This window comes from Juglans regia, chromosome 9 (genome assembly GCF_001411555.2).
Source record: "Juglans regia cultivar Chandler chromosome 9, Walnut 2.0, whole genome shotgun sequence".
Lineage (NCBI taxonomy): Eukaryota > Viridiplantae > Streptophyta > Magnoliopsida > Fagales > Juglandaceae > Juglans > Juglans regia.
The window spans coordinates 14,521,824-14,592,652 of record NC_049909.1 but is presented as its reverse complement, the minus strand read 5'-3'; the positions used below and the strand labels follow the sequence as shown (position 1 = coordinate 14,592,652).

Below are 70,829 nucleotides of genomic sequence, written 5' to 3'. Positions count from 1 at the left end.
AGGCACTAACAATTCCTGAAAATACAACTATTCTTGAGGCTTGCCATCGCATGGCTGCCCGTAGAGTTGATGCTTTATTGCTAACTGACTCCAATGCATTGCTTTGTGGAATCCTTACGGACAAGGTATTATTTGAATTCATTGTCTGGCTAAATTTCCAAGATAAATATTGTCTTCAATGCTATATTTACCAGGGTTTTAACAATTCTAGTGATATGTTTCATGTAACCATTCATTTTGTGGTTGAAGGATATAGCAACTAGGGTTATCGCCTGTGAGGTTAATCTGGAGGAGACACCTGTTTCCCAAGTTATGACAAGAAACCCAACTTTTGTTCTCTCTGACACGCTTGCTGTTGAAGCCCTCCAAAAGATGGTGCAAGGTTAATAGGAATCCTAGAGGCCCATCCAATGTTTTCTTTTTCTTTTACATGAAAAAACAGTGTCTTATATCTTGTTCTCTGAACGTGGTTGTGATGTCTGTCTGCACAGGAAAATTCAGACATTTGCCAGTAGTGGAGAATGGGGAGGTCATAGCCCTACTTGATATTGCAAAGTGTTTATATGATGCCATTGCTCGTTTGGAAAGGGCAGCTGAAAAGGGAAAGGCTATTGCTGCAGCTGTTGAGGGTGTCGAAAAACATTGGGGGACATCAGTTTCTGGTTGGCAGAGTTATTTAGAATACCCTATTATTTATATGATTGCATAATATCCTTTTAGGTGTGTGTCCAGAGAAAGAAAAGTGTTCGACAATGCTGTTTTGGTTCTGCAGGTCCTGATACCTTAATTGAAACATTGAGGGAGCGGATGTTTAAGCCTTCCCTGTCTACGATCATTCCAGAGAATTCAAAGTAGGTAATATATCTTTTTGTAATTTTTCATATGGTATACTAGATGGATATTTGGTAGCAGTGTTATACAAGTTATTTGACCCACCATCAAATTGAATGCTATTAGTCAAAAGCATCCTTTTTGGATGCAAATCCCATCTACTCCTTGTTAAATGATTAGTGATGCATTGATTAAAAATTAGTGGCATCTTTCAGGGTTGTAACGGTTTCCCCAACAGAAACAGTATTAGTGGCAACAAACAAGATGCTTGAATTTCGATTAAGCTATGCAGTTGTGACGATTGATAACAAACCACAGGGAATTCTTACGTAAGTCTCTTATTGATAGCTGCACTTCACTCGAGTAGCCATCAACCCCAAAAGGAAAATTCATATTGCTCATCATTTTAATATTCTTTTAGGAGAGCTGTTAATTTTTACCGTTATGTTGCACTTTATTGTTTTTATCATTAATGTTCATAATTTTTGCATTTTGTTCTTGTCAGTTCAAAGGATATCTTGATGCGGGTAATAGCAGAAAATCTTCATCCAGAGTCCACTTTAGTAGAGAAGGTATTTTATTTTTCATCCGGGGAAATATGTTTGGGCCACTGTCTCTGAGGACAAAGAAAAAGAACTTCCTGTAGATAATTTTCGTTGGAACATCAGTTACTGCATAGGACACCTCAATTTTGTTTGTGTAATTAATAAAATAAATTGATTGTTGATGCACGTGCTCATGATTTGATTTACAGGTCATGACACCGAATCCAGAATGTGCAATGGTAGACACACCAATTGTTGATGCACTGCATAGTATGCATGATGGAAAGTTTTTGCACCTTCCTGTACTAGATAGAGGTAATAAGCTGATTGAAGTTAAGAGAAAAAATGTTGTAACAAGTCATTGTAGTTTCTGATAAGTTTTGATTGTTGAATACAGATGGAAATGTAGTTGCTGTTGTGGATGTAATACATATCACTCATGCTGCTGTGGCCACAGTAAGTCAAGCCTGTACCTTTCTGGTACTATTTATCTTTAATGATGTTCTATTCACATGGTAGTGTTAATCTCACATGAATTTTATAGGATCCCCTGTCCAATTACATTTCAGTATATTCCAAGAGAACCTATTCTTTAGTAGCACTCATGTCTCAGTTGTCAGTTCTATTTCGTTATTGATTTAACTTAAAAAAGTGCAAGTCTTGTTGAAGGAAACATCAGTTCACTTTGTTCTTTATTTTTCTTAATTCAATGCCTTATAGTAAAATAGGTTTCAATATAATCCTCTTACATTAAAACTTCACAGATTAGGGTTTACTAGGATGCCTGACTAGTTGCCTATACCATGCCTTTTCATGTTTATCCTATACCTGGAATTCATTGTCTTTAGTGTTTGATTTCTGGTACTATGTTGAGTGAGAAACAAGGGAGTACTCCACTTCTGCATGCTTGGTGGTTGATTCGAAGCATAAAGTTCTTTAGGAATTCTACATGCCCATGACAAGAAAATAGAAAATAGCCAAGTACTCTCTGTCCCACTATAGATGATGTGCTTTCCTTATAGATTCTCATTATTCATGAAAGTTTCTGGGATGAGAACACTTTTCACCCCTAAACTACAAGATGTTTTACACTTTGCACCCCAATCTGCCACAACTGACTCATTGTACCCTCTAACTACCTTCAACCAACAAACAACATCCTTCGTTAAGATCTGGCAGTCTAGATTGTGCTAATCACCTTTTTCTAGCCATCGTAACGGTCAGAATGGATGGCTCTATTTGCCATGTATAATAGCTTGAGAATAATTTTGGTATTTTTGTAGTTTAAATTATAAATTATCTCATAGTTTATGGGTCCAAAGTGTTTACTTTTGTTGCTCTCACCTTAGCAAACATGATTTTTCTTGTCTGGTTTCTCACCTTCATGCACCTGTTCTTTAATTAGCTATCTAATTTTAGCTCAGTTGCTTCAGAAATTCAGAAAGTAGCGATATATAAAACGCCACCCTCCCTCTCCCATCCTTGCCTTTGCTTTTTCTTTTTTCATCTTCTTGATGATGTTCCATGAGCATACATAATTCTTTGCATTGTTTCGAAATAAGTTTACTTTATTTTTTATCATGCATCCAGAAGATATAAATTAGCAGCCTCCTGTAGAAAATTATGTGGCCAGAATAGATACCAAATTTCTGCAATGGAGATTTTCATTTTGAAAAAGCATATGATGTTTTTTTTTTCTTCTTGGACGTGGAAGACATGGCTTCATCCTTTCCTTCATTTGCTAGGTTGGAAGTACTGCTGGCATAAGTAATGAAGCCACAAGCACTATGATGCAAAAGTTCTGGGATTCCGCCATGGCCTCAAGTCACCATGGTGATGAGGAGGATACACAAAGGTTATTTTTATGCAATGGTGATACTATAATAATACATTCTGACTTGGAGACTAAAATGTACTTTCACGTACTTGTGATGTCTCAGTGAAGGTTCCTTGATATTGGCTTCAGAAGTAACAGAGACCGAAAGATCGCTTCCCTTTCCCTCATCGAACCTGCCAAATACATTTTCTTTTAAAATCCAAGACAAGAAGGGAAGAATGCATAGGTTCACTTGTGGTATGCTGCTTATTCTTCTCATAACATAAGGCACCCTTCAATTGGCCATAGTTTGTGGTATTCCATTTTCCTTTGTGCCACGCGTTAAGTTTTTTTGTCTTTTTGATTGGTATTGCTAATAAATAGTATTACATTTATAATCTATCGATGTGGTAGGTTCAGGTGCAAGATACTATCATTAATGCCTGGACAATTAGACATCCAACCCGTAATTGCAAATTTAGCTCCTTGTTCAATCACTGCATCCGCTTGGTTCATCTAGGTGTCTCACTTAAATAAGTGGCTCCTTGTTTGGTCCTTAGTTCTGAAATTAGCAGTCCACTACACTGGCAAGATTATGGTAGTTTAGATAGGTAGTTTTGTAATACAATCGTTTACTTATAAAAAATAAAAATAAAAAAAAGATTATGGTAGTTTAGAAAAGTCACTGGTAACTTGTATGCATTCTTTTGAACTATGGATTAGGCTTTATGGTACAGCCCTGGCATCTAATATAGCAATGCACTCACGTTTGATGATTGATTGGGTATTTCTCGTGCTGCTTGACTTCAGATGTCCAGGGTTTGGCAGATCTTATAGCTGCAATCCTTCAGAGGGTGGGAGATGACATTGATCCCAACCACCTGCCTCAGATTCTGGTATATTTTAAGATCATCATTTGTCATCTTCATTTGGTTCGATTCTTGGTTTTTCCTTACATGGAGATTTTAAGCTAATGTTAGCCACGTTCTTTAGTATGAAGATGAAGACCATGATAAAGTTGTCCTAGCATCAGATAGCGATCTTGCTGCTGCTGTGGACCATGCAAAGTCAGCTGGTTGGAAGGTACAACTGATCTGTCTATTGGAACTTCAGACTTTTTCATCAGAACATTAGAAGAAAGATTAAAACATCAGAACAATTGTGCATTCCAAGAATAAGAGAGACATTTTTTTTAAAATGGAAAAAGGACTTTTGTTTTCTCATAGCAACACAAGAAGTTTTGACATTAAAGCAAATTCAAACTTTGCAGGGTTTGAGATTGCATTTAGACTACTCGGGAACACGAGGTCGTCGGAGAGCTACCAGTTCAGGGGGTTTGGATTATGCCAACGAAGATGCATGGGCCTCTGCATATAGTGCTGTTGCAGCAGGAGCTGCACTTGTAGCTGGTTTAGGTGTATTAGCATACTTGAGAAGATCCGGGACCTGATTTCAAACAACACTTTCAGTCTACAAGCGAAACTCAAAATTAGCAGAGATGATTTGCTCCTAAGGCTGGAGGCCAAATTGGAACTGGTCAGGGAGTACACATCTCGTGCTTCATACATTTCTTTTTTATTTTTTTATTTTTTTAAAATTACCTCATTCAAGGAAAATCAGTATTCTGGTGCCCTGTATTTTAATAAACTAGTTGCCACATTGTTAATTTTTTTAATTTTATTTTGTTTATAACTGAATTTTGTGAAGGTATTTAACCATGATCTTCTTAGATTATTAATTTTAATGAAATAAGACAAAAATTTATATCATGACATTTCAAATTTTACTCACGATTTATATTAATTTAATTTAAATAATAAGAAAATAACATGGCTTACCAAGAGAAAAACTTTTTGAAATTATGTAGAATAGAGATTTGCATGGATTGCATGTTTCCTCTCTTTCGGACTCTAGAGTCCAAGAGCATTAGTAGCGGATTCAATAAAGTTTAGCCAACATTTAGTTAGAGAATTCCCTTTTATAAATTTAACTATCAAATTTTCAACATCAAGTAACACTCTCCAAATCCATTACTATTTTATTAAAATATTGATTTTGACATTTTCATTTATTTTAATTCTAATTCTAATTTAAATATTTAATTGTTATTAAAAAAATATACATTAATTTTCTAACATTCATATTATTTCTAATGGGTATAATTTTCTAATGATTTTTTTTTTGCAACAACCATTCTTTCAACTTATATATTTTTTCAATGGTCATATATTCACAGGGGATATATTTTTTCTGCAGTATTTTTATGTGGGAGGAACAGAAAGCAGTGGGTTGAGAATTGTTTATAGTGAAAATAATATTTAGCCAACTCAAAGGATTGGCCAGATTTGGCTAGTGAATAAATCTTGGGCTAAAATTACTGTTCATTTATTAAATTCATTATAGTGAATTTTTGTGCAACCTAGATAAATTTTGGTCAAAATTTAGTTAGTTAAGTTGAGTCCACTACTAGTGCTCTAATGCCATCAATGGCGGGATTTTTTTTTTTTTTTTTTCTTTCTATAAAAGAGTGTAGTGTGATGGAAGACTTGCAGGAAGATTGGAATAAAATCGATCTCAATGAAGATGAGAGTGCTGCGATTGAGATTGAACATGTGGATTTTGGGAGTACTGCGTAACTGCAAAAAAATGAGTTTAATTGGGAAGGTGTATGTTGACAAAAGGGTTGGTTTAGAGGTACTAAGGACTACTAGGGGTGTAACCGGTCCGGTTCGGTCCGGTTTTGGATAAAATCTAGGATCGAACCGGTATGTACCGGTTTTGTATTTTTCAAAACCGATTACGCACCGGTTACCCTCCTAAACCGGTACTTCCGGTTTCCGGTCTGGTCTGGTTCGGTTTTTCGATTTTTTTAAAATGTAAATTTCACAATTTGTCATTAAAAATTTATTTATAAAAAAAAAAATTTGATTTAAAAAAAGCTGTTTTATACTTTTATTAATATATTAGACTATATAATAGTATTAATATTAGACTATTGGTATAGTTATAAGTTATATATTAGTATTAGTTATAAACTTTTAGTGATTTAGTATTAACATTTTATGTAATAATTTATAAATTATAATAAGAAATTATTTCATATATGAATATATATGTTATATATAAAATTTCACATAAAAATTTATAATTATACATTATATATAAAACTTATATATATTAATATTTAATATATATAAAATATTTTGTATAAAACTTATATATAAAAATATTATTTTTTATTTTTTTTAATCAACCGATCCGGTCCGGTCCAAAAAATTCCAGAACCGGAACCGGACCGAAACCGGCCGGTTTTTACATTTTAAAAATCGGTTCCGGACCGGACCGGTTCAAAACCAGTAAAATCGGTCCGGTTCGGTCCGGTCCGGTCGGGTCTGGTTTTCCGGTTTGAATTTACACCCCTAAGGACTACGATGTTAAAGGTGTGGAAGGTTGACAAAGATGTAGTCTTCCAGTTAATAGGGGACAATTTATTTTCTATTACCTTTGTCACTTCGGTGGATAGAGACAAGGTCTTGTCAGGTCAACCTTGATTATTTGATAATTTAGTTTTTGTCCTCAAACCAGTCAATCTGAGCACTCCACTTCATGCTATGGATCTTACGTCTGAGTGTTTCTGGATTCAGCTTTGTAGGCTTCCAATGGGTTTTATGAATCATGCTATTGGTGAACAAATTGGTAAGTCAATTAGCAGAGTGCTTAAGGTAGATATTCCATATGATGACATTGGGTGGGGTCCTTTTCTTTGAGTTCTTGTTGAGGTGGATTTATGTAAACTTGTCTCTTGGGGAAGAACAATTCATTATAATTCTCAGAGGTTGTGGATTCCTATCCAATGGGAAAAGCTTCCTCGCATTTGTTTTTCATGTGGCCATATGTTCCATGGAAAGCAGTAGTGTATTTCCCTGGAAACTGTAAAGCAGAAAGGTGGAACTCAATTTGGAAGTTGGTTACGGGCTAGGTTCTATGGAGGCAAAAGATGAAGGCTTGTGACAAATAGACATGAAGGCTCTACGAAGCCTTTCTCAGGTACACCCAAGGAAGGTGGTTGGAATCTAGGACACAGGGAAGTGGATCAGTGGGGTGAGGAAAGCGGCTGTTTTGGGATGGGGGGAGAGGATTTCGAAACTCAAGGGATAACTGACAATGTTGTGGTAGTTGGGAAATCTTTAGAGGCAGTTGATCAATTACCGAATGTGGAAGTTAACAAGGAAAAAGAGAAGGTGACAGTTACAATTGTCGTTGATTCTAAGCTCAATACACGGGAAACTTTGATACGAGAGAGTTTCGAGAAATGGGTTATGGATTTAATTTGGCCTGGGCCTATGGTTTCAAGCCCATATCTAGTCCAACATGTTGAATGTAGCTGTACAATGATGTTCGATATTGGAAAGCTCCCTACTACCCGAACTTCGAAACGAATTTTCCAAGTGGAGAGGAATCAAAAGGGAGTTGCAGAAGAAGGGCAGTGGTAGTAAGTGATGGTGTTCGGCTTCCCTTGCCTCAGCAAGCTGATAATAAGAAATGGAAGAGGAAGGCTCGAAAGCAGGGTAATCTAGGCCAGTCTCTTGTATCCTTTTCTCGTGAGAAAAGAGCTGGCTTGTTCTTACATGATGAAAAAGATGATGTCTCTTTGGGGAAAAAACAAAAAAATTGTGGATGAGGACCGAAGTGATTCAATTGAGGTGCTATCGGCGGAGGCTGCCAGTCACCCCCGCTGAGAATTATGATTCTATTCAGTTGGAACTGCCGAGGGCTTGGGGACCCTCGGACAATTCATGACCTTTCACTAATGGTGAAAGATAAGTTTCTCAAGGTTGTGTTTCTCATGGAGACACTGCTTGTTGCCTATAAAATGGATCGTATTCGATTTGATTGTTGCTTTTCAGTAGATCCAGTGGGTAGAAGTGGAGGTGTTGCTATGTTATGGCAAGAGAATTTGGGGTTTACAATTCATAATTTTTCATTAAGACATATTAGTGGATGGGTTAATGGGTTGGATCAGATGGAGAAGGTTATGCTCACTGGCTTCTATGGGGATCCTCAGACTAGCAGAAGGGTTCAATCTTGGGATTTGTTACATAGATTGAATCCAGGTCCTTATCCTTGGTGTTTATTTGGGAACTTTAATGAGATTTTATTCTCTTCTGAGAAGGTGGGTGGTAGAGATAGATCTGAATTGCAAATGAAAAGGTTTTCAGTGGTTGTGGATCAAAACAGTTTGATAGATGTGGGGTGTCGTGGAAATCCTTTTACCTGGAGTAATAGGCATTCAAATTGGACTTTCACTAAGGAAATGTTAGATAGGGTTTTTATCAATAAGATATGGCTGGAAAAATGTGTTAGAATACTAGTGGATACAATGGTGGCTAGATGTTCTGACCATGCTCCCCTTTTTGTTTCTTTGTTTTCAAAAGGTGGGGGTATGGGAAGGAAAATCAGACCTTTTATGTTTGAGGCTTGTTGGTCAAAAGAATAGGAACGTGGTCGAGTTATAGCAGAATCTTGGAGGGGTAGTTCTGAAAGGGGTTCTAATCAAGATAAATTACAAGCTTCTTTGAAGCAGTGCAATGAAGAGCTGGGTAACTGGAACAGATCCAAGAGGTCAGAAGTCGAGAAATTGATAGCTGTGAAAAGCGTTCTTTTGAAGAGATTACAAGACAGAGAAGGGGCAGATAATGTGGATGCTATCAGAGCTTTACAGAAATAGGTTGGTTTGCTTTTAGAAAAGGAAGATTTGAGATGGAAACAAAGGGCTAAAGTTAACTGGTATAAGGTAGGTGATAGAAACACTAGATTTTTTCACTTGTGTGCTACTCAGAGAAGGAGAAGGAATCGAATTATGGATGCCAGAGATTCTAATGCTGTTTTAAGGACAGGCCATGTTAGTATTTCAAAGGCTTTTGAGAATCATTTCGCTAATTTTTTCTGTTCTTCTAATCCTTCTGATGTGATAATTGAGGAAGGGTTAGTTAATCTGAATTGTAAAATAACTAGTGAAATGTCTCATACACTGGACGCACCTTTGATAGATTGGAGGTTGAGTTGGCTTTATATCAAATGGCTCCTTTTAAATCCCCAGGCCCTGATGGTTTTAGCCCTTGCTTTTACCAGGATTATTGGAGTATAGTGGGTGATAGAGTTGTGAATGTGGTTCTAGATTTTTTGAATTCTGGTATTTTGTAGAGGATGAAATGAATAGGACCAATTTGGTTTTGATTCCTAAGGTGGATAGACCTAAAACTGTTAGTGATTTTAGACTGATTAGTTTATGTAATGTGATTTATAAACTAATGGCTAAGATACTAGCAAACAGGTTAAAAAAGATTTTACCTGAGATTATTTCCTACAATCAGAGTGCCTTCATTACGGGTCGTTTAATTTCTGATAACGTTATGATTGCTTATGAGGCTATTCAAACAATGAGTGTATTCAAGTTACCTTTGAAGTTGTGTTCACAAATTTCTCAATTGATAGCCAAATTTTGGTGGGGTCACATGACAAACCAACACAAGATTCAATGGAAACAGTGGAACAAAGTCAGTTTATCTAAAGATTATGGGGGTATGGGGTTTCGAGATATTGTCAGCTTTAATCAAACTTTGTTAGCAAAGCAATATTGGAGACTTCTGACAAAACCTTCTTCTTTGGTGGCTAGAATAATGAAAGATAAATATTATAAAAGTGGGGATATTCTATGTGCAAAAACTGGTACTGCCTCTTCTTTGATTTGGAGAAGTATTAATGATGCTACTGGGTTAGTAAAGGATGGTATGCGTTGGAGGGTGGGTTATGATAAAAAAATAAGGATTTCGATGGATAAGTGGTTGCCAATCCCTAACACTCATATGGTTCAGTCATCTAATTATTGTTTACAAAGGGAGAATACAGTTGACAAAATGCTTCTACCTGGAGGTTTTTGGAATGTCTTTCTGATTGATGAGGTTTTTTTTGTGGAAGAAGCTGAAGTGATTAAAAGTTTGACTATGAGTAGAAGGGGTTCTGACTATAAGTTGTATTGGGGTCCTACCAACAATGAGTTATTTTCTGTTAAATCAGCCTATCATTTGCAGTGTCAAAAAAAGCAAAATTTCATGGGGGTGTTCTGATCAACAACATTTTTCTGAGCTTTGGAAGAAGGTATGGGCTTTGAAGGTTCCAAATGCAGTTAAAGTTTTTATGTGGAGGGCAGTTAATGAAACTCTTCCTACTAGAAGCAATCTGTATAGAAGGAAGGGTACTGAAAATGAAGCTTGCCCTATTTGTAACCAGCAAGCTTAGACAAGCAACCATGTCTTGTGGTCTTGTGGGACTGCGATGGATGTTTGGGCTGATTCAGAGAGTTTTCTGCAGAAATCTAAAACTATTGGGACTGATTTTGTTTTTACTTGGAAGCAGTTGTTATAACGTTTAACTATTTTTGAACTTGAACTTACAGCTTGTGTTTTTAGGAAGTTATGGTTGAGAAGAAATAGCTGGGTGTTTGAAGATGTATTTGTTAATCTTAAGAAATTGTGGCAGGGTGCAAGATTAGAATTGGAGGATTTCCAAGCGGCTCAAGCTTCAACTCTTACGATAAGTGGAGGCCAAACTGTTAGTAGAAGACTGATTAAATGGTGCGGACCTAAATGAGCTTGGATAAAAGCCAATTGGGATGTAGCCTTTCTTGACAGCAGTAAGAGGATGGGAGGGGGTGTGTTTTCAGAGATCATAATAAGGAGTTATTAGCAGCAGCAGCAGCTTAGTCTAAAGATTTTATTTTCTCTCCTTTACAGACAAAAGCTATGGCTCTAGAGAGGGCTACTGATTTGTGTGTTGAGCTTGGGCTTAATAAGGTAGTTTTTTAAGGGGATTCCTTGACTTAGGTTACTGATATTCAGAATCCAGCAAAGAATTGCTCATGGTATGACCAAAAGGTGGAAGATCTTACGGTTGTTTTTGGACAATTTGCTCAAAGTAAGCTCCAATATGTTTCACGGCAAGGAAATCAGGTGGCTCACATTCTAACCAAATTGGGCTTACAGAGGAATGAGGAAATTGTTTGGATTGAAGAGCCTATGGAAATTCTGTGTTATATTGTACATGATCAAACTGTTTTTATTGTTGATTAATGTGATAAATGTTTTCTTTAAAAAATATGTATATTTTATTAAAAATAAATTGTCGGCATGTGGACCCACGTGGCCTTGTTCACCAATTCCACGTAAGCATTCTTTGACCTTTGTGGTAGAAATAAATTGATTTTATAAAGCCCCAACATGCACGCAATATCTTACGGCTGTCATTATTCAAGTCTCGAATTTAATATTTCTTTTAAGAAAAATGCAGTGGACTTGCACATTTTACAATTACAAAATCTCATATCTTAGCATTTTATCCTCAACACTCCCACATTCACATTTTATTTATTTATTTATTAATAAATTAACTATATTTATTTTATTTTATTTTATTTCATTTCGTTGGTCTCAATCTTCTAAAGGAGTAAACAACTGTTCTGTGCATGACTTGTCTATCAAATCTCAAATGGCACCAAAATTGAAAGATATTTTGAGAGGCTTCACGTGCAATACTTTCAACCCAAACTTTCTGTCCATGGCCTGGAATTTAGATGTTTTCATTCCTCAAAATATTACATTTACAGAATATAATTTTTTTTTTCAATATTTTCGAAAACACCAAAAGCTCAAAAATCCATCTCCCAAACAATTTTCTTTTAATTAAAAAAAAATATGGCAGCAAAGAAAACTCATTTAAAAAAGAAAAATACTACTCTTACCAATGGTTATTACCGCTTGAAGTTACCGTTGTGATTTTTATTTTATTTTTTATTTTTTTTACTTAGTAATTAATGAATTATTTTTTAATAATATTGTAACTTTTTTTATTTTTAAAAATATTAAAAAATACATGTAAAAAAAAATATAACTAACAGTAGCTTTCAACGAGAGTTGAGAGTAGTGGCTGTAGAGCCACTCTTTAAAAAAATGAGTCCAATAATTTTTATAAAACCTTAACTCAAAAAGTTTTCATAAATATTTTTACAATTCAGAAGAAAAACAGTATTAAAAATGTTTGTGCCAATTGGGGTATATTTCCTATATAATATTTTATTTTTTTCTTTATTTTTATTTTTTCGCAATGTAATTGTAGTGTTATTCCAAAGTACAACCTGTCATCATGTTACCACATTACCATATTTTGTCTGCCAATATTTATTTTTGCATTTAACACCTTCTCACCCAGATTTAATATTAAATGTTTTTTCTTTTCTTGTATTGATGGAAATTGCCAATTAAAAAGTCTCATGCACCAATTGGCGATAATGTCACTTCATTATAAATTTTAATTTAAAAAATCAAGATTTTCATCTGATTTGAAGCCAACACAAAAGATGTAAAAAATTGTGAATATTTTTTTAAGTTTTTATAATGAGCCTAAAATGAGAGAGCACTGAAACTATGGTAAGTAGGAGATTAGCATACACACGAGTTATATTTTTCCTATTTTTAATTGTGATTGAATATAAAGTATAGGTCAAAATATAGAGAAATACTATAACTATAAAATGATTACACAATAGCAATCTCACAAATTAACGTAATTTGATGTGATTCGTCATATTGTAAAATTACTTTTATTATAAAGTAGATCTAAAGGATCAGATGAAGTCATGTCAATTTATTTGATTATTTTTATATACTTCTTTTATAGATGTATCAGTCTTTCAAAATATATGTAAATAAAATAAATATTTTAATTATTGTAAAAATCGAATCTCTTGATGTGATAATTATGAATATAAAATATAATTCTGAAAATCAAATTAAAATGGAGAATTTTATATTATACCGGACTGGCTCATAAGGGATGGCCTTCTTGTTTTAAGTTTTTAACTCAAACCATGGGCTGTATACATTCTCAAACTACAGTGTCAGTGAGTATGCAGCAGAGAGTATTCAACCTCAACTCGGAAAAGTTACCAGAACAAGACGCAATTATATTATGGCATTTCACCTTTCCTTTTACGTTGCTCCTCTTTTCCAAAAGCACCCATCTATATAAAGATTGGAAGGGCACAAAAACCAGAAGCTTTCTCTCTCCTCTCCTGATTGCTCTGTACTCCAAATGCACTACTGTAAGTTAATTCTCTATCCCTTCAAAAAATATCTGCTGAACTTCTCCTCCACATACTGTTTCTAGCGCATTATTCAGAGAGAGAGAGAGAGAGAGAGAGCAAAACGAAGCAAACCCATTTTGCCAAAACTAGCATATTTCAGAGAGAATGGGAGGTTCCAAAACCCGGCCACCAGGTCCACCTTCATTCGGCTCCATTTTCCTGCTATTTCTCACTCTGTCATGGGTTTTCCCACCCACCCATTTTGTCTCAGCAGTCCCACCTCCCCAGCAACCCATCAAAACCATTGTGGTTTTGGTTATGGAGAACAGGTCCTTTGACCACATGCTCGGATGGATGAAAAAAGCCATTAACCCATTAATCAATGGAGTCACAGGAGAAGAATGCAATCCAGTATCCACCAACCAGACAGACCCAGACTCCATTTGCTTCTCGGACGATGCTGATTTCGTGGATCCGGATCCTGAGCACTCCTTCGAAGCAGTGGCGCAGCAGGTTTTTGGCTCTGGCTCTATTCCTTCCATGACTGGTTTTGTGGAACAAGCACTCTCAGTGTCCCCAAACCTCTCCGAAACTGTCATGAAAGGCTTTAGACCTGAATCTGTGCCGGTCTACGCGGCTTTGGTTCGTGAATTTGCGGTCTTTGATAGGTGGTTCTCTGCAATTCCCGGCCCGACCCAACCCAATAGGCTGTTTGTGTATTCTGCAACTTCTCATGGTTCAACAAGCCACATTACGAAGAAACTGGCTTTCGGGTATCCACAAAAAACCATTTTTGACTCACTTCATGAGAATGGTATGAACTTTGGGATTTACTTCCAAAGCATGCCCACAACTTTCTTTTACAGAAATTTGAGGAAGTTGAAGTACATATTCAAGTTCCACCTCTTTGATTCGAAGTTCAAGAAAGATGCTTTAAAGGGTAAGCTTCCAAGCTTAACAGTTATCGAGCCAAGGTATTTCGATACACTGGGAATGCCTGCAAATGATGATCACCCTTCTCATGATGTGGCTAATGGGCAAAAATTAGTTAAGGAGGTTTACGAGACATTGAGAGCAAGTCCTCAGTGGAATGAGACTCTATTTGTGATTACCTATGATGAGCATGGTGGGTTCTATGATCATGTCAAGACTCCTTATAATGATGTTCCTAACCCAGATGGGAACACAGGTCCTGCTCCATATTTCTTCAAGTTCGATAGGCTTGGCGTTCGTGTGCCGACAATTATGGTCTCTCCTTGGATCAAGAAAGGGACAGGTGAGCTCAAATTTTCATGTTTTAACCCCTCTTTAGTTAGCTGTTTTGTGTGGATGTTAGAGATTGCTCTGATGATTTGCATAGAATTGTGTTTGTTATTTGAATCTACTGAGAAATTTCTGAGATTAAAGTTGGATTAGTTGCTGGTTGATTTTTTCAAGTGTCTTCTGTCACACGTGTCTGTTGTTTGAGTGGGATAGATTGAGGAGTATGGTAATATGGGTTTGAACTTTGAAGTCAATTTATTTGGCAAGTTGGCAATCGAGTTTAGAAAGCTAGTTACAAGTGAACTGGTTGTTATTAGTAGTTTGGTTAGAGTAACTAATGTCTTGGTGCATATCATTACTAAGGGTTTTGAAGCTTCAAACTTAAATGCTTTGTTCTTTCGCTTTCATCTTTTAATATGCTGATCTGCATTTGCATCTGTTTTCACAGTAATAAGTGACTCAATAGGGCCTACTCCAAACTCCGAGTTCGAGCACTCTTCAATCCCTGCAACCATAAAGAAGATGTTCAACCTCTCCTCTAACTTCTTGACTTATAGGGATGCATGGGCTGGGACATTTGAGCAGGTTGTTGGGGAATTAACCTCTCCTAGAACCGATTGCCCAGGTACCTATCCTACATTCAAAGCCAATTCAAATGATCGAAAAACATTTTGTTATTTTTCTCTTTATTTGCCAATCATTTGACAACTGATAAATAACAATTTTCTTTTCTTTTTTAATATGCACAAGCTAGTGCTAGAAGAAACCTTAGCCTAACATGCATATGTTTGCAGAGACTCTGCCAGATGTGACACCTTTAAGGACCGCAGAAGCAAAGGAAGATAGTAAGTTATCCGAGTTTCAAAGTGAGGTAGTTCAACTAGCAGCCGTTCTTAATGGCGACCACTTCTTGAGCAGCTTCCCAGATGAAATGAGCAGCAAAATGAATGTGAAAGAAGCACATGAGTATGTGGAGGGTGCTGTTGCAAGGTTCATAAGAGCAAGCAAAGAAGCCATCATGTTAGGGGCAGATGAATGTACCATTGTAGATATGAGATCATCTCTCACCACCAGATCCTCCATTCATAATTAATAAAGTCATCATCCCTTTTTACTCAAGTATATATGTCAGTGTCCTTTCTTTGGCTATAAATATATCTCAGAAAGTGACTACCATTCTTATAGAAGTGGAATGCCTTGAAAAAACAAGGGGAAGTAGTACTTTCTATTGTGATTTGGCTACATTCTATTGTGATTTGGCTACAATCGTTGTCTCATTTGCTTCAAGTGGTTATCGATGCTATCAAAACAACCTGTAAAGGAAATTCGCTAATCTAAGGATATTAGCCAATCACAGCCATGCAAAATGATGATAATAAAACAGACTCAGTAACTCCTGCGTGTATTTAGTTAATATATATAGACATCCATATAAAAAAATTGAAAATAGAAACAAATGCATCAATTTCTGTTCGAATGTTTATGGTTCCAAAAATTGGATGGGACTTGAATGCAAGGGGAAGGAATACAGAGGGGTCATCAATTATTGCTTTGTTTATTTATTTGCCTTGTCTGGTAGTTAGCAAGCAAGACTAGACAGAAGTGCAGAAGCAGGTAAAGAGACGTGAAAAGCCTCTATGTTTCTTACCTTTTGGCTTTTATGGTACTCCTAAGACATTGCTTTGCATCTTACAGCAGCCAGCCATGGATTCTAACATGCTAAAACAAGTTAAAAGCTGAAATACTCAAAAACTTTTATGCATAATGATTAAGCCACGGGATTTTTGCACGGAATGAAAAACAAGGGAGCAAATTGATTCGTAATATGGCGGATTGGGTGTTCCTAAATTGAGGGTATGCACACCTTTGTCCAATGGCAGATTGGAGTTCGTAAATTGAGAACTTTCAATAAGGCTCTCCTAGAAAAATGGTTATGACTTATCATAGGGAAAGAGATGCCCTTTGGAGGAAAATTATGATGTTAAATATGAGAGTATTTAGACAAGTTGGTGCTCTAATGAAGTAAGAGGAGCTTACGGTGTGGGTGTGTGGAAATTTATTCGTAATGGTTGGGAAGACTTGCTAATTGCATGTTTGCGGTGGGTAGGGGCACACAAGTAAGATTTTGGCATGACACTTGGTATGGCGATGTTGCATTGAAGACCGCTTTTCCCTCCCTTTTTTAGGATTGCGCTCGATAAGAATGCCTCAGTTGTTGATAATATGATCATCTCCTCTGACTCCACTCAATGGTCAGTGAGATTTATTAGAGTCGCACAGGACTTGGAAATGAGAGATATTGCTGATTTTTACAGCGCGTTATACGCGTTGAACTTCCATGCAAATGGAGAGGATCGATTGCTTTGGACATCTATAGGGAACAAGAACTTCTCAGTCCGATCCTACTATAAGGTATTATTGACCCACTCCACCGTTGCATTCCCTTGGAAGTGTATATGGAGGAGTAATGCTCCCCTCGAAGTGGCTTTCTTTGGTTGGCTAACATCTCACAGGAAAATATTGACTATTGACAAGTTGAGAAGCTGTGACCTCTACTTAACAGATTGTTGCTTTATGTGCAAACATGACAGTGAATCAGTAAATCACCTTCTTCACCATTGCAAAGTAGTTAAGGCTTTATGGGATGAAATATTCACAAGGCTTGGTATGACATTGGTAATGCCTAGAAGAGTGATAAGAGTTATTGGTTGAAGAGGATTCCAAAGCAACAGATAGATCACGACTATTTGGAAGATGGTGCCTCTATGTCTAATGTGATGTGCATAGAATGAGAGGAATAGTGACAAGGAGCACACGGTTTAGAGACTTTTTTTTATCATACCTTGTTACTTTGGACTTCATCTATTGTATTGAATGGAACATCTTTTAATGACTTTTATGCTGCTTTTCGTAACATTTAACTTGTAATTAGGCTTTTTTGTATACTCTATGTGTACTTGGGAAATTACGTGGATTAATAAAATATTTTCTTACCTTAAAAAAAAAATACACTGTTCACGATCTATGTTTTCCATTCCGTGTAAAAAAAAACCCTGTGTGAGTATCAGGGTTCAATTTTGATGGTCCATACTGCTGCTACTGCCTGCCAACTTCCTCGTGGAAAAACCTGATTCCTTTTGGCATGAAATGAGGCTACTCCTACTACAAGATAAAAGGTGCTTAAGGACGCCTATTATATATATATATATATATATATATATATTATCTATATAACAAGTCAGACGCGTGCATTGGTTCTGTTTGGACGTCATAGCTAACTTTCCATGAAAGGCATATATGAATTTAACGAGATCAGTGTGCCTCAACATATCTATAAATGGTTTGGCTTACAACTATTTTCTATTGAACAAATGAATGAAGGATACTGATAATGACGAACACACAAGTAAACATCGGCCCGATCAAACTTTAACACGACGTTCAAAGACTTTTCACTGGATGCAAGCCCAACTTATATAAAACTTACATGATTTCGAGGTAGTAGATTTATACTCTTGTCGAGTATCATCCCATAATTTTGATCATTTGCGTTTACAACTTATAAATTTTGGCGTAAAAGCATAAACTTTACTACTGTTGAACTTGGACTTCTCACATTCAGACAACTCTATAATAAGATTAAGAACAGAACTAAAAATTTACACTTCGTCCGGCACGACTAGCGCGCCCCTCAACTAAAGCTATGAAGGCTCTACTTTTCTTTCAGTGATATTGGAAGAAGCCCCCTTTCTACAAGCTTCTCTAAAATATAAGAGAAACTCAAAGAGCTTTCTTGAGTGAAAGATCAATCCTCAATATGTAGACCTAATGTCTCAAACTTCTGAAGCATATACATCAAATAACACATCAAGATATGGCTGATATAAATCACATGAAGAGACTCATCACAGGAATGACTAACATGAACACACTAGGTTGGTAAAACCTGAAATCCTTTTCAACAAACACTTTATCCATAATGTTAAATGTTTCAGGATATAATACAGGTTCCTTCAGGACTGCATTACTCTATTTTTCATCCAAATTTTCTTTAAAATAATTTTTACGCCTCCATGTCCTGATCACTCTCCTGTTAACTTCTAGTCTTCTAAAATGAATATACGTCGAAGTTTAACAGAACAACGAAGAAAGTCGGGACGGAAGTATCATCACCTCATGTGAAAATATGGGCCAGAGTCTATTCTCAGCCATGGTTACTCAAGAGGACCATATTTATCCAGAGCTTCATACAGAACAAGGACTTTGCCACGTAGAAATGTCAGTAATAAGATCTCGTAGCTGATCTATGAGAAGCTTGAGATACATGTTCTTGTTTGCAAGTTCCTACATTTAGAAACACAGGAGTTCAAATTGTAATGTAAAGACAGGTTAAGAAAATATGAGCTCTTATAAGGTCAAATAAATGCAGCAAAAGTATAGACCCATTGCAATGAGATGCTAGTTGCCTACGAAAACTCATGGTTGAAGCATACATCCAACCCACCATCCCAGCCCCAGAATATATTTCCTACCACCACTCTAATATTCACCAATATAAATGTGCAACTCAATCAAAACTACCTTTCTTAGACTAGAGGCTCGCTCTTCTAACTTCTGAATTTCAGTCTGATCTTCTGGGGATTCCGGGCCACTTGGAGGTGAACCCATTTCAAATGCTTTTGCCTATTTTAGGCACAAGAAAAATTGAGTTAGCTCAAATAACAGGTCACAACACAAAGCAAAGTCTACATCTCTCATCTCTATTGCAGCCAAAACTCTCACTGAATAGAAATATCAGTTTCAGTAACCAAGAAACAGAACCACCGGAGGAAATACAATTCCCTTTGCAATAAACACTAACAATATAATAATGGTCGCTTTTACTTTGCACTATCTCATTAATCAAAAAAAAAAAAAAAGGGAGTAGAATCCAGTCTATGATTTTCTACCACTAGGGATGTTTTCTTCTTCGTCTCCTGAAATAAAATCTGCGACCCAAGCTGTTGGATAATCAACAAACAACCCACCATCCCAACTCCAAAAAACAAATGTTCTTAATTTCTCTAAGATCTCGCAAATTATGCACATACTACACGATTGTCTTCAATACTAACCGCGCCCTTTAAATTAAAAAATCAAGAACCAAATTTTTTCACAAATCTCCGATATATTACTCCAAATTAAACTTCTATCAAAATTTCCCAGGAAAACAAAAGAGAAATAAAAGGCACGACAACCAAATTTATAAACCGACTCTCACCACAAAAAAAAAAAAAAAAAACCAAAATAGCCAAAAAGGAGCTAGGGTTTTGACTTTATTTACCTTCCGAGAGCTAGGGATTGCGGCGATAACTGCACGAAGTGAGTTCACAGAGTTCTTATACCGAAACCGAGCTTCTTCGAGCGCTCCTCCAGTACCACCAACACTCTCAGCGGGATGCGTGTCGGAAGAGGCGGCGTCGCCATTGGCAACACCGTTCGAGGATACAGAAGAAGGGCCTTTGGCAGTTGGGGCCGTATTAGTAGTGATAGCAGTCGCAGATGATAAAGAAGTAGAAGTAGTGGTGGACCACAAGGCGGGGTTACAGAGCTCATCGTTCATGGAGGAAAGGATCTGGAAGGCTGACTCTATGGTTTCTTCTAGATGCTTCTGGCCTTCAATTGCCAGCTCTTGCGTGGTCTTCGCGCTCGTTAACGGGGACGAGGTTTTCTGTTCCATTTTCTGAATCAGGAACTTTTTCTGACTCAGTTGGATTGCATAGAATGTTTCGAGAGCATAATCGAAGGCAGGTGGTTTATTTTGTGAGAAATATTACTATTTCCATTTTCCCTACGTTTTCTTGGCGCCCAAACATAGATTTCACAAAAATATGTAACAACGGTGAATGTCGATCTAAAAAGGAAAATGCTACATGCCCCGCTGGGTGCTCCCGCTGGGGCATGTAGCATTTTTTTATATATATTTTTTAAATTTATTTTTATATAAATATTTTTAATAATTTTAAATATTTTAAAAAATAAAATAAAAATTATAATATTATTTAAAAATATTTTCTTAATTACGAAGTAGAATAAAAATTAATATTTAATGATTTGTATTTTACTTTCTGATTAATGAAGTATTTTTTTTTTTTACTTTCTCATTAAGGAAGTGTTTTTTAATGATTTATTTTTTACTTTCTGATTAAGGAAGTATTTTTTAATGATTTTTTTTTTACTTTATGATTAAGGAAGTGTTTTTTAATGATTTTTTTTTTACTTTCTGATTAAGGAAGTGTTTTTTAATGATTTTTTTTTTTTTACTTTCTGATTAAGGAATTGTTTTTTAATGATATTTTAAATTTATTTTATTTTTTAAAAATATTTATAAGTGTAAAAAAAATCTATATAAAAAATAAATTAAAAAATTATACATAAAAAAGTACATGTTAAGCTCAACGGGAGCCCCCAACGGAGGCTGTAATATGACTATTTTAAATATTTTAAAAAAAAATCATAATATTATTAAAAAATATTTTCTTAATCATGAAGTAAAATAAAAAATTATAAAAAAATATTTTTTTATAATTTTTTATTTTACTTCGTGATTAAGAAACTATTTTTTAATATATATTTTTTACTTTTGAATTAAAAAAAATATTTTTTTAATAATATTTTATTTTTATTTTATTTTTTTTAAATATTTTAAAATATTAAAAAATTTATATAAAAATTATTTAAATAAAATATATATTAAATAATACTACAGCCCAGCAGGAGCTCCCAGCGGGGACTGTAGCACCACCCATCTAAAAATTATTCAGAAGTTTCGGGATACTGATGTACGGTAGTCTCATCCTCGTACAATCATTGCTTGCAATTTATACGTTTGAGTTCATCATATGTGATATATAAAATTTAGGATTAAATATAGATAGAAGTTACTATTAAGAGTATCTATTTTGTATATATGATGTGATATTATCTAGATCACATATCTTTTCAAGTGAGTATTGGAAACAATTACCTAGAAGTAATCATGCAGTAAGTGTAAAGTATGCACTACTATAATGACTTCTCTCTAATATTACTCATTTATAATTTAATATATTATATTAAATTATAAAATTATTTTTATTATAAATAAATTTAACGTATTATAAAAATTATATCAATTTTTAAATTTATTTGGTTATATATTAGGATCGTGCTACAGCCCCCGCTGGGGGCTCCCGCTGGGAGCTACCGCTGGGGCTGTAGTGTATTTTTGTATGTATTTTTTTTTAAGTTGTTTTTTATATAATTTTTTTTAATATTTTTTAATATTTTTTAAAAAATAAAATAAATTTAGAACATTATTAAAAACACTTTCTTAATCAAGAAGTAAAAAAAAATTATTAAAAAATACTTCCTTAATCACGAAGTAAAATAAAAAATCATATAAAAATATTTTATATTTTACTTTGTGATTAAGCAAGTATTATTTAATAATATTATAAATTTTTTTATTTTTTAAAAATATTTAAAATCATTAAAAACATCTACATAAAAAAAAGAATTAAAAAATACACATAAAAAAATTCACTAGAGCTCCAGCGGGAGCTCTAGCATTTTCCTATATATTATATCACTTCTCTAAAATGAATGAAAATTTATTCATAAAGCTCTTTTGCTTTTGTCTATTTAAGATTCTTCAAATATGTCCTTTTTAAAATTAATATATTGCGTTATTTAATTTTTTTAAATTAAATATTTTTAACATATTTTTGTTCATCTCAATTAACAAAAGTGAAATGATAATTAAACTGATAAATCTTACCGATTGTCCCTGCTGTTGTTGTTGTTTTTTTTTTTAAAAAAAAAACTTAGGTGAAAGAATTTTTTAATGAGTTTATAATTTTTAAATACTTAAAAGGATTTAAAAAATATTTTTAAAAAATAAAATAAAATAAAAATTTGCATTGTTGAGACTCGGGATGGGCAAAATTTTCGAGCTCCGAACTCTATTCGAGTTCCGACAAGACTCCGAATCTGATAGAGTCAGAGTTTGCGAAATTCAGAGTTGGAGCCGGAGCCCATGTGGGCTCTGAACTCGAGCCCAAACTCCAACTTCACCTTTTTGTAAAAAACAGATTTTTTGTTCCAGATAAAGTTCACTTGAGTGGCACTCAAGTATGGCTCGAGTGTTGCTCGAGCGAACGTCACATAGATTGTTCGCGCGAGCTTTGGCTCGAGTGTGGTTTTAAGTGAATGTCATACAGATTGTTCGCTCGAATCCATTTTCTACTCCGATCGGAGTTGAACTCCGACTCCAGTTCGACTCCGATCAGAGTTGAACTCTGACTCCGATCGGAGTCCGAGTCGGAGGTCGAAGGTGGGACTTCCGACTCCGTTGGAGTCAGAGCTCATCCCTAGTCAAGACCACGGTGCACGTAGCAGGAGTTGTGCTATGTACATTCCCCGTTCGGGGTTTGCGTGCCCACAAAATGAGTGTTTATCTCATTTCCCTTATAATTTTGATCAAATGTCAAAAATACCCGTCACTTTATCTTCTCTCCCTCAAGCAATGCGACATAACTCTTTGCACTTTGATTCTTATCTCTCTTCCCAAAACACAGGCCTAGACAAGTCGATCCAAAGCAAAGTGGCCTTGCGTTTAAGTGCTTTGAAAACAGATCTCTATTGTTTGAGTTCCCTCTGCATCTCCTACACCACTGTCGACATGTACAGTCTCATTAGAAGCATTTGAGTACTTTGAAAATAGAAAACATATGCTTAAATACATTTTCCAAAAATATTTAAATATTAAGTTCAATACATTCAAATTCTCAAATATTTGATTCTCTGCATAGCTATAATAAGCAATGGTTCTTTATACCCAAAATGCTCGACCGGATCAATGAAAGCTTTGTTCTGATTCTTGTATTAGTTTTGGATTTATGCTTGCAATTATGTGGGCATTTGCTATTAAATGAGGTTTCTTTTTGCATCCAGCCAAGGAAATATAGAAAAAGAAGTGGGATCATTGGCATCCAACAAGACTGCAAGTCTTGGAGATATTATAAATTATAAAATATTATTAAAATATTATTTTTTAATATTATTATTATTATAAAATTTAAAAAAATTGAATTATTTATTATATTTTATATTAAAATTTTAAAAAATTATAATAATAAATTGAGATCAATTTAAGAATCGAATGAAGCCGCCAAGTTAAACGACGCGTATTACTTCTATGCATTTTTTCACTTAAATGAAACAAAGCGTTTCACTTCGTGCGCACGCAAGCCCCCAACTAGGACTGCGTCCAGAATATTTCCACGTAGCAGGGTCCTTAACAAAATGATGGGTGATGCTACAGCCCCGCTGGGGGTGTATTGTTATTTTACATATGTTTTGTTTAAATAATTTTTTATATAGATCTTTTATTATTTTAAAATATTTTAAAAAAATAAAATAAATTTAAAACATCATTCAGAAAATATTTTCTTAATCAGAAAGTAAAAAAATATATATTAAAAATATTTTCTTAATCATGAAGTAAAATAAAAAATTATAAAAAATATTTTTAAAAAAATAAAATAAATTTAGAACATCATTAAAAATACTTCCTTAATTAGAAAGTAAAAAAAAAAATTATTAAAATATACTTTCTTAATCACGAATTAAAAAAAAATATTTGTTTATAATTTTTTATTTTACTTCGTAATTAAGAAAGTATTTTTTAATAATATTTTGAATTTTTTTATTTTTTAAAAATATTTAAAATTATTAAAAAATTTTATATAAAAAATAATTAAAAAAAAAAACACATAAAAAATATACTAATCTCCAGCGGGAGCTCCAAGCGGGAGCTCCCGGCGGGAGATATAGCATTTCCCCAAAATGATATATATCATCTCGTGAGTCTGCCACATATTGTACTTAGCATATTTCTAAATTTTAATCCATAATTTTGCAATAAGTTCTAAATAGTGTAAAAATTAAGCTTAATTAATTATGAGGTACTATCTTTGAAAATTAATAATTAACCATCGCAACATTTTGCATGTATTGGAATAAGTAACATCTCTATTTCAAGTGAAATCAATAGTATTTTTTTTTTTATATATATAACATACGAAGTATTTGTGTTATTCCACTTTATATTGTATTTTGATCATTTTACTTGTTAATATAATATAAAATAATAAATAATGCTTTATAATTGAGATAGTATATGGATATTTCAAGTGAGAGGCAGAGAATCGGTCAATCTATAGCTTAATTAATATTTATTTATTTATTTATTAATAGTAAAGGGAAGAGTGGAGTTGTGGATCAGCACGTTTGGGTTCATGCACAGCTAAAATTCATTTCTCAGATTTTGTTACACGGCTGTGGAAGGGTGGAATGTTCAGATCTCACTTTGAGGGTGAGCATCTCCAAAAAAACAAAAAAAAAAAAGAAATTTGTTGTATTGATTTTGCATAAAAGAAGAATTCCTACTGCACTAGAGCTATATGTTCAGACTGTAACAAACTCGACTAAATAAAGAAAGAGTTAATGTGCCAAGTACTTAGTAAAATTACAGACATCCTATAATGGATCTACGTGATTAGGGTTGGTAATATGTGACATAATTCGTTAACTCAATACGAACACGACACCAAATTAACAGATTTGGATTTGATATTAACGGATTCGGGTCAAAACAGGTTGACCTGTTAAGACACGATTCATTAACAGGTCACTAACGGGTCAATCCGCTTAACTTGTTTAGATCCGTTAAATTTTTTACTTAAAATTACAATTATATCATTTTAACATAAAAATAATACACTAACCCTATTACGTATTTCCTAACTCTCTCTCAGACCCTCACTCTCTCTCAGTTCTCAGTTGAGTCACTTCTCACTAGTCACGACAACCTCCCACACTTCTTCTGGATTGTAATTTTGGTATTTTTATTGTTTGGATTGTAATTTTAGACTTATATAGTTATTTTATATTTTTTAAAAATATTATGATTTTAACTTTTATGTAAAATTATGTTAGTTAGGTTAAATGGATTATTTGGGTCAATTCAATCCATTTACATAAACGGATTGACACGGATCGAAACAGGTCGTTTTGTATCGATATATTTTTAATTAACTCATAACGGGTCATGTCAACCCCTTATTGTAATGGGTCATGTTAGAGTTTGGAAATTTGACATGTTAAGCTTAACAGGTCGTATTCAAGTTGACCCATATCGTATAATATACACGACTTGACGTAATACGAAAATGACCCGTTAACATGATTTGTCACCCTTATATATGACACGGACTCAGACTTACTATGGGCCTAAGCACTTATAGCAGTTAATAAAACATAAATGCTATTGTCACTGAGAGTTGGGTCTCGACAAAAAAAATTTCTTTATTTTTTTTACTTGGTGATTAAAGAAGTATTTTTTAGTGATGTAGTGAATTTTTTAAAAAAATGTTTAAAAGTATAAAAAAAAAATAGGGTTGTAAATGACCCAGTCTGTTTGATAGCCCGCTCGATTAAACTCAAATCGAACTTAACTCGTAAAAAAAACTCGTTCATGAAAGCAAATACCCACTCGATTTGTAAATGACACATACCCAACAAAACTCGACTCAACTCGACTAAAACTGGTTAAGGCCCGCTCGTTTATACTCGAGTCAACTCGTTAGCTCGAATCGATTAAAACTTATTCATATATTGATAAATTATTATTTACACCTATGTATGTATACATATATATATATATGTATTAGCTAATAATATAAGTCTACCACTTTTATAATTAAATATATAATATGTAATCTAATTACTTATGTTTGTATAGTGAATATACTTCATAGGTATATTTTATAATTTGTATAATAATTAGTCGATAAAATTTGATAATTTCATATACTAGTATGTGAAAATCATATATGAAATAGATATATGTTATCATATTAAGTATATGTATTAATAAGATATGTAGGCATATAATATATTGTTATTTTGGATAAATATCAACTAGTTAGATATTAATTATTTATAAATTTTTCAAAATTTTATAATTCAATAAAGGTTCTACTTGTTAGTTGTATAAATTTAATATTAGATATTTTATTTATTTATTTATTTATTTTATTAATTATTAAATCTTATTAAAAAAATAAACAATTTGAGCTCGAGCTCGAGTTGAGAGTTTAGCTTATCGAGTAACTCTCAACTTGAGCTCGAACAAAGAATAAAAAAAATCTCGAGCTCGGGCTGTAGCTCGAGCTTGAGTACTTTGAGTCGAGCTGAGCTCGGGAAGCCAAAGATAGGCTCGGCTTGGCTCAGCTCAATTACAGTCCTAAAAAAAATGAATGATTAAAAAAAAATCAAAAAATCTTTTTGTTCTTGTCGGGAGCCATCTCGTGCTAAATCATCGGTGGATGTAGCATGACTCTTTAGAAAAAGGCTCACCCTTTATTCTTACTAAACCATATGAAAACCCAACAAAAGGAGCCCAAGAACCCACTGGCCCATAAGCCCACGACCACTTCCTCAACTAGCCAAGTCCTTCAGTTTAGGTTAAGTCTTCAATTCAACTTCTTTAGTTCGCTTCCTTCCCCAAACCCTAAGTTCTCCCCTCTTTGGCAACACCTTGGTAACCCCTGTTGACGACAGAGACCTGGAGTATAACAATGCCCCCTTCTTAAAACACATTGCCCACAAGGTGTGGGAATGCGTTTTTAAGCTTGTAGTAGTTCTCCCATATCGCATTTTCCTTCTCCTGCCCCTGCCATCATACCAAGAACTCAGTAACTAGCCGATTGTTGAGAGGGCTCATCCTTCTACCCAAGATCTTCTCTGGATTTGGTTGCAAGGTCCCCTATGAGCTCACTGGGGGTAACATGAAGAACATGCTGAGACCCTCCCCTGTCCCAACCTTTTCTTGAGTTGGGAGATATGGTGCACGAGGTGGATCTGTGATGTTAAAGGCATCTTCAGTCAATAAGCCACCTTACTGACACATTGCTCCACCAGAACCGACCCGTAGTATCGCAGAGCCGGCTTCAGATCTCGCCACTGGGTCACTGGGGTTTGTCTTTAAGGCTGGAGCTTGAGGTAGACCAAATCCCCCACTTTAAAATCCCTCACTTTAAATTTACGTTCTTTCTGTTTCAAATTTGGATATTTGGTCATTCTTTCTTGTGCCTTGATAAGATTGACAGAATAATTGTGTAATGTGATCTCTAGATCTGAGTTCTGCGTCCACCTCTTCAGACCTTGTAGTTCCAGGTCTGTAGGATGTTAATTTAGGTGGAGGATAGCCATATAGTCCCTCAAAGGAGGTAACTTTTGTCACGGAATGTTGGGTGGTATTATACATCCATTCGGCTAGAGGCACCCATTTCACCTAGTCCTTAAGCCTGTCCTGCACAAAGCATCATAGGTGGGTTTCTAAGCACTTGTTTGCTACCTTGAACTTCCATTAGTATGTGGATGGTATTTAGTGCTAAATTCCAACTGTACACCATGGGCCTTTAAGAGTTCCCTCCAGAATACACTAGTGAAATTGCTATCCCTGTCTGAGACAATGGACTGGGGTAGACCATGCAACTTAAATACATGCTTGATAAACAATTGAGCTACTGACTTAACAGTGTAGAGGTGCCGCAGAGCTATGAAATGGTTGTATTTAGTCATCTGGTCTACAACCACTCACAAAGTACTGAACCTATTCGAGTAAGGCAACCCCTCAATGAAGTAAATAGTGATATGGGTCCATGGCTTGGAGGGAATTGGTAGGGCCTGTAATAACACACTGGGAAAACATGGCCTAATTTCTACTGTTGGCATACTTCACAGTTTCTTATGTAGGCTCTCACCTCAGATTTCATACCTAGCCAATAAAAATCCTTTTGGCCTTTTGGATAGTTTTATCTCCTTCTGAATGTCTCCCTATGTACTGACATGCAAGAAATTCAGTAGCTTAACCTTGGGCTCAGGAGATCTTGAAATATAGACCCTGCCTTTATAGAACAATACACCATCCCTTTTTTAGTACTGTGAGGGCAGCTCCCCCTTGATGCACCTGGTCATGAGATTCTGCAGTTATGGGTCCCTTTCATACCCCTTTTTTTATCTCCTCTAACCAATCTAGGGAAGGAACTAAAATTAGAGCTAGAGAAATCTCATCTTCATCCCCAACTCTAGATAGGGCATCAACCACCTTATTATCAGGCCCTTTCTTGTATTCCACAATGAAATCATAGTCTAGTAACTTGCTTAGCCACTTTTACTGCATAAGGGTTCCAATCTTCTGATCTAAGAGGTACTTTAGGCTATGGTGGTCAGTCTTGACCACAAAATATATGCCCAGTAAATAGCATTTCTGGACAGCTATAATTAGAGCATACAACTCTTTCTCATAGGTCGACAACAAAATAGCCTTGTCCTTCAATGATTGACTAAAAAAGGACACTGGTCTGCCCAGCTATATCAAAACTGCCCTAACTCTCTTACCTGAGGCATCACACTCCACTACAAAGGCCTTTGAGAAATTTGGTAGTGTTAGCACTGGGGGTTGGGTCACTGCCTTCTTCAACTCCATAAAAGCCAAGCGATGGACATTAAGGTGGAACAAGTCTTAAAGATCCATTGCAAGTTTTAAATTGGGGCAATCACAAGATCGAGAGCTAAGAAATGCAAGGAAGCAATGCAAGGATTGGTGCAATCCACTTGGAACGAGTCTAGCAAGAGCCAAATATTCAAGATGAGCTTGAGAGAATGAGATCCAGTGATCATCCACGTGATACAAGCTATGGAAGAGTGCAACATAAATTAGGGCTTATTATTATGTTTATGTGATTGAAGGCCTTGGACTTGTTTATTTAAATAAAATGACTTATTTTATTAGTTATAGGAATTAGTCTAGAATAATTGAGTTTGAGGATGCCCGGCCCACATATGTCTTATTTCTTATGAACTAAGATTTTTGGGAAGGCCTTGTATGTTGGCCAATGGCTTATTTGGAAAGTTATTTTTTAGGAAATAAGGTTTAAAGAGGTACTGTAGCGAGTTACAGCCCTATTCATCCAAGGGTATTCTTGGAAGAAATGGCTTTATTTTGGTTAGGGTTTTTAATTAGGCTTTAGTTTAAATACTCTTTGTAACCTCATTTTAAAAATTTTTATGAAATTTGATGAATTTATTCATTGTGAGTTGAGTTTATCTCCTCTTGTTCTTAATTGAACTTTTGAAATTATCAAAGGTAAATCACAACTTTTGTAGCGTTCCTCTTTATAATCTGGGTTCTTGAGACAAGTTTTTCAATGGGTCTAAATTTTAATATAATTTAGATTATTGAAATGAGTTCTCAACGGGTCTAAGTTCTCCATCCATTGACTTGATTTTGGTTTTCTTGAGGAGTTTTCAAATTGATTGTAGGTTCAAGGGATTTTATTCCCACAGGTTCATATCACCAAGTCAGCCTCCTCATTGCACAAAAAATTATTATTTTTAAGTAGTGTAGTAAGAGCAACTGCAATAACCTCATAGTCCTTGATAAACCTCCTATATTAACCCGTGAGCCTTATGAAACCCCTTAAGGTCTTAAGGGTTTTAGGCTTGGGCCAAACCATTTCTCTAAACTTTTCAAGGTCTTCTTTAACTCCCTGGCTAGAAATAATGTGGCCCAAATAACCCACCTCTAAACACCCAAATTTACATTTTGACTCTCTAGCAAAGAGCTGATGCCTTCTCAGCATGTCCAAAGTAAGCCTCAAGTGTTCCAAGTGCTCCTCTTCACCCTTGCTGTAGATTAGGATGTCTTCAAAAAATACCATTACAAACTTCCTAAAAAAAGGTTTAAATACCTCATTCATCAAGCCTTGGAATGTGGATGGAGCATTAGTCAACCCAAAAGACATGACTAAGAACTCATAATGGCCTTCATGAGTACCAAAGGCCGTTTTGTGCACTTCCTCCGGCTTAACCCTGATCTGATGGTAGCCAGATCTGAGATCTAGCTTAGAAAATAGTTTGGCCCCACTTAATTCATCAAGCAACTCTCCTACCACTCTTTTATTGTGACTTGGTTTAAGGCTCTGTAGTCCACACACATGGGCCACGACCCATCTATTTCCTCACCAGTAAAACTAGAGAGGAATATAGACTTTGGCTGGGTTTTATTACACCAGACCTCAGCAGCTCCTTCACTATTTTTTCTATCTCATATTTTTGAAAAAATGGGTACCTGTATGGCCTTACAGACACCGTTTTGGCCCCTCATAGCAAATTAATATCATGATCTTGGGCTCTAATGGGGGGAAGCCCTTTGGGTTCCTGGATCACATCACTATACTATTTCAACATTACCCTGATGGGCTCTGTATAAACCTGCTTACAAGTATCATTCTCCTTGTTGATCATTTGCAAAATCACACCCCTCCTCTCTAACTTGTTTAACTTTGTGCATTAACTTTCTTCTAGCAGCTGTGAAGAAATCAGGCTTTGCAATGTGACCATCTGCTCTTGCATAGAAAAATTCATGGTGAATTTCTTAAAATTCCAAGTCACAGTACCTAGGGATTGTAGCAACTACACTCCCAAAACCATATCACGTCCCACCAATTCCATCACAAACAAGTTCGCTGCAAAGTAATTTCCCTGCACCAAAACCTTAACATCTTTTCACATGCCTTCACTGGTTAGTTGATCTCCATTAGCCACCCCGACCGTCACTTTTTTCCAGTATAGATAGGTAGTTTAGCCCTCTTAGCTATAGAATTATCCAGAAAATTGTGGGTTGTACCCTAGTCCACCAATATTACTACCCACTACCCAACCACTTTCCCTTTCACTCTCATTGTTCTAGGATTGGAGGAGCCTATAAGTGCATACAATGAAATCTCAAGCTTAGAATTATCTTTAGTGCCTTTTATTTCCTCTTCCCTTTCCTCAACAATCACTAGTTGTGGGTTGGTCTCTGCCTCCCTTATCTCTTCCCTCTCAACTTCTTCAATTAGAAATAACTTAGGATTTTTGCACTTGTGTACAAGATTCTATTTGGAATCACAGTAATAACACAATCCCCTTTGCTTTCTCTCTTTCATTTGGTTGGAGTTTATTTTCTAAACTAGCACTACAGCCTTGCTCACACCGTGCCCTGAGTGAGAGTTATTCTCTTTGTTACCCCCATGGTCTAAGTTCCCTAAGGTTAAATTCTTGAACCCCTTCTTATTGACCCTCACATTCTCTTCTTGCAACTTAGCTAGATTGAAAGTTGTCAACAAATCTAAGGGTTAAACATCCTGACCTGTAGTTTGATTTCATCTTTCAGACCACTCAAAAAATAACTCAATATATGGGGTTCAAACAGCCTATGTAGTCTATTGGATATGGCCTCAAACTCCACCTTATACTCCTCAACAGATCATGTTTATCTCAATCTAATTAGGTCCTCATTAGGTCATCATAGGAGCTAGGCCCAAACCTAACTAGAAAATCTTTTATGAACGATTCCTAATTTGTCATGACACCGATATTTTCCAAGTCCTGAAACCATACTATAACCTTTCCTTCCATATGGAAAGTAGCCAGCCTCAACTTGTGTTAGGGCAAAGTGTTATAGAATAAAAAGAACTTGTTAGCTTTATAAAGCTAAGGGTCTTTTTCTTGAAAGGAAGGAGAATCAATCCTTACTAACCTGGGAATGACTTCTCCATTAACATCACCACAGCCTTCAGCCCTATGATTCACCCCTGATGTAGACTCTTCATGATGAGGACTTGAATTTCTCTTATGTAATTCCAACATCAATGCTGTTAATCGTTGAACCAATGCATCAGATTGCCTCTTCAATGCTAATACTTTTGTTTCTAATGTTTTCAGTTAGGACTCAATGGATTTCTTCAATCCACTCAACCCCTCCTGCAACTGGTTTATACGAGTCCTCTCAGCCATGGTGGTGGTGGAGTCTTGCCGAGGACGATTGGCTCTGATGCCAATCTATTACATGATTGTGGAAGGGTGGAATATTCAAAACTCACTTCGAGGGTAAGCACCTCCAAAGAAACAAGAGAGAGAAAAATTTGTTGTATTGATTATGCATAAGGGAAGAATTCCCACTACACTGGAGCTATATGCTCAGACTTTAACAAACTCGACTAAGTAAAGAAAGAATGTGCTAAGTACTTGGTAAAATAACATACACCCAATAATGGGTCTACATGACACGGACTCAGACTTACTATAAGCCTAAGCCCTTACAACAGTTAATAAAAAGGCTCACCCTTTATTCATACTAAACCATTTGAAAACCCAACAAAAGGAGCCAAGAGCCCACTGACCCATAAGCCCACGACCACTTCCTCATCTAGCCAAGTCCTTCAGTTTAGGTTAAATCTTCAGTTCGACTTCTTCAATTCACTCCCCCCCCAACCCTAAGTCCTCCCCTCTCTAGCGGTGCCCTGGTAACTCCCATTGACAACAGAGACTTGGAGTGTGACAAAATTTGTAATCATTTCTCATTGTTCTAAAACAACTTTTTCATTTTACAAGACTATTTATATAGCAAGACTTGATTCGTAAAATTTAAATTCTAAAATTTTTATTTCAAATCAAATCCTTTATTATGTGTTATCGACCCCCACTTATAAATAAAATTTTCATGGTTACCAAAAGAGCACGAGACCTCGCTTACTTGGCAAAATACTTTTAAACGGCAGCGTTTCCGTTGCACATAAAACAGAGATGGATGCCTGATTCGGAAAGGATAAACAGACTGGACCAAACATGAGTTTGATTGGTCATCTGCTCCCTCCACTTTCTTCAACCTCCAAGCCCTCCTCAGCCACCAAGACCTCGCTTTGCCTTCAAATCCCAGAAGCTACTTTCCAAATTCCAAATCCAAAACCCATACTCCTATCTAAGCTACTCTCTTTGGCTCTTGCTGCAACCTTGAGCTCCCCATTACCTTCTTTGGCAATCCCTTCACTCAACTCTCAGTCCTCCCTACTCTCTCCCACCACTCCCTTCTCCCAATCCAAGAACTTGCAGACTGGACTCGAAAATGGGTATGTGTTGAATTCGTTTTTCGTTAAAGGGTTTTGTGCTCTTTTTTGGTTTTTTGGTATATGCAACCAAATGTGCCCAACGTTCATGGTAACTGGTTCACGCTCAATCTGACCATGACATAGAATGTTTGCTCCGTCCCATGTTGGTGCATTCATTAGCAACGTGTTTGGCTCTTCATTTCATTACAGTACTCCACATATATGTGCTAACGTACTCATATGGGTTAGGATATACATTGCTTTGTGAAGTTGTTAAAATCTTGCTCATTATCTTTAACTAATGGTTAAGATTTTGTCGTTTTAACATTTATAACTAATCCAATTTTTTCGATCAATGCATTGCAATACGAATTGAGAATGGCTTTTAACTTGTTTTCATTTTCTGTTCACAATTTCGATTATCTTTCTGTGCAATCATCAGAATTGTCACGTCTCTATTTTTGCTGGTTTGAAGTCCAGAATTTTACGAGATGCTGTGTTCTTGCAGAAAAATTAGACCTTGCCCGTCAACAAATCCAGGTTGTGTATCAACAAATCCGAAATCATCATCATTTGCATTCCCATGGAGAATTCCTGAAAATTCTACCAACAATGCAGTTCAGGTTCTGAGGATGTGTGTGTGTGTGTGTGTGTATGCGCTAACTGTAGGCATTTCGATTTGAACATCTAAAGTGGCGTTAAACGAGACTTGCTTGCTTGAAAACCTTTTGCTTACATTGCTTTTGCTTTTCAGTTTAATTGAGCAAGATGTGAAACTTTATATGTTCTGAATCTTTTGCAGAAATTGCAAGAAGCAATCCTGAAAACACAGAAAAATGCGAAAATTCAGGTTGTGGAAGATACACCAAATGGTAACTAGACTGAGCTCAACTATTTCACTCGTTACAAATCGAGGGTATTGAAAGTGAGGCATAAAAAAGGGGAGGGGAAAAGAAATTAAGAACCAGTTCTGGCTTTTCTCATTCCTGTTTTTACATGAGTTCGGACAGACTGCCATGCACCAAGCAAGTTGATGTCGAAGTGTTATGAGTAATAGATATAACATAATATCTAAAGCAGGTGCCCTCATATGGGAATGAGAGGAGGATTTATTTAAACTGTTTTGGCGTTTTCTATCTTATTTCTAAATGTACACTGACACACATAGGAGGTGGGTACGTGCTTGAAACAGTATGAATAGAATCAATCACACTCAAACCATGGGTCATGGGCATAAAATGTGATAAGAGAAATTTCTACCTGTAGAAGCCTTTTCTACTCTTTAGTTTTATAACTCACCTTCTCCTACAATATAAAATCATCAAGAGTATTCTGTATTGGTGCGTGTTCTTTTGTCTGTTATTATTTCTTTTCTCTTGTATGAGGATCTAATGATACTATGGGTGACAGGTCAATATTTACAAGCTGAGATCGATGGAGGGTTTGATCGGGATGTGCTTGAGTTCTTGGTGAAAGGAGATGTGGTTGCATATAGGTCTATGGCCACTAAAGTAACATACGTGTACCCCTTCACAACAGCATTAGGGGATTCGAAGGGACAAGAAGAAAGAATGAAGAAAATCAAGGATCTGTTGGGCTGGTATGCTCCAAGTTTTGATGCCATGGATTAATATCACTTCATGCGATCAATACAAAATAGCAATTGCTTTTGGACCATGTTTATCCTTACTCAGTCAACTAAATATTATGCTTAATGTCATGTCTTTCTATTGCTCATTTCCGAAGTATATGATGGCAGCAATGCAGTTTATGACTTTGTATAGAAGTGAATGGGCATTTATTTTAGGTTTCTTGATCAATTGTGGTTTCACTTGATGGATAAAGTAAGACCTACAGTTCGATATCTGCAGACAAAAGTTTATGACTGTCAGAGTTGTTACATTGTCGATCATGTATATTTTGTTTGTAGGAATTTGTCCTTTTTTATTTTTCTTGATGAAAGAGTTGAGACTTCCTGCCTTGTATCAAGTACTTGTTATTTTTGTATTGAAAACGCTTCCCTAATCAGCTTGGTGAAGAACATTTTCTGAAGGAAAAAATGGAAAAGAAAGAACTTCGATGAACTTATGTTCTCCATTTCTTTTCTGTCTTTTTATAACCGTATCATTGATATAAAAGGAGAAACTTTACAAAAGAATGAAATGGAGGGAGACAACAATATCTTAGTATTTAGCATGAATGCTTATAAGGTCCATGGATATTGTAGCTGCACTTTGTAATTATGTCAAAAAGGTAGGCCTTTCTATCAAATATATCAAATCTCCATGGTGTTTAGTCGTCTAGTTCTTGCATGTTGAACTAATCTAATAAATACCAGCTATATGAGTATCGTTGTGCTACATGTGGCAATTATGATGAACAGTACAGAAAAGAGAAAAACACAGATTTAACGTAGTTCGGCAATGTGCCTACATCCATATATAGGAGCGGGGGTTGAATTTTCACTAACTGTCAAAGTAAGGTTACATAATGTTGTATTTATACAAACCCTAGTTGTTCCGCTCCGCTCAGTACGCTACGCTCCCCTCACTCCACTCCGCTTCACTCTCGACATCAGCCTGCTTTCTCTATATACGTGTTCCACTCAATATGAGCCATATACTACAACAAGTATTGTTAAATTCAATTTGGTTATTGTATTGAATCTGGAAACGTCGTCAGTCATTACACCAATCAGACTGCTCAAGTGAATGAAATTATTAGTGGGACATGCAATTTAGTTGTCAATTTGGGGTCTCCATCTCTTAGTTGGCTTCTAAAGGATAAACCCTTTCCTTTTTGTTTGATATGAGTAAAATTGATTGAGGATAGAAACCATTATTCCAATTACATTCTTCAGTAAGCATTCTTAACAACATTTAATAAAATATGTTGTGGGGTTATAATTTCATTTTCTCTCTGTCAGTTAAATCGTTAATCATTCCTATAGTTTTAGGCTTACATCCAGTAGAATTGGGGTGGCAGTGAAAAGATGGATCTGTTGAAGGACAAAACACTTCTGCAGAAACTAACATATAAAACAACATGTTTCTCTTTTATTTTCTTCAAGTTTTGCAGATACTTGGCACAAACTGATAAAAGGATTAATCAAGTAATACAAAATACAACCATTCAGCACCAGTGTAGAATCAATCTCTATTTGGCATTTGTTTGAATCAAGAGATGGTTTAATGTATCATTTATGAAAGGCTGCAACTATCTTTGTAACTTACTAGTTTGTATCAGTAGGTCTGTCAGCAGATCATGATGAGAGGAGTTCTAGCTTCAGAGTCAACCTCATCAATTACACAGTAACTGAAATCCCTTAAACATGCTCCTCAATACTGTCCATTGCCAGAAAACTCCATCAGCTAAGGTTGAAATGGAATTCAGCAAGCTCTTGAATGGGTTGAAGTTCATGCAGTCAGTAAAAAGATAATCATATAACTCATCACTTTCAAGAGCTCAATATTGATCACATATGCGATGTCAAAAGTATTTTTGTTTTTGTTCACTTGTCATGTTCCCTGCAAAAAATGCACCTGCACTTGGCTTACAGTAAAAAGCACAATTGACAAGCCAATATGTAGAAGCCATTATTCTTTAGTGATTAATTAGAAAGAAATCAACTGCAGAATGCAAATCAATAAAGTCCAACAAATCAAGAAGCAGCCAACAGCTAGAATCAAAATGATCACTTGAAAGCTACAAGTCTTGTGATAGGTTAAACTAGAGGCAGTAAGAGTAATGCTATGTACAGTCGTGGAGCATGCAAGCGCCGTGCAGTCACTTTGAAAAAGAGTGGGGTCCACTATTAAAAAATTAATTTCTTTTTATGTGGGTCTTGTATTTATTCATTTTTTTCAAAGCGACTGCACGGCGCTTGCACATTCACGACTACAAATATCATTTCTCATTAATTAAATATTTCATGTGTTGGGCCACCCATTGAGCTGATAGGAAGAGGTAGATTTTATTATTTATTTTATATCTTAATATCAATTAACAGATAAAAGGAAGAGGCACATATAAGACCTGAAAACAGAAAATCATCAATTTATGGTTCTGGTTTTGTTCTCATGAATTTTTTATTACAAGTAAGAAGACCGCACCTGTTATTTTGTTCAGCCAGTGTTGGATCATCTCTAAGCAAGTTTTGCATAATAATTGGAAAATTGAGTTCTACATTGAGTATATTCCAAGTAATATTGTGTTATTTTTTATTTTTAAACGGAGAGGAATCTCAACTTATTACAGGCTTCAACACCAGCAGGGACACAGAGACCATAAAAACACATAAATGTTAGAGGATATTCCTTAGCTTTCATCAGATTGACCTGAATCTCAAATTTTGTGACATGCATTCCATTAAACATGAGAAAAAAGGGAAATATAAAGTGCAAGATGAATGAAATTGACATCTTTTAAGGTTGTCAACGAATAACAAACAAGGTCTAGACGTGTATGAAATCTGAAATGAAAGCATCCAAAGCAAGAACAGCTTGGAACTTCGAAGGCCACTATTACATGACTTTGCATTCGGATTTTTACATTTTCATTTTCACACCCTTCAAAAGGATAAGTATTTGCTGCTTCTCAAATTTGTATACCAAAACTGCATATTTATTGTTAACCTTGTTGGGTGTGTTCATAGTACTATTCCTTGCGACTGTACTAAAAAATGTTTATAGGATGCTATATAGTTTTAGAGTGTATAAATTCGGTACACTTCTTTTAAAAAGAAAGTGAAATCTATTATTAAAAAAATTACTTTTTAATATGAGTTTCATATTTTTCTACCTTTTTCGAAGAGAGTACATATACATATCTTAATACTGTAAATTTCATTTATCGAGATTGGATGTGTCTATCTTCCTTAACAACTAATTGATCTTAGGTAGATTGGCAGCTCAAAGTCCGAGAAGTGTACGTCATGAAATTCGAGTCGCAAGAGCGTCGAAGAAATTGTTGGAGACTCTCCGTGATACCATTCCTGCAACCACACCTACTCTGCAGCCGTTTAATCTGTTTAAATAGTGAAAATATTTAATTTAATTTTAATTTAATTTTTTTTAATTTTTATATAAAATATAATAAATTTTTTTAATTTTTTAAATTTTAAAATAATAATAATATTAAAAATTAATATTCTAATAATATTTTATTTAACTTTTAATTTTTATCTCAATTTATTATCTAAATAATAATAAAATCTAAATCATCACTTATCTAGTGTTAATATATTAATTAAATAATAAAATCTACCACTTTTTAAATTTTTAGAATAAGTGATGATTTAGTTTTGTTTAGAACCTAAACTCATTTCAACTCATCATTATAATTTTTTCAAATTCTAACATAAAATATAATAAATAATTTAATTTTTTTAAATTTTTAAATAATAATAATATTAAAAAATAATATCATAATAATATTTTATCATTTCAACTCAATTTAATTTAATATCTAAATGTAATTTAAATATAGTATCAGAATAAAAATCTTAAATTTGAATTCTAACATTATATTCTATTCTATTTAATAAAATATTTTATATATTAAGCTCGTTCATTGAGATAGAGTGTAGTCTACAAGGGAGAGAGTGATTAATTAAATGATAAAATATGTATTTTTTTTTATCAATTTAAACTTTTGAGAAATTACCGGCATGCAGAATCTTGGTACTTTTGATGTGTCGCTGGTGAAAAGCTGAAACATGTGGTTTTGACATCATCTGATTTGTGGGTTTCTTCCTGTTTGCTTTTCTTTACTGTGGCAGAAGCTACTTGGACTGCACTTTTCGCATTCACCGAATAAGTTTTCCACTAGCTGGATTCCACGCACCACCATTTATATTTCATGCAATTTGCAGTGAAGAACAGGATGGACACTTTTTTAGGACAGTCCAGAAAATGGGGTCCACTTTTATAAGTATACGATTGAGTGGCATTCTTCTTTCGCTGAGGCTAGTCTACCTCGGGATACCTAGTGACCTCTATTATATTAGAATTGCTCTTATTATTTATTATTTTATTTTTGTCAGCTTTCACATAATTATAATTTATTGTAGTGCATATATATTCTATGGACAACATAATCTGATCATTCGCTACGTTGGAATGATACACAAATTCTCCATAATATTACTTTAACATAAGCCTTGTAAAAAATGTGATGGAACAAAACATATATATATAAAGAATAATATCATCCACGTCTATTAAGGTCTGGTTTGATTATACGTACATTAGTTTTTTCTATCCAAACATATTATATTTCATCTTTAAATTTTAAAAAAATTCACTTAAAATCAACAGTGAATACTGACAGTAAATAGTATGTGAACAGTATATAAACAGTATACTATATCATCTCATCTCACTATCTAAATACATATTTGTTTTACAAACTATTTCATCTCATCTTAATTAAAAAAATGCACTATTATTCAAAATATCTCATCTGATATCATCTAAACAGCATAACTACATGAGGCATAAAGTAAAAGACATCTAGACAATTAAAAGTATACCACAAAAGAGGGCAATGACATTTAGAGAGGGTTTCTTCTACACTTCACTTCGTGTGATCTTCTTCTTCTTTCCCTCCTCTCCTTGTAACAAAGAGAGAGATAAATGAAAGCTTGCATTTTATATATGTTAGTGAATTTTCTCTCCCATATCTTATGGATGTAGGCCTCAGAGCGCCACATAAAAAAAGATAAGAGTTTTAAACTAGCTAGAGGCATCCTAGAATCCTTTTTTTTGTGAAAATTGTTGAACATGCACTAGAAAAATGCTTCAAGAAAAGGACCGTATGACCAAAAAAAAAAAAAAAAAATGAGAGATGAGGATCATAGCTTCGAAGGAAATATGCTTTCCAATATTGTTTTCCAAGTATAGAAAAAAATGATAAATTATTGATAAAGTAGTCAGTGCTCTTAGCCATAAATTATTATAGAATAGATAAATATTTGAGCGGTGCTCATTGTTACCATTAGTTGCTTTTGTAATTTTTTTTTTATATTTTTTAATATATTTAAATATTTTAAAAAAATAAAAAAATACACTAATATATTTAAAATTACTTCCTTAATCACTATATAAAAAAATATCAAGCGGTGCATTTGAGCTAAACAACTTGGTAGATAAAATAACTTTTTCCTAAATATTTTATTTACAAAAAAATATCATAAAAATAAATTTATAAATTAATATAACTTGATATTATATATTAAATTATAAAAAATTTTTATTTATAAAATAAATTTATCATATAAAATTATGTTAATTTATATGATTATATCATCTCAATACTTTATTCTTGACGTGATGTTAGATATTTTATTTATTTATTTATTTTTGTTTTTAGCGTAATGCTTATACTTTTAAAGGTTTGACTGAGTAGATGGTTAACGATTAATACGTTATTCCAACGACTCTTATTCCCCCTTTTAGATTGGGTTCTATAATCAAAGATTTCCGGTAAAAGTATCAAATTAATAATAAAAATATTTAGGTGGAAATATTTCTTAAATATTAAATATTACTTTTACTAAAATTATTGAGATAATAAGTTCGAATATCTAATTAAAGAGAAATGATTCTTATAAATTTTAAATAAATAAGTTTTGCATAATCTCTTTGTAAAAAAATGTTAAAAAAAAATCTCATTTTAATTATGATCCATATTTTTATAAAATGATTGTACGAGACTTGTCTATTCAGACTGTATTTATATATTGAGATTAGTTGAGTTGTGAATAATAATATTTTATAGATCCTATTGATATGAGTTTAACTTTTAGGTTGAGATATGTTTAATTTTTTAGATTGAAATATATGAAGTAGGCTGAGATGAATTTAATTTTTTTTATAAAAAATTAAAAAATTAGTGAATCTTATCGATAATTAGTTTGAAATGAATTGAACTTAATTCAACAATCAAATATAGGCTCGTACTTAATATTACTCATAATAAAAACAATGACCGATTTACATACAAAATATTTTGGAAAAAGACCTTATTATCACAATATATCATATCATTATAAATTAATATTGAAAAACTCTATTTACAAGCTTGTATGGATGGTACACTAGTTGAGTTGACATAATTTGATATATAAGAAAGGTCTAAAAAACTCTATTTGGATTGAGAAGTAATCTCAACTCATCTCATCATTATAATTTTTTCAAATTTTTATACAAAATATAATAAATAATTTAATTTTTTCAAATCACAAAATAATAATAAAATTAAAAGAATAATATTTTATTTAATTTTCATCTCAACTCATTTTATCTCAACTCTCAATCCAAATAAAGAATCTCTTTTAAATGAAAATCTATCATGTAAATAGTATACAACGTGTGCCCTTCACATTGTCTTACTAATAGTATAATTCATAATTGTTCATTTTTATAAATTAGTTTTTAATTATTTAATATTTATTTCTATTAATAAAAATAAGATATATGTTTTTCAAGAGTAAGCAGTACCTTATCCAATCCCTTTCTCCCACAACCCTTAAAATCCCCACCCCACATTCCCTCTTCATAGTTCATCCCTCAAATCCCACCCACCCATCATCATCCCAGAAAAACACACGCACTTGCACACGCAGAGTCCCCCATTTGGCAGCATTTCTCGCAGACCCATCATCAAGCACCTTTCCATCAAACCCACAAATCCCCCCCTCCTACCCATCAATCAATGGAGAACAACAACCAGGCAGCCCAGTCCTCCTCTTACCCTCCCCAACCCACCCCTCCTCCAGCAGCTCCATTCCACCACCTCCTCCAACAGCAGCAGCAGCAACTCCAGATGTTCTGGTCCTACCAGCGCCAGGAAATCGAGCAGGTTAACGACTTCAAGAACCATCAGCTCCCTCTTGCCCGTATCAAGAAGATCATGAAGGCCGACGAGGACGTGCGAATGATCTCCGCCGAGGCTCCCATCTTGTTCGCCAAGGCCTGCGAGCTCTTCATCCTCGAGCTCACCATTCGGTCCTGGCTCCACGCCGAGGAGAATAAAAGGAGAACCTTACAGAAGAACGACATCGCGGCGGCGATCACAAGGACCGACATATTCGACTTCCTGGTGGATATCGTGCCGAGGGACGAGATTAAGGACGAGGCCGCCGGGCTGGGCGGGATCGTGGGGCCCCCCGCCAGTGGCGTCCCGTACTACTACCCTCCGATGGGGCAGCCTGCGGGTGGGCCCCACGGGGGGATGATGATTGGTCGGCCCGCGGGGGCAATGGACCCTTCTGGGGTGTACGTGCAACCCCCCTCAAACGCATGGCAGTCCGTGTGGCAGGGCCACGTTACCGACGATGGGTCGTATGGGAGCGGAGGGAGCACTGGGCAGGGCAATCTTGACGGCCAAAGGTACGTATTTTGGTGTGGTTGCTCTTTTTTTTCTCCCCGCAGTTTCTCTCAAATGTTACTTTTGTTTCTCTCAAATGTTATGTTTGTGGATTTGATTTGTTATGGGGGATTTCTAGTATATGATTTGAGTGTTAAGATAGTTCGTTTTTTGGCGTTGGAAATTTCATGTTTTGATTGCCTGTTCTCCGGGTAAAAGATAAAAAATAAATTAAAAAAAATTGCCTGTTGATGGTGGCTAGCATTCCAAGCATTGGCCTCCCACATATAAATGTAGCTGGATAGTTTTGGAATTTGATACTACGTTGGTGAGTGATAGCTATTTTGTTGTAGGTTTTCTCAACATGGGTATATAAGGCCTGTAATGGTTTTAAGATTCTGTGTCATAAAATCTTTTATTTTTGTTCACAATTTTCTTTTTCTGAACAAATGTTTTTGAAAGTAATCGATATGCTCTGAAGATTATAAAGGCTGGGGGATCATTCTACGCTGGACAATCTGTTTTGTGTTGTGTGCATTGGATAGAGGGTTTCCACTTGCCCAGTTAGCCTGAGGTACCACTGCAGCTTATTCTCTCTCTCTCTCCTTGCCCCCCACCTGAAAGAAAGGAGAGAGATGCCATCCCTTCTTTATGCCCACCTTTGATCTATAAGGGAATGAACAACTGTTATTGATATTTGAAATTGCACAAGTGAAGATTAGTTTCCTCAGCAGACTCTCTATCTTGAAAAAGAAGATCTTGTGGGTTAGGCAATCCAGTAAAGGAATGGCATGCAGTCTTCCTCCTTCCAGCCCTGAATCAAATCAAACACTTCTGAGTTCTGATTGAAAGTTCTAACTGGGATTTTTAAAGAACTGCAGCTCATTACTTTGGGGTGGCTTTTCGACCCCATATCATGATCACCATATCTTTTCAACCCCATATCTCTGGTGGATTATGGTACTTACAATTGGTTATCGTTATGCGTGGGACTTGAATGGATGCACAAATGGAAAGAAAGGAGGATCATGATAGAATAAGCGAAATTACTCTATAATGGATATATCAAGTCCATGAGAAGGAAAGTATTTGACTGATTTGATAATATGTAAGAGGAAGGTAACTAAAGCAACTATGCTACCATTCGCACCCAAGAAATGTATCAATTTTGGTCATCAAAAATAAAAAATGGATTCTATAGTTGCTTGGGCGGGGAATATAGATCAATATTTGTATTAATTTAGAATAGATTATTTTAGTTTGCAGTTCTGGCCAATTATGATGGAAATTGAAACTTTTATTATTATTTATTAGATGATACACCCAATATCTAACCTGTTGAGAAGCTCTATGGAATTTGGTGGTTGATTGCAAATATGGAAGTTTGTGGGGTGGTTGGTGTACTGGAGAGGTAAATGGGGCTCATGGAGTGAGGGTTTGGAAGCACATAAGGCAAGGGTGGGGGTTGTTTAATCGCCACTCCAAATTATTGCTAGGTGAGGGTTCCAGGATTAAGTTTTGGAGGGACATATGGTGCAGGGAAGAGTCTCTTAAAGGATTTTTTTCCTTCTATTTACCAAGTGGCACGTGATCAAGGAGCTTCAGTAGCAGATCCCTTGCTAAGATCAGTGGACCAGGTTTAGTGGAATGTCACTTTCAGTAAAGCGGCGCAAGATTGGGAAGTAGACAGCTTTGAGGCTTTTTTCAGTCTGCTATATTCTGTGGAGCCGAATGGACAGCAAGTCGATAGGCTATGGTGGACACCTGCAGATAAGGGTGCTTTCTCGGTTCGATCCTACCATAAATCCCTCACACATTTACCAAATAGTCAATTCCCATGGAGGAAAATTTGGAGGAATAAGGTTCCTCCTAAAGCGGCCTTCTTCACTTGGAAAACAGCCCTGTGGAAGATTTTGACAACCGATAATCTAAGGAAGCGCCATGTTGTTATTCTAGACTGGTGTTGTATCAATATGTGTAAGAAATCAGGCGAGATAGTGGAGCATCTATTGTTACATTGCGAGACAACTAGAGCCTTGTGGATTGAAGTGTTTAGCCGAGTAGAGTTAACTTTTGTAATGCCTGCCACAGTAGTTGAGCTACTGGCTAACTGGACACTTCCGAGAGGTGTCCCACAAATCAAGGTCGTGTGGAAGATGATCCCGATATGCATTATATGGTGCATATGGCAAGAGCGTAACAATCGGACATTCAAAAACAAGGAGTGGTCACCAAAGGAACTTTGTTCTTTATTTTTCCGTACTTTAGTTCTATGGGCCATAGTTTTAGGTTTTAATGGCCTAAATTTTCATGATTTTCTTGTTTCCACTACTTTGACCTAGATAGGCATTATCTCTTGTATATCATCTTGTGTACTTGGGCTATGTCTATCCCTATTAATAATATTGTTATACTTATTAAAAACAATTATCTAATCTGTTGACATTGGTCCAACAACAACTTTGCAATAAAGTTATCCCGTTGTGGTTCTGCTAACTCTTACAGATGAAATATGTTATTTTCAATACCTACTTTCGTTATTAAAAATAGAGGTAATCGACAAATCGACATAGGGCTTAGTAGCCATATGATCATAAGCCTAGTAGAGTGTTTATAAGCTTGTATGTGAAAATTTGTAATTTGAGGAATGAGCTTGACTTTTACTGTGTTGTGCAACCTTCTTTATCGGAAAAAAGAAAAAGAAGGCTTTGCTCAACCATTTCAATTGTGGTATATTTGTGAAAGAAATTGTGAATAGCAGCATCATCTCCCATTAACACATGTGATACCGCTTAGAATCCATAGTTGTAGAAATCTTCATCTTTTAAGTGATGCTATGGGTCTCATAGGTATGACTATTAAAGTTTCTTAGTCTGCTATGGAGCTCCGATGAATTTGTTACGAACTTTTTTCATGCAACCTGTAGCATGTTTGGATTAGGGAAAAGGTTTTCTAGATTGATTAATGTTTCTTGGTTAAATGGAATTAACTAAGAAATTGAACCTCTTTAGGAGTGTCACTTCAAAAGTTTTCTTTTGCTCTCTTTCTCTCTCTGAGAAAATACATTCTCAATTCAAACTTGACTATTTTACTGGGGCTTTTGCAAATGTTTGATTAATTAATCATGTCATAGCTACTTATAAAGAAACTAATCATGTCGTAGCCACTTATCAAAAAATTAATCATGTCATAACTGATCATATTTATAATCAAATGCAGACTTTAATGGGATGAACTTACATGATTTTCATGTATCTTTTCCTCTTTATAAGATAGATATCTCTCTTGTATGTACTTAGAAAAAAAAAAGTAGCTCTCTTGTATACAACCTATGTACTTGGAGTATGCATTTTGAGCTTTTTAATGAAATTTTTGTTACTTGCAAAAAAGAAAAATTCAAATGTGGTTCTAAATCCCTTTTAGATTTTTTTTAATAAGTAAATTGCCTTTTGTTGGAAAATCATGTTGGAAAATTCTGGGATAGTTTAAGCTTGGAAAGTAATCAACTTATTGTTTTTGGTGTAGTAAGAAAAAATTTCCCCATGCCAAAAGAGAGTGAAAATCAAATTCTTGGTATGATAGATAAGTTGTTTTGCTTTCCACATCTATTTAGAATTTATTGTAACCAGTAATTCAGATATTTAGATTTATAGATCACCCATACATAAGTAGCATACACACACTCCCCCCCCCCCCCAAAAAAAAAAAAATATAGAAGAGGCTCCTTTCTTTGTGCCATATGTTAAAAGAATGAATATTTGTAATTGTATCTAAATTCACCTTAAAACTCATACATATTTCAACATATAAATTTTGCTTTAGAAATGGAGAAAGAGATGTGGCTTTTTAAAATTTTGATGGTTAACCTAGTGAGATTTCTCTGAATGTAAGAAGAAAAAGAGAAAGTCTCTCCGATGTTGTTCTCGTGTTTCATTGCTGCTGTTAGCAATGTTTATGTGTATTTAATGCTGTCAGTTATTGTTGTTGTTGTTGTTATCTCCAATTTAATGTATTCAAATTTTAATCACTAAAAGAGTTCACCTCTAAAACAGTGTAGTTATTATGAAATATTTTTTTCTTGAACTTCGTGCCATTTCTGACATACACACCCTCCCCCTTTGTTGTTTTGATTTTTTTTTCTCCTAAATCCAGAGAGAATGTTCTGTGCTGAACTAGATTTCGTTATCAAAATTTATTTGTTGTATGAGTAATTCACATTGCATACTACTTTGTGAAGGGGATGACTTTCAAATGAGAAGATCACATTACCTGATAATTATCTTTAATTTGTAATCCTTGAATTGATTCCTACCTGAAAAGAATATATATTTTGCCTAATTATAGCTTGTTTGTTCAAAATTATAACGAAGAAGTTCTGATACCAACTTTCCTTTCTATTAATCTATGCAGTTAAAGTTGCTTGTTTGAAGATGTGCTGTGGCGCAGTTGTTCCATGTAGTTAAAAAGTAACTTGTTTCGAAGATGTGGGTTGTGGCGCTGTGGAAAGGTGTCAGGGTGTAGTTGATGCTACTTGGAATTTTTGATTGCTTCTGAATTATAAGATGCACTTGTTGTCAGCTGTTATTCTTTATGGACGCCTATAGAAACTTGCTATAATTTTAACTTGATCCGATGCAGTTGAACAAATATGCTGCTGTGACAACTATTTTAATACTACTACTGTGCAGTCTTCAGTTTAAGGATCCTCGTGTTGCTTATTTGAATGATTATGGCTGTCTCGTGATGATATATATATATATTCATTCATTCTTCTTTCATTGAGTAGATATTTGCTACAATTATGGTTTTAGATTTACTCAACTTCGACCATAATTTTAAAGGGTAATGCTGTGTAGTGTATACAGTCTTAAGATAGCCTATAGGCAAGCAACGCTCTTTCTTTTTTTTTTTTTTAAAGTAAGCTATACTATTAAAAATTTTTTTTTTTACGTAGGTTCCAATCTACCTAATTTCTTCAAAAGGAGTGCGTGGAGTTTGCATATCTTATAATTATAAATTCCATTTCTCAATTTTGAAACATTGTCCCCCCAAGTATCCTTGGAGACTAGCAAACGGTAAATTACGTGTGCTCCGGCATGTTGACTGTCCCTTGTTTGAAAATTCTCATTTGAGTAACATATCTATAATGAAAAATTCTATTCTTAAGTCTCATACACCACACACTATTTTTTTTGTGATTTTTTTCTGTTACCAAATGTGTGTTATATAGATGATGAGTAAAAAATTTCAATTGTTTTAAGAAGAATAAAACCAAAAAGAATTTTTTTAAAAAAATTTAAAAAATAAAAATAAAATAAAAAAATTGTGGTGTGTGGTGTGTGAGACTTATGAATAGCAATACTCATCTATAATATATTTGTGTGTGGTCATACCGCTCATCTATTTGCAAGTCTCACACCACACATCTGGTAGTGATGTGGGATTTTTTTTAAATGCATGCATTTTACCTTACCCCCTACCTACCCCAAATCACGACCAAATTGATTTCAAATTTCTCTCACTCTATATTCAAGCTGCAAGGGTTTTTTTTTTTACAGTTTTCAATATTTTCATGTATTTATTGTCTTCTCTCCATATTCAAGCTAATCAATGGTTTTACAGTTCTTCATTGTCTTCGCTCCATATTCAAGTTGTTCCTTGGATTTTGTCCTCATGTGGGGGGTTGTTTTCCTGACTAGCTACTGGACATTCGTTGGATACAATATATGATATGCCAACAACAAATTTGCTTGAACAAATTTTGTCCGCCTGTGGGGTGTTTATTTTGCATTTGCTCGAAAGGTCATTGCACCCACCCAATACAAAGAAGCGAGACACTCAAAATCCATCTATTTCTTTTTTTTTCCATTCACACTTACAATGTAAAACAGTCAATGTAATACTTTGAGGGTTTGTGGATACTAGGGCTATGAGCGATTTACTGGGATCGATGGAGGGGAAATTATGCGCACAGGGAAGAGGCAACCGATGGGAGCTTTCGATTATGTTTGCGTGGGAGAGGGGATCGACAACAGGGGGAAGAGGAATTTCTTATTGTTCAGAGCCCAGAGACGATGAGAGGTGGGAGAGGGGGAGAGTGATGCTAGGACTACGAGCGATTCACTAGAATGAGATTCACAAATGGACTGGACTTCTCTTAGACTGGGTTTGCCACATCAGGAGTTGTGTGGTGTGATCAAAAAAGCCTAACTAGGAATATAATTTCTCATTATGAATACATTAACTAAATAGACGAAAGGGTATGGCTGTCACTTGCATGATTCTAAAGCATGTTGTGACAATGGAAGTCTTTTTTGGGGATTGAACCAAAGTTGAATCTTTTTATCCAAGAGTACTGTTATATCCATAAAAGAATTATATAAAAATAATCTCACAAACTGATGTGACTTTATCTTATCTATTAGATATACTTTACAATAAAAGTAACTTTATAATTTGACGAATTAAATCAAGTCACGTCAATTTGTGGGATTACTTTTGTGTAATCTTTTTGTGACTAGAGTATTTCCCTTCGTCCAAACGTAGATAAATATAAACTCCTCATCTTTAGTCACATTTATTCGAGTGTTACAATTTTTAGTAAAATCGAATAATTCAGTAGAATCATGATGATGGAAAAATTAGCTGCAATAAACACCCATGCTTATACAACTTGTTTTATTTTGAAAACCTGAACAATTTAGGTGTGGTTTGGATAGTGAGATCATGAGATGAGATGATTTTAGATAAAAGTTAAATAAAATATTATTTTTTAATATTATTATTATTTTGAGATTTGAAAAAATTGAATTATGATTTTAAAAAAAAATTAAATTATTTATTATATTTTATGTGAGAATTTAAAAAAATTATAATAATAAAATGAGGAGAAAATCTACTCAGCCTCCTTTTATCCCTTCAACACCGCACGAATACACGTGTCATTTTTTTCTTCTTTTTAGACTTCCGTGCTGTCCCCTCTCTTTTTCAATTTTCTTTTGCCACCCACCCCCTTTCAATCTGCTCTCTCTCTCTCTCTCTCTCTCAAATCTCTCTTACGATGTACTCTCTCCCCCCTTTCGATCTGCTGTTTCCCATCTCCTCTTTTCCCTCCTCTCCCTACCAATGATTCTTCCTTCAAAGTCGGTAAGCATGCTTCCATTCGGTATCTTATTTTTACTCTCATTTTTATTTTACTATTTTTTTAGGCAGTGGTAGCACGATTTGTCTGGAGTCATTCCTGATTTTTGTGTGTCATTTGAACACTGATTTTGTAATTTGATATGAAAATTAGTATCTGGCAGCGCATTATTTTTTGGATTTTTTTTTAATATTATGATCTGTAAAATTTATGTGGTTTGTGATTTATTGGGGTTAAGTGTTTGGACAAATAAACAACTAGGATTTTTTCTTGAAAATAATTTTTTCTTGAGTTTAGGGCGACAAACAGCAAACCATTGGACTAGTTTCTTTTGAAAAAAATCTTCAAGTAATCTTGGGTGATGGATGAATTGGTACGCATTTTAACACAAAATGTCATAACATATGTCTAACAAGGTGCTGTAATTTGTGCTTGTTACTTGCTATCTGACGAAGTGCTGTAATTTTACATGTTAAAACAAATGAGTTCACTTTAAGTAGGCAAAATATTTTTTGGGCAAGTGAGCAAGTGAACCCATTTTGTAACCATTCGACTTCTGATATAAAAAAACTTATTTATATACTTGGTCCCAGTTTCAGTTGTTTTAACCTTACCAACTTATGCCTAAGGATTATTTGGGTCCATGCTTTTGCACCTGTGATTCATTAGGCTATAAGGGTGTTTTAAAAGGGCATGGCAATGGAATACAAAATTTTGATTTCTCTACTGTGTTCAAATGGCCATTAAAATTCTCTATAAATTTCAGAAAAAGCTAAGGGAGTTACATAGGTCCTTATCTCTTTTACCTAAATTGCCTCAGTTTGTTGTGATCTTTTGACATGTAACGAGGCCAAATCAGTTTGCAATGCTAATCACAACCTTCAATATTTGCCACAGATATTATAGTGCTGGAATTTAACCATTACACCCCTGGTTCGCGGTGGAGACCTACAATTATCAACAGGAAAGACTACAGGGAAGAGGGGAATGAGGTAGATGGGCTTTATGGAGGAATCAGAAAGCTTAAGAATGAGAATGAGATTTTCACATGGAAGCAACTTTGGCTAGCTGAAGTCTTGGAATAGCATGCATTGTATGAAAAAAGGGGCTTTGTAAAATGGTCTCCCCATTTATGCCAAATTAATGTACAAAAGTTACCCCAACAATATGTAATTAGCAGAAAATCTCTTCAGGTTTTGGTTGATATTATGTTAGAAGAATGATAGCTTTCAAGTCATACGACATCCAATCCATTTCTTCAGATTTCAGATTATCTATTTTTTGCCTGTCTTATTGACAATCAAATGGACATGAAATTTCGAAGTCAGAGATGTAGACCTTTCAGACAAGTTTCTTCTACATAGATGAATTTAATTTAAGTATCTTTTGAAAGAGAGATAAGAGAATATCAAAATATCACAAACAAGTGATAGAACTTTAAAACTGGTGACATCCAATCATGCCCAATTTCAACGCCCACAATAGATAAGCATAATTTGAAAGCCATCAAATCTGAAAAGGGATTAAAAGGAGGACATAAACTATGCACTAACAAATTATACAAAGTTCAGTCCCTTCCATTCACAACAAAAAATCATCTACACAATATGGAGTTTGAGGCTTTTTTTTTTCCCACAACACTCCAAATATTCACAACCAAACCATCATCTACACAATGGTACCAACTCCCCCAGAAATGCACAACCAAAACATTGGTACAAACTTCCCAACAAAAAAATACTCAAAAACCAGTACATCCTCCATGTAATGACACATCAAACTTGCATTCATATCTTCGGTTATACATGATCAGTACCAGCACATTTCTGTAAACAACACAATATAATCATCAATTAATAACACAATATAATAGCACCCCAAGGGGATCAATATTATAACTAGATCTTTTTATTTAAATAAAGAACAAATAGTTGACTTTTGTTATGATTCATGTTAAATAGACAAAGAAGAAATCCAAGGGGATTAATATTATAACCAAATTGTTAGATTTATCTAATATTCCAATTTGTCCTGTTATTCTAATTTTTAAGGATATTTCAACATGTTCTTTTATTTTAGATTTTTTTTTTTTAAAGATGACTATAATTCCAATCTAATCAAGTCCAAATTAAGTAATTATACTTCTTCCTTTGTGAATTATATGTATATGCTCCATAATTGCACAAATTTGCAAGTATACTCGTGCTTGCATATTTAAAAGCTCTAGTACAGCGACTGCCATTACAATATATGTATGAATTAAACTTAAGAATAAGATCATTGTGTTAGGTAAGAATAGGATCTTACCTCCTCATTGCCCGATGGTGTTGGCTGTATGACATCACTATATTGGGTTCCAACAACAAAATTGTCTACAATAGCAACTCCTGCAGATTCTAGGCCCGCATGCAATTGTTCTCCGTCATTGAATATTTTCCTGCATGTCTAAATTTCATGACAAAAACATAAACAACAATTACAAAAGTGGCATCTCATACCAGTCCAATAAGCATAATATTAATACAAAAAAAAAAAAAACTATTAATGCAAAAAACTTACTACTTGTTTCTTCTTTCTCTTCATAATAGCGTTCTCCACAGCCCCTACCTTTCTCTTCATTGGGGGTCTCCCTTTCCCTCTGACAACATGGGGGCTTAATACTTTCTTACCCTTTTCTGGGATCATGTTCTTTCTCAACTTGGTTAAACCGTCGTCGGTTGTTAAGCCTGTACATTGCAACTCAAACTCATCTAACAACCGCAAAAATGCATTTACATGCTCATCACTGGGGGATACACGCGTGGCAAATTTCAAACATCTCTTAACCACGAGCTCATACCTCTGTGCGTCTGCATTGTTCCGCAAGTCATCATAACTACTTTTGACCAGTGTATATCTTCTCTTTAAGTCCTTTCGCCATCGATCCAAGACATACTTGTCAGGCAACACATTAATATTTTTTGTTTGACAGACTTTAAATACATGCCTACAAATAATCCCCCTCATCTCAAACAAGGCACACGTGCATTTAACGTCGCATTCTTCATCATTATAATAAACTGAGTACGTCACTTTTTTTACATAGTCATCCGTGGAAATTTCGTCGAAAACATCGAAGTTAGAAATGCAACCTTGTGTGCTAACAAGTATGCAATTACATAAAATCATTCCCAACACCTCTCTTTGGACTTCCTTAAACTTAGCATTTGTATACAATGCTTGAAACTGCTTTTCAATGCGGAGTGGTGATACGCATGGGATTATTTGGTTGCAGGAATTGAAATCAGCAGTCGCTTCGACCTCCACCTTCTTCTTCAGAGCATTATCAAATTGATCTACAAACTCCTTCAAAGTAGTACCAGAATGTACAAACCCGTCAAAAAATGCATTCATGCTTTCAGACCGTTGTGTAGTGCTCATACCTGCCCAAAATACACCCTTCAAATATACTGGTACCCAGAACTCTCTCTCATTGTACAACCCTTGCAACCATGCATTCTCCCCAAGGTCATACTTTTGAAGTAATTTCCCCCACTTGTCCTCAAATTCTGTGCAACTCTGTGAATCATATAAAGCACTCTGAATGGCAGACTTCAACCCTGCATTGAATTGGGAGTGAGATCCCAATTTCTCTGGCAATTTCCGCATGATATGCCAGAGACAATATCTATGGCGACTGTCTGGGAATACAATCGCAATAGCACTCTTCATTGCTCGGTCTTGGTCTGTTATAATTGCTTTGGGAGCCTGACCATTCATGCACTTCAACCATGCTCGGAACAACCAAACAAAAGTATTTGTGTCTTCATTGGAAATCAAGCCAGCCCCTAACAATATGGACTGCCCATGATGGTTTACACCAACAAAGGGAGCGAAAGGCATATTGTACCTATTTGTTAAATACGTCGTATCAAATGTGATAACATCTCCGAAGTACTCATATGCCGCTCGACTTCGTGTGTCAGCCCAGAACACATTTCTGACTCTGAACTCGTCATCCAAGTCCATGACTGAAACAAAGCCATCATTCATCATACTCATTCTCTCAAAATAGTCACTAAGTGCTTCACCCCCTCCTTTACCTAACCTTAAGTGTCTGGCTTTATTAATAAAATTCCGAGCATCTTTCTCTTGAAATTCAAGGTTCTCAAAACCACCGGCATCAACAACAAGTGCTTGGAAATTTTTGTTCATTCTAATACCTGCTCTGTCATTCAAGTCAAGCATCCTCTGACTGTATTCATCTAAACACTTATGAGATCTAAAAAATCTGGATTTCTGTGGGCTGACAGTATTATGATTGTGAGTAATCTGAATCGTCGTCAAAACCCATACCCCATTCACCAATTTCGCATTTACCTTCGCTTTACAATTCGTTTTGGTTGTTGGTCGTGGTCTCGAGACATTACTATGGCTAGGATGGTAGGTGCCGCCACGTGCACACCCAATGGTCAAATACTTTGCACTCCCATCTGCCTCTCTCTTCGTCCTAAACGTCTTTACACCAAAACCCGACTGTTTCGCATATCGTTTGTAATAGGCGAGAAGGTCTTTCTCAGTGGCAAACTCCATACCAGATTTCGGCTCTTCAACTCGTTCATCATCATCATCCGATACTTCATTAGTCCCCTTCGCCTCTAATACTTCATTAGTCTCATCTGCGTTCGATACTTCATTACTCCCTTCCACCTCCAAAGCATTCATGTGTGATATACTTGCAACATTCTTTTCACTTTCATCAGGCACAATTGATGATTGAACTGGGTGTTGGGGGGTCTCTTGGAATCGCTCTGGATTACTAGACGGAGGGTAGGACATAGTTGGAGGATGCTGCAATTAAGTACAACGTTAGAAAAAATGAATTTCACATACAGGAAAGACTTTTTGAATGAATCGAAAATGTATGTACCTGGATAGTCTCTTGAAATCGTCTAAAGTCTTCCGGATTACTCAACGGAGGGTAGGGAATAGTTGGCAGATGCTGCAATAAGGCACGACGTTAGGAAAAAAAAAAATTGTACGTACAGGAAAGAGTTTTACAAAAATAAAACGCATCTACCTGGCTACCCCAATGATATGAATATTGATTTGGATACGTATTTGGAGGCATCATATACACCGGGTGGTATGGATTTTCGGGACTAACATATCCCTATCATAAACAAATAAACAATATATTAAGTACTTGGAAATATTGATCACAATGACAGACACAACAATATATCCAAATGACGAACGTTTATCATACTTGGATGGGTGAAATCACTGTAGATGGCCTGGGCGAAATTCTATCTTCCTCTGTGCCTTCCATCTTGTAATATTCTTCTCTAACCTTACAATATTTACAACTAACCAATGCCATAGCACCATTGCTCAGAAGTGAATCAATGACATCCACATAGAGAAAATTTGATATCAAAATAGCATGGCCAAACATTTAAGAAAGAGAAAAGCCCAAGGCAATGAACAACTATCAAGTGGCTTACCATATTTGCCATCATCAAGAGCATAAAAGTACAGGACGTTGGCCCTTTATCTTTATCTCTCTACACAAGTCACTTCTACCTAAAAGATAGATTTTACATCATCAAATTATGGGCTAGTGAATTGTTTAGTGTTGTTATTGCCTTCTAGCTATATAGCAAAGCTTCAAACATGTGATTCAACCATAATGAATTTGATAGGGATGAGAACGCATTCTATATAGGATATTGCAGTCACTAGACATATTAGTACTCAAACACTCTTGTTTCTTGTGGTTGATGTCTTCTATAAACAGCACCACATTTTCAAGCTTAAAAGGTTTCTATTAGGATTTTTTTGACAAATGTGGGCAGTGAACAAAATACTACTTTCTAATTAAAACTGAACAAAAAGTTGTTGAAAATTACTACTTAATTGCAAAGCCACTAAATCTTCTTCTACTTTGTTTTTTTTAATCTTTTAAAACATCTTTTTTCCCTTTTCCTTTAGAAGAAATGAAATAAATTAAGGAAAAAAAAAAGAGAAGCTTAAAAAGAAAGAAAGGAGAAGCTTAAAAGCCAATAACTGGAAAGGCAACAACTTGTTGAGCCATAAATTCAGACATGCATAGAAAATGTGTTATTAAATTAAGCACAATACATCAAACTTACCGGTGGGGGAGGAGCTCGCACGGACTAGTATAAGCGAGAGCTTCCGACTGAATGCAGGGGAGGGGGAAAATGAGAGGGAGAAGGTATGGGCTTCCGTCTGATGCAGGGGAGGGGGCCTTCTGTACGACGCAGGGGATGGGAGAAATGACAAGGTGGGACGATGGGTTAGGGACGTGGGGGGCTGGGAGGGAACGGGGGAGAGGGAAAATGAGTGGGGTGGGAAATGTAAACTTCGAATAGGACTAAGAAATATTAAAATAAAAAAAAGTCAGAAATTCGTGCGGTGTAGTTAAAATGAGGAGGCTGTATAGTACTCCTCTAAAATGAGATGAAGTATTTCTTAATCCAAACCCCCCTTAAGCTGTATAAGGTAATCCAAATTTTACTTAAAACAAAAAAAAATGGTTTGAAAGAATTACTCTTGTTGACGAAACCAGCCCCTTGTTTTCCGAACCATATCTCCTTCAGTCCTTGTTGACAGTTATTCCGTAATTATTCGAGGAAAATCTAAATTATATGGATTTATAAATTGATTTTTTAATTTTTTAAAATATTTAAAGATATTAAAAAAATATTCAAATGAAAAAAAATACATTTGGACAATCGGTACAATACAGGCGCACTATTATCGGTCCCTAGCATTATCCTTATGGTTTATCATCCTCATTATTTTTTTAATAGTAATGATATATGCTATAATCTCATTATATAAAATTTGACATATTTATTATTATTAAATGATAAAAAATAATCTAATAAAAGATTAGTCAATAGTAATAAATATATTTTATTTTATATAATGAAATAAAAGTAAGATAGTAATGTAATGTATATAATTTTTTATTTTTTAAATGTATTTCACAACTTTTTCACGATTCTTCACTAAAATATTATTTTTATATCAAATTTAGTCAAAATAAAAATACAAAAATATTTTATATTTAAAAATCATATAATAATAGTGCCTTTACAATTTTTGTAAAAATTAAATTCTAAATTAATTATACCCGTATACACCACTCCAAAATTTCGGTCGCATATCCTAGTCCTACCGTTCTGCGGGTGTCGTAACTGTCGTTAAGTGAAGAGGACACGATCGTCCAAGCACTAGTTGTTTAAGGGCACTCTCGTCCTGAGACAAAACTTTGTTTCCGTTTTTTACTGTTTTATATGCGCTGTATACCAAAGTTCGTACTGTTCCTTCATATTTCAGATCTAGTCTTTGCATCTCTTCCATAGTATCCGAGCGATGGACGCCGTAGACTCAGTCGTCGATCCCCTCAGAGAGTTCGCCAAGGACAGCGTCCGCCTCGTCAAGCGCTGTCACAAGCCTGATCGCAAAGGTATCACATATATATATATATATATATATGCACATACACGAATATAAAATTTTGTGATTTCGTTTAGATCTGTGTGTTGGATCGGGTTCTGAATTTACGGTCTTACTTGTTTGGCGTTGTAGAATTCACGAAGGTGGCGTTCCGTACGGCGATCGGTTTCGTTGTGATGGGATTTGTCGGTTTCTTCGTGAAGCTGATCTTCATTCCTATCAACAATATCATCGTTGGTTCGGGTTAGGTATTAATTTGTTTTCGATATATGCATTCTAATTTCTCTCTGTTTTTTTCCCAATGATGTGTTCAGGGTTTTAGATGGTTGTTTGTCAAATTTTCACTCGCTCTATTTTTCTTTTTTCCTTTTGTTTCATATTTAAAAATCATATTAAAACCATCTTCGAACCTTTAAATGGATATCCTCGTTCAATCCGCTTCGTTAACTATTCATCTTGTTTCCTCCTTAATTGCAACTACTTCATATGATAGATGGTGGCTAACTGGCTGCATGTACTTCTTTGATCAAATCAATTACATATTTGGGTGATTCAGTAAATGCAAGAAAATCTGTGATTAAACAAAATTGCTTAATCCCATGATGGAGATCAGGAGTTAGACTTGTCGTCGGAATACACGTGAGCATCTCTAGTTATGCCTCATGCATTGGGTAGATTTGACAAGAGCAAGTGGTTGATATGGCATTTTAGGCAAAGTTATTGGAAAGCATTTGATTTAAATTTAGGGGCTTAATCTTTTTGATTAAGGCAGTATCTGAAATACCCCCCCCCCCCCCTCTCAAAAGTTCAGAAATATATTAAAATTAAATTTGTTGAGGTTTTTTTAATAAGGGAAATTCTATATAAATTAACTCTGCCCCCTCAATTTTTTTTCAAAACTTTTATGGTTTCGCCTCCCCATATTAAACATTCTGGTTCTGCCCTGAATTTGATGTTTGAGGCCTCATTCATATATAAAGAAAACCGTAGTAACCCACACAAATAGCAGTATAAAATCCATTCAAAAAGTTCTCAAAAAGCTTGTCTCAAATCATTGTTTTTGTCAAACTCTGTTTGGGCCTTTTGCATTAGTAAGTAGATGTTGATGAGCTCTTTGGTATTTTTTATTGTACTGCATTTATTTGAAATGATTTCAAATATGGTCTTCTCATCTCGTTGGTATAGTCTTTTGGTTAACGGTTCTCACTCAATTTTTAGTCTCAGCCTCACTATTGTAGGTGTTAGTACTTGTAGAAATCAGTTATATTTCTTAGTGTAAGTTGAAAGTTCAATTTTTTGTGATGAAACATTATGTAAGCTATTGAGCATAAATAATTATATATAAAAGCTCATCAGGTTAATTGTAAATCCCCTTTTTTTATTTTTTTATTTTTCAATTTTTACCTATTAAAAAACTTCATACAAACACTTTTTAAGATGCCACAATAGCTATAAATCCCCAAAGCACCGTTACACATCTTGAAAACACTTACCAAATGAAAGTTGGTTTTTGCTGGTCCATTTCAGTGTATCACACCATTGTATTGGATTTGGAATCTTGATATCAAGGCCAATCTTTAATCTGAACGTTTTCGTTGGTTTCATTTTTGGGTACTTAATTAGTTGCATGAAGATGATGTGGTAAATGACTATTTTGGAAACTGCCTGCTTTCTAAAGCATTCTGTGTTTTCATCACTATTGCTGTTACTGTTTTCTATAATTCATTGTAAACCCTTGGTCTAATATTAATACAAGAACTGTCTTTGTGTTCATTAACAAATGCAGGCCATTTGAATCACTGAATTGATGGAGGTGGAAGGCAGACCGGTGCAATGCAACATCGTGTTTAGCATGTAGCTTCCAATTAGGCTCCCTTTCGATATTGTATGTCATACTCGAGTAGACAATGATATTTTGACTCTTTTGTTTTCTTCTTGGTTATTTAAAAAAAAAAAAGGAACCCTTTGTTTTCTTCTTGCACCGTTCGTAGCGGATTTGTTTGCCCCTTTTTAGACTAATTGCTGTTCGCTTTCTCTTAGCCTCCAGTTCTCAAGCATAAAAACATATAATAAAGTAGGCCTGTGCAAGAAACTGTATGCCCCTTTTTTTTAATAAATGATGCTCGAGTTCGACCAGTCCAACCCACTAAATCTCAGCGACCCGCTAAATGTCACTCAAAACCAAGGTCTTCCGCTACTTCTTCTTTTGCAAACGAAGAAAGATTCGAAAAAACCTAGATCCACCACCGAAGACTGATACGCAATTGTAGAGGAATAATAAACTACTGGCGGTTTTGGGGTACAAGCTCAAGTCCTCTGAGATGGAAGACGTAGCCGTCACTAATAAGTGGAAGTAGCTCGAGATGGTCATGGAGGGGCCCCAAATCTATATTGCGACGCAGTCCATTACAATCCCTCCTATCTTTATGGATGGATCCAGAGCATGTTTTTCAAGCTCAATAATCCACCCAATACAATTATTGACCCTATGCTAAGGGTGATACCCGCACTGTATGGTGCGGGGTAGCCCCCACCTCGCCCCCCGCCTCCACATACCGGGGGCTGGACTGGGGCGGGGTGGTTTCACAATCCACCCTGCCTCATGCCTACTTAAAAAATAGATTACATTTCACTAGGTTTAAAAATTATTCATAAGTTTAAAAGTGATTAAAAATATATTTTTAGATCCAAATTGTAAATTTAAATTTTGTGAATATGATTATAATTTAAAAATTATGTAGTTTTTAAATTTGTTAGTGCATACTTTTTGAACAAGTCTAATAAATTGTAATATATATTTACCTATACACAATTTGTAAAATATAAATATATGTTTATGTTTATATATAATATATATATATATATAAACATGTAAGTGGGGGCGGGTTGAGGGAAATGCATGGTGGGGTTGGGCCCTCCCCGCCCCTCGCTCCCGCTAGGGACGCTAGATGTGGGGCGGGGGCCCCTCGCCCCCGCATGGGAGGAGCCAGGGCGGGGCGGACGGGGGGTCCCGCTGCCCACTCCTACCCTATGCTTTAGGGACAACAAATTGACGATCCTCTTCTTGCTCCTGCTGAATTCTCATCCGTCCCCACACTAGGTTTTTTGAATTCCTAACAGCAGCAGTAGAACATGCTAGAGATGGAGATGAAAGAGCCACGGTCCATTCGACGAGTTCATTGTTGATGGGAATAAATACTTGGGAAATTGCTTGTGCTTCATCAAGAGTTGGTAGATCGAGATTTCCCTCTGCTGAGAGAGACCCAACAGATTAGAGCCATTTTGGGTACCGCAGATCCAATATTGCATGAATCGGTCATCTCTTTGTGATTGGAATCAATCTGTAGATGATCTCTCACATGCATGCATATTCATTGCATATATAAACGGGTTAACCTGATATCAGGTCGTGTTAGGTTGAAGTGTTTCTCACAATCATGTGAGTTGAGTCGAATCAGGCTCGGATACTGAATGGTTTGGTCCGGTTGCAGCCCTACAATAAAGGGTTGAAGATATTTTACCCTCGAGTATTATTATCGCCATTAAGGCACTAGTATTTGTCAAATTGCACAATTTTTACAAGTATTACCGTCAGATCTTCATAGCAGCAGGGGGTGCAATGTGTCAATTTTAGTCTTACTGGATTCAAAATGTAAAATACTTAATAGTCGGAGGGTGGAAAGAGTATTTTGCCCAATAATAAAAAAATAGGGACACGAGGAGATAGGCTCCCTCTTTGACCAGCGTTATAGGCCACCACATTTACATTTTGTAGCTGTAACAAGATGGTATTACTATCACCTCTTGTGGATCTCAACCAATTATTTGAACAAGTTATGTCTTGATAAAATCCAAACATTTAAGGTGTGGTTTTAAATAGTGAGATGAGATTAAATGATTTAAAATGAAAGTTGAATAAAATATTATTAAATTATTATTTTTTAATATTATTATTATTTTAAGATTTGAAAAAATTGAATTGTTTATTATATTTTATGTGAAAATTTAAGAAAATTGTAATGATGAGATGATATGATGAAACACTTTCACTATCAAAGCAGAGCCTAAGAGATAGACAAAAAGGTATATTGCGCTCCTTCGTCTGCGTTAGTAGGTGTAAATTGGTCGGTCTGGTCCGGTCCAGTTCGGTATGGGTGATGAACCAAAATTTTCGATTCATCATTTTTCTCGGATTAGACTGGACCGAACATCCATAGGGACCGGACCGGTAGTTATCGGTCCGGTCAAATTATTTTTTTTATTTTTTTCAAATAAATTAATAAAAAATTTTATTTAAATTACTAAATTAAAATAAAGTGAATTATTAATGTGTATTATATAACTAATTCATTAAGAAAATATTTTATATGTTAAAGGATAATAAATTCGATGAAAAATACATAATTAATTATATAATTATTATATAAAATAATATTTAAAAATAATATTTAAAAATTATAAATATATATTTTTTTAAATCCGTTGGTCCGATTCGAGAAATCTCCACCCCGAGACTGGACCGAAGATCGAAAGTTGAGAAATCCTTGAACTAAGATTGACCGATCCAAGCTTCAGTTTGGTCCGACCCTAACCGAAAGGGTCGCTTTCACCCCTATGCAGCGTTAGTAGTCCATTGATGAGAGAATGGGCCTGGGAAAGCCGTTTGGATTCGCAAGTCATCTCAGCTCATCTTAACTCATCTCAACTCATCTCACTACTATTCATTACTATTCAGCAACTTTAACTCACAAATTTTACTATTATTCACAACTCATCTCATTACTATTCACAATCCATCTCAACTTATCTCAGCTCATCTCAAGTCATCTTCGAATCCAAACGTCTCCTAAATCTAATTTTGATAGTGACGAATATAAGGTTGATATAAAATAAGAATAATACTATATATAGTTTTTATTTTATAAGTTTAGTTAATTTTATTTTTAAATTTTTTTAAAATTATAATAATATATATTTTTTTAATTTAATAAAAATTTTACAAGTATAATTTTAAATAGTAACTACAAATAGAATCTCATAAAATAATAGTAAACTCAGACTAATGTGATACGTTAAATATATTGTCAAATCATACCAATTTCTGATTGTACGGGCTAGTAGTCCATCGATGAGAGAATGGTGCTTCTCTGTTTCTGTCTCCGTCTTTCTGTTTTGAATTCTTTTTTCCATGTTGGTCGTGTTGAAAAAGACTGAGCGTGAAGGTATTCGACAAGAGGCTAGGGTTTTGGATTTTCTGTTTTGGCCATCGATCAGAGGAATATCGACGGTGGAGCGCGAAAGAAAAGCTTCCATTCGGTGCTAGGTATATCTTCGTTGGTCTTCGTGGTGCCGTGTGGGTATATCTCTTTTCGGTTCTTATTTTTTTTCCTTTCTGTGAGGTCTGAATCTGAAGGGTACTCACCATAAGCCCTGTATCGGAAATTTTTTGCTCTTTTGTTGTATCTTTGTTCTTCATTTTTCTTTTTTGCATTCCTTTCTTTCATGTTGGTCGTGTTAAAAATGACTGAGCGTAAATGTATTCGAAATTTTTATTTTCTGTTTCTTCGCTATCAATATTATGTTTTGACTTCATTGTGAATCTTTACGAACAGATTTGGCCAATTTATTTTTGTTGTGAATCTATTAAGAGCCGAAACAATCCAAGCAGTGTGCTTCACCAATTTTTCCGACAATATTTCTGTTGTGAAAGCCCATATTTCATAACTTTGGCCTAGTGGTTGGGGGATGCCGATGCAGTCTTATATTTGTCCTGAGCTGTTGGATTTTTAACAATTTTTTCTCCTTTAATCATTATATATTTTTTAAAATTTTTAAATAAAATATAATAAATAATTTATTTATTTTAAATATTAAAATAATAATAATATTAAAAAAATAATATACTAATAATATTTTATTTAATATTCGACTTTCATCTCCTCTAATCTTATAACTTATTATCTGAGGTCGTTGTCTTATTTTATTTTATAAAAAATTATAAAATAAAAATTTTAAATTTATATTACTTTAATTATATATTTTATATATTATAATATTACATGAAGTCAGATTAATTTATATTTTATAACTTCTTTTAACGGACAGCAAAAGGTTGATAATTTATGTCTATGAAGTTATAATTGATGAGTTTTTAACTTTTTATTCTCTTGGTGCTCGATATTGAGGTCAAAATTGCCCTGTATTTTGAATTTATTTTTTAGAGCAATAACATTATTTTTTTTTTATTCGAATTGACAGTATCAAGTAAGTCAGTTTCGGCAATAATAGCATTAAAACAATTATCTTAATTAATGACTACAATCAATAACTGTATTTCTTTATAATTATTTTATAATTCATTCTACAATTAATTTAATATATATATATATATATATATATGAATTTATTATCTTCCTAGCGAAAAACGTGCATATGGATTGGCTTCCAAAATTTTACAAGTTGTTCTATCTTGTTAAGAATACATCAAAGTACATAGATACAACTTTTTCTTGATCCATTATTCTCACAATATAATTTAATGAGATTAATGAAAATTAACTATTCACTCCGACTATGATGATATGGTAAGTGGCAACTCGTTAATTTATCTCCAAAATTGCCTTTGATTGAGATGAATCTAAGGCAATTTGTGGGCATACATGAAATAACTTAAGGGATATAAAGATGAAGAAAAATAATTAAATGGATCAAGGTTATAATTTTCTCAAAATGATATATATTGAGACAATAGTTTTAAAAATATGTATTCATAGTATTTTTGTTTGAAAACTACAATAAATAAGAAATAGATACATAAAAGAATTAAATAATATTTATTATTATCTATGCGATTCTCTTGAACAATACTAAATGAGTAATGATTTATACTTTATTAAGACTTGCAAATCTTGTATTCTCCTTTTCTTTTTTTTTAAATGAGGTTGAATATTAAAAAATTAATTTTTTATATAGATATTAAATTTGTTAACTTTTTTATATAAAAAAAAAAATTGTGCAAGATCGAGACATATAAATAATTTCCTATACTAAAATATCTCATAATTATTTTATAATATATTTTATAAGTCCATCACTCTCAATTAGGGGTATAACCGGACCGATTCAGTTCGGTTTTGAACATATTTTAAAACCGAATTGGTATATATCAGTATTGAAATTTGAATAATCAAACCGCATCGGTTACATCCCTAAACCAGTATTTCCGATTTTATCGGTTCGTTTGGTATATTATATATATATATTATAGTATATAATAATATAGTGATAACATACTATAGTATATTATAATATATAGTGATATACTATTAGTATAACTACTAATATAATATACTATAGTGATAATATATAATTATTTATATAGGGGTATAACCAGTCCGGTTCGATACTGGGTATATCTTCGTTGGTATTCGTGGTGTCGTGTGGGTATCTCTCCTTTTGGTTCTTATTTTTTTCCTTCATGCGAGGTCTGAATCTGAAGGGTACTTACCATACAACCCCGTATCAAAATTTTTTTGCTCTTTTGTTGTATCTTTGTTCTTCATTTTTCCTATTCTGTCTATTGCAGTTTCTCTCTTCGTTTTTCTTTTTTGCATTCCTTTCTTTCATGTTGGTCGTGTTGAAAATAATTGAGTGTAAATGTATTCGAGATTTTCATTTTTTTGTTTCTTCACTGTCAATATTATGTTTTGACTTTATTGTGAATCTATATGAACAGCAGTTCCATTTTTTCTTTGCACTCCACTGTTTGTTTTATTTTTGTTGTTAATTTATTTGGTCTGTCAGCTATAGGTTTTGTTAGTCCCTGGAATGACAAGCATTGGAAGTAATCAATTAAAGGGTGATAGTTCATAGAAATGTAAAATTTATTCTGATTTTGGAAGGAAACAGTGGAAGTACTTAGGAGCTGGCTAGAATATAAATTGTTGGTTTCATTGGTCGCAGGTTTTTGTCTTCTCGTGTGTTCTGTTCTTTTGTTTTTAATTTCTTTACATCCATGTTTGTTGTATCTGAAGGCAGCAATCGTGAATGTATTCTGCATTTATGATTTCTTTTATTCTTTCTAAATGTAATGTTTTATATTGAATTAGATCATTATTTACTTTTTTTTGGTATATATTTTGTTGTAGTTGTGGTTATGCTATCATTAAAATCTGTTCGCTCATTAGAGATTTTGGTTTTTAGCTTATCATTCTAAAATTAGGTAATTATTTGGTTTAGAATTTTTGTGGTTCTGAATCATGAACGTTGGCATGTAGTGGTTCTTCTTAGGAAATTGAAATTCATTTTTTCCCCAAATTTATTGTTATGTCTTTTTTTATAGTTGTGTTTCCGATTGAGACTGCGTTTGGTTGCAAGACTCAGCTGAACTCAATCTAATTTTAGGTTGAGTCTAACATCCAAACACAAAATTCTTAAATTACTAAACTCATATCAATTCAAAATCTCCTTACATGTGGGACCTACAATATTTTTCAACTTTCCAGAAAAATTACTAAACTCATCTTAATATCTAAATACACTTTAAACTTAGTTTAGATGATCCCAGAAAATTTCATTCACTATTCAATTCACTACTATTCATAAAGAACTGAGCTCAGCTCAACATCCAAATGCAACCAGTGTTGTTTCTTTGACTCTTACGTCAATTTAAATTAAATATATGTAGAGACCCTGAACTGGAAGTATTGATTTAGATATTATTTGGAAGAATTCAGTAGGCATTAGAATGGAAAGTTAGAACATAAAGTTTAAGTTCTGATGTGATTGGTTTTTGGGTTTTAAGTTTGAATGTTTCTGTAGGAGGCATTAAATAATTTTGAAAAACAGAAAGAATACGCTGATTTTTGCTTTAGCAGGTTGTTTCTGTCATTAAAATATGTTCAATGATTAGAAATTTTATTTCATAGGTTATCAATCTAAAGTCAGGTAAGCATTTGGTTTAGAAGTTTTGTTGTTATGAATCATGAACGCTCACATGTAGTGGTTGTTCTCTGGAAATGGAATTTATTTTTTGCTCAAATTTATTGTTATCTCTTTTTCTGATAGTTATGTTTCCTTAGACAGTGGATTAAGTGTTGTTTGCTTGACTGTTTGGTTGAGTGTGTATGGGTGATTTTATTTCTGATCATTAAATAAAATATATGTACAGAGGCTGAATTGCAAGTATTGGTTTCAATGTTACTCGGAGGAATTCTGTAGGCATTAGAATGGAAAGTTAGAACTGATAATTTAACTACGAAAACGTGCCTAGCACGTTACACTACCACCAGTATTATGATAAGAGCATTCTCAATGGATTATGCAAATAATAAAAAAAGAAAAAGTTTGGCTAATAGAGCTAAAAATATGCTACATTGAATTATGCAAATACAAAACAAAATGACTTTTAGCTACAGTAAATTAGTGTTGTGGGTCATATTTTGTTGTTACTGTAGCTCAACCAAATTGAATAAAGAAATGGAAAATAATTTTGCCACATAGGGATTATATAAAAATTAATCCACAAACTAACGTGACTTGATATGGTACGTCAGATTGTAAAGTTACTTTTATTATAAAGTAGATCTCATGAATATTATGAAGTTACGTCAGTTGTGAGTTTATTTTTTGTATAATTTCCTTGTGTCTATAGTAGTTATCTAAATAAACATTTTCAGGTCAGTGAACACTCTCTTCCTCAATTTTTTCTCGACCGAACTACACTTTTCCTTTCTTCCTCGCGCGTGTTTTCCTCTCTATTTTCCTTCTACCCCAAACTCCTCTCCATTTTCCCTTTACCGAAACTCCTCCTCTTCTTCTCCATTTTCCTTCTATCGAAACTCCACTTCTCTTCCTCTCCATTTTCCCGTCCTCTTGTCTTTCACACTCACTTGGTAAGATTTGCACGAAAATGAGAAAAAATAGAAAGTCTGTAACAACTCAATTATATTGTAATTAATAGAAATTGTGATTTAGAGATGAAATCACATGAATTTCATATATTGAAACTGTAATGTCTGCTTTGAGGGAAGCTCCTCCAGGTACTAGAAGAAAATTCAGAATATTCAATAGCGTAACTAACTCCTAAGATCTATCTCTAATATACTAAAAACAGGAAATTACTAATGTGCCCTAATGACTAAAGGCCTATGGGCCACTATTACATAAATGGAAATTAACTAAAGTAGATGGTATCTTGAACATCCAGGCCATGAGTCATGATCCAATTCATTATTCCAGGCCCAGCCCAGCTCGTATCACATTTACTCCTCCTGGAAACATCTTGAACTGCACTTTCCCCAAACTGAGTTCAACTCCTCAACCCCTCTATCTCTTCCACACTGCGCCGCACCATTTTCCTTCTCTTCGGTAGTGTAACAGATTCTGCCTCCCTTAAAACATCTTGCCCACAAGATGCAGAAACTGTTGATGGAGACGGTGGTATGGTTCCCACGAAACTTCTTCCAACTACTGTCCCTGCCATCGCACAAGCAACTCCACCAAAGGTTGGTTTTTACTTTCCTTAGCCTTCTAGTGACTATCTCTTCTGCATCTGGTTGAAAAACTCCCTTAGCATTTATGGGTGAAGTGTGGGTAAGGGGTTTACATTCTGATCTAATTTCCTCTTTAATCGTGAAACATGGAAAACATTGTGGTTGTGGGTTGTTTTAGGGAGTTGAAGTCGATAGGCTACTTCTCCTATATTCTGGAAAATCTGGAAGGGGCTGTAGAATATCGGGGCCAACTTGAAGTTTCTGCGTTTCTGGACTGAGGATTGTTTGTAGGGTTGGAGTCTTAAGTGGACCCACTCTCCCACGAGGTATTGTTGTTCTTTCCTCCCTTGATCTGCATATTTTTTCATTTATTCCTGAGCCCTAACCAGGTTGTGTTTCAACAGGTGCCAAAGCTGATCCCTTTACCGTAAGGTAATTCCACTTCTTCAATTATTGTTGTATTTGTATCATAACTAGTCACTTAAGAGGTTTGTAGCCATAGAGGTCCTCAAAGGGAGTAATTAGTGTTGATGCATGTTATGATGAGTTGTAGCACCATTCGGCTAGGGCCACCCAATTTGACCATTCCTTAGGGGTATCACTGACATAGCTCCTTGGATAATTTTCCACCTATTTATTTACAGCTTCTGTCTGACCATCAGTTTGAGGATGGTAGGCAATGCTAAAGGCTAACTGTACACCCTGTAATGAGAAGAATTCTTTCCAAAACTTACTAGTAAGAGTAGGGTCCCGATAAAAAACAATGGTATGGGGCATACCATATAACTTAAACACATGTTTCACAAAGTGGACATATTTAGTAAATCAGAAACAATGGTATGGGGCATACCATGTAACTTAAATACAATGGTATGAGTCACCACTTTAGCTGTGTAAGGATGAGCAATAGGTACAAAGTGGGCATATTTAGTAAATTTGTCCACCATAATCCATCGGGCATTGAAGCCATTGGAAAAAGGCAATCATTCCACGAAATCCATGGAAATATCAGTTCATGGGCTAGAAGGTATAAGTAGTGGTTGAAAGAGTCTACTAGGAAAAGTGTTGTCTACCTGCACTCGTTGGCATGTTTCATAGGCCCTCAGAAACTGTTTTAGATCCACCTTGACGCCTAGCCAGTAAAAATCCCTTGATAGCTGATGTAGGGTTTTATCAAAACTCAAATGTCCTCTCAAATGACTACTATGCACCAAGTGTAAAATCTTGCCAATGAGAGCTGGATTGATAGGGATATCAATTTTGTTTGTAAAACAGAATGTCATTTCTGATAGTGTAGTGGGGGTGGCAGTAGCATAGAATGTCATTGCTATGTTGAGAATCTGGGATTGCACCTCTCCATCCTCAACATAGCAAGACTTGATGTCAGTGATCCAATCCCAGCTAGGAAGTGAGATTAGTGCCACAAAAATTTATGTTTCTTCATTATGTCTTGAAAGTGCATCTGCTACCAAATTTTCCTTCCCTTTTTTGTATTCAACCGGAAAGTCATAACCTGTAAGTTTTAATATCCACTTCTGTTACATAAAAGTCCACACTCATTGGTCCAATAGAAATTTCAAACTTTGATAGTCTGATTTGACCACAAAGGAGTATCCCAACAAGTATGGGCGCCACTTCTGCACAACTGAAACTAGTGCCATTAACTCTTTCTCATAAGTTGACATCCCTAGAGCCCTACTGTGACGCCCCCAAATTCCGCTTAGGATCGGACGGACATTTGAAGCGTCGAGACATGCAACACAAGGTTACCTGCCCCCGTTCATGACATATAAGATGCAATATTCTTAACATGCATCTAGCATTATACAATATTCGCAGCGGATCATTTTTTTCTTTAGCAATACTATGCACCAAACTGAAATATCTCAAATACTTAAAACATACTTCATACACAATGACATACTTAAAACTGATATCACAACACTAGTCCAAAATGGTTGTGATCAAAAGAGTGCTGGAGATTGAACTCCACAAATACAAGTAGTAATGAGGTAACTACTGTACTACCATCTACGTCGCACCATCGCTTAGTCGATCGTTTCCAGTTGGTCAATTCCCGTTTCTCCTTCAGATCCTGTAACAAAATCTACCATTCGAGGGGAATGGTAGTTGGGACTACCACAGTGAGATTTGATTACAAATCTCAGCAAGTTAACAGGAAACTTCCACACAGGTTAATGATGCATGCATGGTAGTAAAAGCATAAATGCATAATCAAATCATAAGTAATCATAGTATAACTTAACATACAACATAACATAACTGGCATAACTTAAATTGAAACTGAAGCTTAGCATGAACGTGACTTGAAACATAACATGGACTTGAAACATAGCATGAACGTGACTTGAAACATAACATGGACTTGAAACATAGCATGAACGTGAACTTGAAACATAAAATGGACTTGAAATATAACATGAACTTGAACTTGAAACATAACATGGACTTAAAACATAACATGAACTTGAACATGCATAATTTGAACATGAACTTGAAACATATCCTTGTCTCATGGGATTACCATGATTGCGTGAACGTAAACTTGAACATAACATAACGTGAAACATGACTTGAATTTAGAATCTTATTCAATAGACTTAATCATTAACGTGAGCATATGGGTGATACACAGGTCCCCTTGAGCCGTGTGTCCCTGCCGATTACCGCATCACATCACAGGTGTCTATACCAGCTGTGAGTGCGTTAATACATACTCCACAGTT

At 34.9% G+C, this 70,829-nt stretch overlaps 7 protein-coding genes across 10 annotated transcripts in view; 5 read left to right on the top strand and 2 right to left on the bottom strand.

Annotated features, from left to right (window-relative positions):
* The window catches only part of LOC108994435 (CBS domain-containing protein CBSCBSPB5-like), a 7,064-nt gene extending 2,175 nt beyond the window's left edge, over window positions 1-4,889 (top strand). For all 4 annotated transcript variants that reach the window (XM_018969656.2, XM_018969655.2, XM_018969658.2 and 1 more), the window contains exons 3-15: window positions 1-125; window positions 250-382; window positions 492-662; window positions 773-851; window positions 1,047-1,160; window positions 1,337-1,403; window positions 1,586-1,691; window positions 1,774-1,832; window positions 3,122-3,231; window positions 3,317-3,450; window positions 4,003-4,088; window positions 4,186-4,275; window positions 4,463-4,889. The exon at window positions 1-125 is cut by the window's left edge and continues 44 nt beyond it. In XM_018969656.2, coding sequence (XP_018825201.1) covers window positions 1-125; window positions 250-382; window positions 492-662; window positions 773-851; window positions 1,047-1,160; window positions 1,337-1,403; window positions 1,586-1,691; window positions 1,774-1,832; window positions 3,122-3,231; window positions 3,317-3,450; window positions 4,003-4,088; window positions 4,186-4,275; window positions 4,463-4,642 — 1,454 coding nt within the window. In that variant the 3' untranslated portion in view covers window positions 4,643-4,889. The remainder of the gene's footprint in view (window positions 126-249; window positions 383-491; window positions 663-772; window positions 852-1,046; window positions 1,161-1,336; window positions 1,404-1,585; window positions 1,692-1,773; window positions 1,833-3,121; window positions 3,232-3,316; window positions 3,451-4,002; window positions 4,089-4,185; window positions 4,276-4,462) is intronic.
* An 8,310-nt stretch (window positions 4,890-13,199) lies between these two features.
* Window positions 13,200-15,712, top strand: LOC108994433 (non-specific phospholipase C6-like). Its single transcript, XM_018969652.2, has 3 exons — window positions 13,200-14,606; window positions 15,042-15,218; window positions 15,388-15,712. Exons 1-3 carry the CDS (start codon window positions 13,496-13,498, stop codon window positions 15,684-15,686), a joined length of 1,587 nt encoding a protein of 528 aa, XP_018825197.1. The 5' UTR covers window positions 13,200-13,495; the 3' UTR covers window positions 15,687-15,712.
* Window positions 15,713-18,363: 2,651 nt separating this feature from the next.
* Window positions 18,364-20,519, bottom strand: LOC108994287 (mediator of RNA polymerase II transcription subunit 30-like). Its single transcript, XM_018969423.2, has 3 exons — window positions 19,917-20,519; window positions 19,175-19,276; window positions 18,364-18,937 (listed from the first exon to the last, which is right to left on the bottom strand). Exons 1-3 carry the CDS (start codon window positions 20,310-20,312, stop codon window positions 18,839-18,841), a joined length of 597 nt encoding a protein of 198 aa, XP_018824968.1. The 5' UTR covers window positions 20,313-20,519; the 3' UTR covers window positions 18,364-18,838.
* A 12,802-nt stretch (window positions 20,520-33,321) lies between these two features.
* Window positions 33,322-35,588, top strand: LOC108994291 (thylakoid lumenal 17.9 kDa protein, chloroplastic). Its single transcript, XM_018969431.2, has 4 exons — window positions 33,322-33,633; window positions 34,121-34,235; window positions 34,415-34,484; window positions 35,023-35,588. Exons 1-4 carry the CDS (start codon window positions 33,353-33,355, stop codon window positions 35,241-35,243), a joined length of 687 nt encoding a protein of 228 aa, XP_018824976.1. The 5' UTR covers window positions 33,322-33,352; the 3' UTR covers window positions 35,244-35,588.
* A 6,528-nt stretch (window positions 35,589-42,116) lies between these two features.
* On the top strand, window positions 42,117-47,708 carry LOC108994406 (nuclear transcription factor Y subunit C-1-like). Its single transcript, XM_018969612.2, has 2 exons — window positions 42,117-43,004; window positions 47,392-47,708. The coding sequence occupies exons 1-2, from the start codon at window positions 42,328-42,330 to the stop codon at window positions 47,393-47,395; spliced, it is 681 nt and encodes a 226-aa protein (XP_018825157.1). The 5' UTR covers window positions 42,117-42,327; the 3' UTR covers window positions 47,396-47,708.
* A 3,892-nt stretch (window positions 47,709-51,600) lies between these two features.
* LOC118349488 (protein FAR1-RELATED SEQUENCE 4-like) lies at window positions 51,601-56,498 on the bottom strand. The gene is made up of 7 exons (XM_035694243.1): window positions 56,257-56,498; window positions 55,371-55,470; window positions 55,182-55,274; window positions 55,032-55,103; window positions 52,682-54,952; window positions 52,430-52,567; window positions 51,601-51,948 (listed from the first exon to the last, which is right to left on the bottom strand). Exons 2-7 carry the CDS (start codon window positions 55,431-55,433, stop codon window positions 51,922-51,924), a joined length of 2,664 nt encoding a protein of 887 aa, XP_035550136.1. The 5' UTR covers window positions 55,434-55,470; window positions 56,257-56,498; the 3' UTR covers window positions 51,601-51,921.
* Window positions 56,499-57,437: 939 nt separating this feature from the next.
* LOC108994290 (protein transport protein Sec61 subunit gamma) lies at window positions 57,438-59,628 on the top strand. The gene is made up of 3 exons (XM_018969430.2): window positions 57,438-57,599; window positions 57,722-57,837; window positions 59,376-59,628. The coding sequence occupies exons 1-2, from the start codon at window positions 57,506-57,508 to the stop codon at window positions 57,835-57,837; spliced, it is 210 nt and encodes a 69-aa protein (XP_018824975.1). The 5' UTR covers window positions 57,438-57,505; the 3' UTR covers window positions 59,376-59,628.
* The last annotated feature ends 11,201 nt before the right edge of the window (window positions 59,629-70,829 follow it).

Excerpts from the sequence above, each read along its gene's own strand:
- LOC108994433 (XM_018969652.2), top strand. The coding sequence starts at position 13,496 with ATGGGAGGTTCCAAAACCCGGCCACCAGGTCCACCTTCATTCGGCTCC. Across the intron at positions 14,607-15,041 it reads TTGGATCAAGAAAGGGACAG|TAATAAGTGACTCAATAGGG; the intron begins GTGAGCTCAAAT and ends CTGTTTTCACAG. Across the intron at positions 15,219-15,387 it reads TCCTAGAACCGATTGCCCAG|AGACTCTGCCAGATGTGACA; the intron begins GTACCTATCCTA and ends ATATGTTTGCAG.
- LOC118349488 (XM_035694243.1), bottom strand. The coding sequence starts at position 55,433 with ATGGAAGGCACAGAGGAAGATAGAATTTCGCCCAGGCCATCTACAGTG. Across the intron at positions 55,275-55,370 it reads CAGTGATTTCACCCATCCAA|GGATATGTTAGTCCCGAAAA; the intron begins GTATGATAAACG and ends TGTTTATGATAG. Across the intron at positions 55,104-55,181 it reads CATATCATTGGGGTAGCCAG|CATCTGCCAACTATTCCCTA; the intron begins GTAGATGCGTTT and ends GCCTTATTGCAG.
- LOC108994287 (XM_018969423.2), bottom strand. The coding sequence starts at position 20,312 with ATGGAACAGAAAACCTCGTCCCCGTTAACGAGCGCGAAGACCACGCAA. Across the intron at positions 19,277-19,916 it reads CAATCCCTAGCTCTCGGAAG|GCAAAAGCATTTGAAATGGG; the intron begins GTAAATAAAGTC and ends TGCCTAAAATAG. Across the intron at positions 18,938-19,174 it reads GAGCCTCTAGTCTAAGAAAG|GAACTTGCAAACAAGAACAT; the intron begins GTAGTTTTGATT and ends TTCTAAATGTAG.
- LOC108994406 (XM_018969612.2), top strand. The coding sequence starts at position 42,328 with ATGGAGAACAACAACCAGGCAGCCCAGTCCTCCTCTTACCCTCCCCAA.
- LOC108994290 (XM_018969430.2), top strand. The coding sequence starts at position 57,506 with ATGGACGCCGTAGACTCAGTCGTCGATCCCCTCAGAGAGTTCGCCAAG. Across the intron at positions 57,600-57,721 it reads TCACAAGCCTGATCGCAAAG|AATTCACGAAGGTGGCGTTC; the intron begins GTATCACATATA and ends TTGGCGTTGTAG.
- LOC108994291 (XM_018969431.2), top strand. The coding sequence starts at position 33,353 with ATGAGTTTGATTGGTCATCTGCTCCCTCCACTTTCTTCAACCTCCAAG. Across the intron at positions 33,634-34,120 it reads CAGACTGGACTCGAAAATGG|AAAAATTAGACCTTGCCCGT; the intron begins GTATGTGTTGAA and ends GTGTTCTTGCAG. Across the intron at positions 34,485-35,022 it reads TGTGGAAGATACACCAAATG|GTCAATATTTACAAGCTGAG; the intron begins GTAACTAGACTG and ends TATGGGTGACAG.